The following is a 52,790-nucleotide window of genomic DNA, read 5'->3' as shown; positions in this document are numbered from 1 at the left end:
AAAAAAAAAAAAAAAACCACAGAGCTCCTTGGAGAAATGGCTGATTCCTGAGCTGGGGCAAGAAATATAGAATATAAGCCTGGAGCATCTTGCAGTGTCAGAAAGAACATAAGGGCTCAAAACAAAAACCCAGTGATGGAAGTATATCAAAGGGACATAGCTAAGTGAAAAAGTTCCCAGTAACCAAAAGTGGAAAAATTTGAGCAAGAAAATAACGTTTATTGGGTTGTAAGCTGAAGTATAAAACAAGTAATTATGAGCTCACACTGATATAAATTGATTGACTAAATAAACAAAGACATGGAGAAGAGACAAATCCCCTTTACAGGATTTCAAATAATGTATGTAGATACTCCACCTTCAAGGATTCCTTAAATGTGGGCTGTACACAGTGACTTCATTCCAAACAGTACAGTATGGAAGGAGGGCGGGGATGGTGAAGAGTAACTTTATAGTGGAGAAACCTGGCAAACTTAAACTCAACCAGGTGATCAGGGTTAACATCAATAGTAATAAGTCATGTCAATTGATAGGATATAGTGAGAATGGCACTTATACAGTCTTCCTCCCCAAAACATGTAACCCTAATCTAATCATGGGGGAAACCCAGACAAATCCCAATTGAGGGACATTCTACAAAATACCTGGTCACTAATCTTCAAAAGTGTCAAGGTCATCAAAAACAAGGAAAGTCTGAGATATTGTGTCATAGTCAAGAGGAGACTCAGGAGACATGACAACTAAATGAAATGTGGCATCCTGAACAAAAAAAGGATATTAGGTGAAAATCTGTATCAAATATGGACTTTAGTTAATAATACATTATAATTTGGCTCAACAGGTGTGACAAATGTACCATACTAAAGGAAGATGCTGATAACTGCCGGGGTGGGGGGGCGGGGACTGGGTGTGAGGTATAGGGCAATTCTGTAGTGGCTTTGTGACTTTTTATAAATCTAAAAGTATCCTAAAATAAAAACTGACACTTGAAAGTGTTAGTGCCGAGGAAGCCAAGTGGAAAAAGTGTTTCAAAAGGAAGGATGGGACCAACTAGGTCAAATACGGCTGAGACACAGAATAAATGAGTACTGAAAACTGACAAATGGATTTGGCAAATGGCTTCAAGTTGCTTCTTATTCAAGGGAGGAGCTAAAAAAAATGAGGAAGAAGGGATGCCTGGCTGGCTCGTTGGAAGAGCATGCAACTCTTGATCTTGGGGTTGTAAGTTCGAGCTCCATGTTGGGTGTAGAGAGTACATAAAAATCAAAAAAAGAAAGAAAAGAAAAGAAAAGGAAAGGAAAGAAAGGAAGGAAAAGAAAAGTGAGGAAGAAAAGAACCACCTGGGTTGCTCTGGGGGGGAAGAAAGCAGCCAGGATATAATCCTTAACGGGCCATCTTGGAATGGGGGTGGGAATGCTTTGAAAGATGAAATCTTTACGTTGCTAACATCGAATACTTGTATCTCATGACACCAACCCAAATGGGACAATTACTAAATCTTCACGCTGGAAAGATCATCACTAAACACAAAAATCTCTCCGTGTCTTCCAGGGAAGTACATCTAAACTTGCAGAGAGAAGGGCCTGCTGGCTAAGGGACCATCCCAGGATTTCATTTCTTCACTCATCAAGTATTTATGGAGGCCCTACTATGTGCCAGGTAGTCTAGGCTCTGTGGAAACAGCAGAGAACAAAACAGACAAAACTGCCCACCCTTGGGAACTGAGGCCCTGAAACCATAGGACAGAGCTGTGCCCTAATCTGTGCCATCACTCCCTGAGCCCTGGTAGGACAAATAAAACTATCCCTTTCAGAAAAAAGATCAGCACCTTTGGCACAGGGCAAATTTTCCCGAGGACCAAACCCAGGCTGAGAGCAGAGGCCCCACGTCTGGAGTGCCATTAGTTTGGATGTCACTGCAATTATCATGTTGGCTGCAGACAAAGCCAAGTCACAATTGAGGACAGGATTTTAAATCACGACTTTCCAGAGTCTCATTAGGTAATTGATGCTGATCACATTGCTTAATGGGGACCCATAAAATGCTTGCTATTTATATTACAAAGGGAAGAGAAAAGGCTCAATTAACCAGATAATTGACGGATGATATGAGGAACTAGGGTGAAGGGGTGGGAAGAGACAGGGAAACCTGGTGAAGTTTCCCTGCCTCGGGATTTTAGCTTCTTAGTGGTAATGATTGTTTGGCTGGATTCAGAAAAGACTGTGCCCTGGTCTTCACAAAGCCCAAAGCTGCTCTTCCCAGGAGCCAGGGACTGAGATAAGAATTGTGATTTAATAGGATTTTCTACAGCAGGCTAAATCGTTTGCTAAATGAGCAATTTCAATCATCCCTTCTCCATCCACTAGGAGGGAATTAAGCTCACTTCTCTACTCTGTATTCCCACCTCCCATATCCTCACTCCCTCACCAGCTCTTAGTAAGAAGGATGGTCTGGTCGAGATACAGAAGGTACAGATTGTAGCAAGACACTTTGGGCTCACAGATGATGAGGCTATAAGAGAGTTACGACCCCATTCCCCACCCTGCATGCCCTAAAGCACCCATGGAGACCCAGGCACACCTTCCATACACCAGTCTCCCCAGAAGTCAGGTCCCAGGGCAGGCTAATTTCCCTAATACTCACCAAGAATGGGCCGTAGCACTTCTTACTGCAGAAAAGGGGGTAGGGATGAGATTCATTTCTTTCCATTATTGAGACTTGGGGTTTTTCAACAGGAACTTCCATTAAGTCCCACAGATCAAGGCATATAAGGCATCCTCGTAACTTCCAGTTATTTGGAAGAGATCTTAGGGGGAAAAAATGATTTGGGGGAAGGAACAAGCTGTACTATTTACCAACATACAAACTGAAATTGGGTTAATGGAAGATGTGTCTGGTGATGAAGAATTCAGGGTTCCTACGATTCTGCCTCTTGATTGGCCTGGGGCCTCTGCACATGTGGATTCATTTCTGCTTGTTCCATATGGATGACCACTCCTCTTCCTTAATTCTCTTCCTCCTCTTCCTCCTCTCTCTCTCTCTCCCTCCGTCTCCCTCTCTTCTTTTCCCCTCTCTTTCTTTCTTTCTTTTTCTCCTTTTGTACGATTTTCCTGTCTCCTTTTGCATTGTAAATGATGGCATGATATTCCGACTAGGAGTGAGGGCTTTCTCTCCAAATTGATGTACAGAACCAACACAATCCCTATGAAAATCCCAGCTAGCTTCCTTACAGAAATTTATAAGCTGACCCTAAAAATCACATAGAAATGCAAGGGACCCAAAATATCCACAGCAATCCTGAAAAAAAAACAACAAAGTTGGGAAGACGCACACTATCTGAACTGAAAACTTACACAAATCTATAATAATCAAGATAGTGCGGACCTGGTATAAGGAAAGACATGTAGACCAATGGAATAGACTTGAGACTTCAGAGTAAACCCTCACATTTATAGTCCATTGATTTTATGTCAAGACAATTTGATGGTGAAAGGATAGTCTTTTCAACAAAAGATGCTGGGACAACCCTAGATATCCACATGCAAATGAATGAACTTGGACCCCTTTCCTCATACCATACATAAAATGGATCATAGACTTACACAGCTAGAACTGTAAAACTCCCAAAAGAAAGTAGGAGTAAATCTTTCTGACTTTGGGTTAGGGAAAGCCATTACAACAAAAGCACAAGTGACAGGAAAAAAAAAAAAAAGCTAAACTGGACTTCATCTGTGCTTCAAAGGATTCCATCAAGAAAGTAGGAGGAAAAACACAGAATGGGAGAGAATATATATCTGAGATTTATATATTTGATAAGGAACTTGAATCTAGAATATATAAAGAACTCCATGAGGTGCCTGGGTGGCTCAGTTGGTTAAGCGTCTGCCTTGGGCTCAGGTCATGATCTCCAGATCCTGGGATGGAGCCCCGCATCAGGCACCCTGCTCAGCGGGGAGTCTGCTTCTCCATCTCCTTCTGCTGCTCCCCCCTGCTCCTGCTCTCTCTCTCTGAAATAAATAAAATAAAATCTTAAAAAAAAAATAAAGAACTCCACAACTCAATAACAAAAAGACAACCCAATTTTCTAATGGGAAAAGGATCCAAATAGATATTTCACTAAAGAAGATAGGCAACAGGCACACTGAAAGAGGTTCAACATCATTAGTCATCAGAGAAATGAAAAACAAAACAACAATGAGATACTACTTCACATCACTAGAATGGCTGTAATAAAAAAGATAATAACAAATGTTGGATGGATATGGAGAAATTGGAACTCTGATGCACCTCTGGTGGGATTATAATATGCTACAGCTGCTTTGGAATACAGTCTGGCATTTCCTCAAAAGGTTGAACATAGAGTTACCATATGGTCCAGCAATTCCACTCCTAGATATATGCCCAAGGGAACTGAAAACAGGTGTTCATACAAAAATGTGTACATGAATGTTCATAGCAACATTATTCATAACAGCCATAAAGGGGAAGCAATCCAAATTTCCGCCAATTGATAAATGGATAATACAACATGGTACCGCATGGTATTTCCATACAATATCCACACAATGGACTACTACTATTCCATTTCATTAATGTTAATGGAATATTATTTGGCAATGAAAAAAATGAAGTACTGATAAATGTTACAACATGGATGAAACTTAACAGTATGTTAAGTGAAAGAAGTCAGTCACAAAGGCCACATATTGTATGATTCCATTTATAGGAAATCTCCAAGGTAAGCAAATCTAGAGAGACAGAAAGTAGACCTATGGTTGCCTAGGACTGAGGATGTTGAGAGGATACGGATAGTGACTCCAAATGATATGGGCTTTCTTTTTCTAGTGATGAAAATGTTCTAGGATTAATTGTGGTAATGGCTGCCCAACTCTGTAAATATACCAAAAACCATTAAATTGTGTGCCTTATATGGGTGAATTTTATAGTGTGTAAATTATACCTCAATAAAGATATATACACCTCTGTGCCCCCTCATTTTTGTATTTAAAAATAATAATAAAAAGACTCTCAAAACAAACAAAAAAATCTGAGAGCTTTGCTGGCAAATTTCAGTTCTGGTACCCGAGACTCTGTGACCTTGGACAAGTTACTTAATTTCATTGAGCTCAGTTTTCTCACCTGTAAAACTGTTCTCGTCTAGGGCAGATCATTGTGAGGATTCAATAAACTAACATGTAAAAATACCTGCCACATAGTAAGTGCTCAGTAAATGGAAAATACAAAGAGTTGGGAATAGCAGTAACTAGAGAGCGAGTGAAGGAGAAAAAATAGTATTTATGGGCCAAGTCCACATCCATACATTTACGTGTCACCTTTGGCTGGGCTCTAGGGACATAAAGAAGTCCCTGACTCTGAGGATCAGGAAGGCTAAGGGATCAGGCATTCCTGAAGAAAAATAATCCCAACAAAACGAGCCAGTTGCTATGACGCAGTTATAGACAGGTTGCTCAGGGTCAGAGGCAATGGCTTTTAAGGGGAGGAGACTTCAAGAGTTGGCCAGATGGAAAAGGGACAAGTAGACTCTCGTCCCTTTCCCCACTGTAGGTTAGCAAAAAGATGTGAAGCACCTCACTGTGGGGACACTGGAGAGAGCCAGCCCAGCACAGGCAGAAGCAGAGGTCAAAAGAGCAGTTGGGATTTATTATTCGTGGCCAGGATGGGCAGTGAAGCTGGCACAGGAGCTGGAGGCTAGGGCCTGCCTCCCTGGCCTTCCAATAGGTGAGCTGAACCTTAGGAGTTCCTCCTCTCTCCCCTTGTTCCTAGCTCCTTTCCACCCTTAAGCCTCGAGATTTTCTTTCTTTTTTTTTTTTTTTTTAAGATTTATTTATTTATTTACTTATTTATTTATTTATTTAACACAGATAGAGACAGCCAGCGAGAGAGGGAACACAGCAGGGGAGTGGGAGAGGAAGAGGAAGAAGCAGGCTCATAGCGGAGGAGCCTGATGTGGGGCTCGATCCCGTAACGCTGGGATCACGCCCTGAGCCGAAGACAGACGCTCAACCGCCGTGCCACCCAGGCGCCCCGAGATTTTCTTTTTCCCGCGCATCAGCCCTCTTTTGGGGAAGAGCCCGATGATCTGTGGGCAGAGCGTGACACTTCCACCACTCCTCCCTCTAGTGACTCATTCCCAGGACTGGGGGTGGCAGGAAGTGCCAGAGCCCCAGAGTTGCATTCCCATCCGGATTCTGGCAGCTTAGAGACATCCTTTTTCCCTTCTCCCCCCACCCCCGCCACCTCCCCCACTTCCAGCTCTGACTCTTGACATTTCTGCGTAAGAAACACCCACCTGCCCCCAAAACTCTTCTTGCCTTTCTAATGCCTCTTCTGGTCCCTCAACTCCAGCCCCCATGGGGCTGCTGGGCTTCCAAGAGAAGCAGGCACAACCCAGACCTAGGGACTCTTTCCTGGGGGAGGTAGCCAGGCAAGGTCTGTATCCCCATGGCCAGGCCTTTGAGGAACAGGGCCTATAATGTAAAAAGCATTCTAAGCAACACTTACGACAACAACAAAATTATTTCACTACATGCTAAGTGCTTCACAAGGTTTGTTTCATTTATTCCTCACAACAACTAGATGAAAAGATGCTATTATCACTGCCATTTGGCAAATGAGAAAAATAAGAGAGAAATAATTTGGAAAGTAGCAGAATGAGAATCAAACCCAGGAGTCAGGTTTTGGGATCTGAACCACCAGGCTCTTCTGTCTGCCTCTTTTGGGCTGGAGGACAGTGTAGCCTCTATGAGCACAGCCTCTGTGACTTCTAGGGCAAGGCATGCCATCCCTGAGGCTCTAGGTACAGCTGCCTTGACCCTAGCTTTGACCCTAGCCTCCCTCCTAGTTGCCCATGGCTCTTGTGGACCTGCCCCACTCTTTACTCCTGTGGGGGGAATGTGGTGGGCTACTCAAGATTTTCATCCCTTTTGAGAGCTTAACTTCCTCTTAAACTCAGGGCAAACATCAATGTGATTCCAGGGTGCCCAGGGGGTACCTAGAAAGAGTGAAAAGAAGGAGCATTGCTTATAGGTTCAGGGGGCAGAAGGAGATTACAGAAACCCAAGAGTGGGGTCAGCCCAGGCTTGCAGACAGAGCAGACATCTGTCACACGGAAGAGGCACAGAGATGGCCCACATGGCAATAGAAATAATAATACCCTTGAATTATGTAGCACTTTAAAATTTCTCAGTCACTTTACAAACATTTGATCCTCCAGATGACCTCCTAGGACCCGAGGAGGAAGAAAGCATCTTTTATAAGCTGTCACCACCCGTCAAGATTTCCCCCAGAGGGGAAAGGCAGAAGACAGGCAAGGCAGTGAGTGAGTTAACCAAACCCAAGCTCCAGTGGGTAATTGATAGTTTTTATGGTGTCTTTATCCTCAGACTCCTCAGATATCATATTTCCACTGGATTACCACATTTACATAACAGTGCAGGGTGGGAGACCCTGATAAATCTTCTCTGCATGAGGATGAATACAGTGGAAATGTACTTTGTTGACAGTGATTTGTTTTACTACACCACTGCCCTTCAATTTAGGGAGGAAAGAGCAAGGCTATTGCCTTATGAAGGGAGGGTGGGAAGAAGAGACAGGAGAATGGGAGGGAGGAAGATGAGAGATCTGGAAAGAGGGGGATGAATGAGAGAGGAAGACACAGGGAGAAAGGGAGAGCTTTAGGCAAAGGGGAAGAAGGGAGGGAGGGAAGAAGGGAGGGGGGAGCAAGGGAGAAAGGGAGGGAGGGAGGGAAGAAGGGAGGAAGGGAGAGAGGAAGGGAGGAAGGGAGGATAAGAGCAATGAGAACTCACTCTGTGCCAGGCACGGTGCTAAGCGTTTCCATGGATTAATTCCGCTAATCCTCAAGGCAACCCAGTGAGGACAGTCCTGTTAATATCATCATTGCACAGATGACAACACCCCATCCTGTTATGCCTGTTTTATTTTGCCACTATCTACAACAGGCTTATTAACTCACTCATGTGCTTATTGCCTTGTTCACAGCTATATCCCCAGCACTTTGAGCAGTTTCTGACCTGAAGTAGGTTCTTAATAAGAGTACTTTTTTTTTTTAAGATTTTATTTATTTATTTGACAGAGACAGAGACAGCCAGCGAGAGAGGGAACACAAGCAGGGGGAGTGGGAGAGGAAGAAGCAGGCTCATAGCGGAAGAGCCTGATGTGGGGCTCAATCCCATAACGCCGGGATCACGCCCTGAGCCGAAGGCAGACTCTTAACTGCTGTGCCACCCAGGCGCCCCTTAATAAGAGTACTTTTTGAAGGAACGAAGGGATGAGAAGCTGCTGGGGAGTTAGCCCCACCCTCCCAGGCAGGGTGATGTGATGGGGAGGATGGAGGGAGGGCAGATGCTGGAGGTGCTCCCTCTCTCCACAGACACAGAGGGAACTGTTATCAGCTGATGCGTACTTCGTGAGGAAGAAACCCATTATCTCCTCCATCCTTTTCAGTTGTTTTCTTTTCTTTTTTAACTTCCCTCAGATCTTGTGCCCCTTCCCATTCCACGATCAATTTGGCATCCACTAATCATATCCTCCTCAAGTTCTGTCTCACTCTCCTTGTTCATTTCGCTTCCCTGCTTGCTTCTCTTTCCCATGCCTCTCTTGAGAGAGAGCTCATTCAACTAAATTGCAATTGGTGATTTCAGAGGCCAACATCCATTGTTGGAAGTCCAGTCTTGTACCAAAGCCTGCCCCCTGCAGAGAGCATTTTTCCCCATCTAAAAAATGGACAGGGGGCGCCTGGGTGGCTCAGTCGTTAAGCGTCTGCCTTCGGCTCAGGGCGTGATCCCGGCGTTATGGGATCGAGCCCCACGTCAGGCTCTTCCGCTATGAGCCTGCTTCTTCCTCTCCCACTCCCCCTGCTTGTGTTCCCTCTCTCGCTGTCTGTCTCTATCTCTGTCGAATAAATAAATAAAATCTTTAAAAAAAAATAAAAATAAAAACAAAAATAAAAATAAAAATAAAAAATGGACAGAGTTTTTTACAGAGTTTTTTGAACCACTATTAGTGGGCCTATAAGGAAGGGGTCTCAGAACCACAGCACTGACCTTCCCACATCCTTCTCCAGGGAAGCCTTGCCAAAGCCTTGAGACCATTGGCATCCAGTACCCAACAGAGAGCTATTTCCTCTCCCACCGTATGCGCTATTTAGTGCAACTTGCAGTAAATATAAATCAGAGGATAATAAGCCTCACTTTCCCTCTGTCTTTAGGGTTTTGGAAACTCCTCATTCCATTAAATAGCAGCGCCTGCTGAAGGTATAAATGGCAAGACCATGGGATAAGTGTACGAAGACCATGTCTCCACAGGGTTGGTAGTATATCAGAGTGGCTGGGAATGTGGGCCTTGAGATTCAGACAGCTTTGAGATTGGAGGCTGGCTTCTGTATGAATAGATTATAGGTGGCAAGGGTGGAAGTTGGGTGTCAGATGAGTCCTTTGGTACTTTCGCCAAATCAAGCATTCCTCCTAGGCCCACCAGAGCCTCCTGTACCAAATCAGTTGTAGCACTTGGCCAGTCGAGTTGAGATTATTACTTGCAGCAATGTCCAACCCACCAGACTCTGAGCTCTTCAAAGTCAAGAACTCAGTTTTTTCTTTGCATCCTTAGAGCCAGGCTACATGCTGTACATAAAAGAAGGGCATTGTACAGACCTTCATTTTCTTCCAGACAATGGAAGGTATTCATTTTCTTCCTCAAGATACTGCTATTCCTTGAGACTTTGATATGCTTAGCACCTACTTTATGCCAGGCACCCTAATGATGTTATCTTCTTTAGTCCTCATAATGGCCCTTGAGTTAGGGATTGAAACAAAAAGCATTATCTCTCATCTGGATTACGGGAAGAGCCTCTTTCTGGAAGAACACTGAGTTCTTTTTCATCTGATACCCAACTTCTGCCCTTCCCATCTACAGGATTGCACAGAGCAGCCAGAATGATCCTTTTAAAATCATGTCACTGTTCCGCTCAGAACTCTTCTATGGCTCTCCATTTCACTCAGCATAAAATCCAAATCCTTACTAGGTTCTACAATGCCCTACATTACCTCCCTAAGCCCCAGACTGCAAATTTAATGACCTCATGCCCTACCACTCTCCCCCTTGCTGTCTCTGGTAAGTCACACCGGCTTCCTGACATATGTCTCAAACACTGATGTGTATACTCCTGCCTCAGGCCCTTCCTGGCTGCCCTCTGTGCCTACAAAGCTTTATCCTGATCTCTCCATGGCTTGCTCCCTTGCTTATTTCAAGTTTTGTTCAAGTGTCACTGTATTAGGAAGGCCTTCCTTGACTCCCCTGTGGTGATTTTAAAATATGCCCACAAAATCTCTGATACTCCTCCCTTCGAGAGGTAGAACTCAATTCTCCCCACCCCCTTGAGTGTTGGCTTGACTTAGTGTCTCCTTCCAAAATAATAGAATACAGGAAAAGTAACAGTGTGTGACTTCTAAGACAAGGTCATAAGAGGCTTTGTGATTGCCCTAGTCTGGTAATGAGAAAACATCAGGCAAATGCAAATTAAGGGACATTCTACATAATACCTGATCAGTACTCTTCAAAATTGTCAAGATTATGAAAAACAGTGCTCGCTTCGGCAGCACATATACTAAAATTGGAACGATACAGAGAAGATTAGCATGGCCCCTTCACAAAGAGGACGCGCAAATTCATGAAGGGTTCCGTGTTTTTACTATCAGGGAACTGCAGATCAAAACTACAATGAAATATCACTTCACACCTGTCAAAATGACTAAAATCAACAACACAAGAAACAACACGTGTTGGAGAGGATGTGGCAAAAGGAGAACCCTCTTTCACTGTTAGGAATGCAAACTGGTGCAGCCACTCTGGAAAACAAGATGGAGGTTCCTCAAAAAGTTAAAAACAGAACTACCCTATGATCCAGCAATCTCATGATTGAGTATTTACCCAAAGAAAACAAAAACACTAATTCAAAAGGATTATATATTCATAGCAGCATTATTTATAATACCCAAATTAGGGGTGCCTGGGTGGCTCAGTCGTTAAGTTTCTGCCTTCGGCTTGGGGCGTGATCCCAGGGTCCTGGGATCGAGCCCCGCATTGGGCTCCCTGCTCCTCTGGGAGCCTGCTCCTTCTTCTCCCACTCCCCCTGCTTGTGTTCCCTCTCTCACTGGCTGTCTCTCTCTCTGTCAAATAAATAAAGTCTTTAAAAATATATATATAATGCCCAAATTATGGAAGCAGCCCAAGTGTACATCAATTGATGAAGGGATAAAGAAGATGTGGGATATAGATATAGATATAGATATAGATATAGATATAGATATATAGATATACTGGAACATTACTCAGCCATAAAAAAGAATAAAATCTTGCCATTTGCAACAACTGGGACAGAGCTAGAGAGTATAACACTAAGCGAAATAAGTTCATCAGAGAAAGACAAATACCATATGATTTCACTTGAATGTGGAACTTAGAAACAAAACAAACAAGCAAAGGGGAAAAAAGAAAGACACACACAAACCAAAAAACAGACTCTTAATTCTAGAGAACAAACTGATGGTTACCAGAGGGGAGGTGGGTGGGGAGATTGGTGAAATAGGTGATGGGGAGATTAAGGAGTGCACTTTTGATGAGCACTGGGTGATGTATGGAATTGTTGAATCACTGTATTGTACACCTGAGACTAAGATTACACTGTATGTTAACTGGAATTATAATAAAAACTTTTTAAAAACATTATGAAAAATAAAGAAAGAGTAGGAAACTATTGTTGATCAAAGAAGACTAAGGAAACATGATGACTAAACACAATGTGATCTCCTGGACTGGATCCTGAAACAGAAAAGACATTAATGGAAAAACCGGGGAAATCTGAATAAGGTCTGTAGTTTAGTTAAAAGTGTACCAACGTTAATCTCTTGACTTTGAGAAATGTACCATGGTTATATAAGAGATTAATGTTAAAGGAAGCTGCGTGAAGTATGTAAGGGAACTCTTTGTACTATCTTTGTAACTTGTCTGTAAATCTAGAAGTATTCCTAAATAAAAAAAAATTTCTTAAAAAGGCATTGTGTCTTCCTCCTTGCTTTCTTAGACCATGCACATGCTACCGTGTCTTGAGGATACTCAAACAGCCTTACGGGGAGGGCTACCTATGTGTTGAGCAACTGAGGTGTCCAGCCAACAGCCATGTGAGTGAACCATCCTTGGAAGAGAATCCTCCAGCCCCAGTCAAGTTTTCAGGCAACTGCAGTCCCGTCTGACATTTTGACAACAACATCAAGAAAGACCCTGAGCCAGAATGATCCAGCTAGGTCACTTCTGAATTCCTGACCCTCAGAAACTGTGAGACGATAATTTATTGCTGTTTTAGGCCTCTGAGTTTTAGAGTAAACTATCTAAAATAGCCTCCTTCTAGTCACACTCAACCCCCCCTTTCCAACCTCAATTTTCTTCATAGTACCTATCAGGTGACACCACATGACAGGTTTGTTTATTTAACTTCTGTCTCCACCCTAGAATGTGAGCTGCATGCAAGGAGAAACTTTGTTTAGTGTATGTCTCCTGCACCTAGAACTGTGCTTGATGCAGAGTAAATGTTCGATAAGGGATAGTTGTTATTATTATTTTTTTTATTTTTTGGATAACAAGGGGTTAGGTAAAAATCCCTTCTCTATCCTCACCCAGAAACAAAACAAAACAAAACAAAACAAAACAAAACCCAGCCTCTGGAGGATGGGGGCCAAAGTGGCTGACGTTGAGACAATGCAGAACTAGGAAATGCAAGAAAAGATGAATCAGAAACTCGAGATCTGACTGAGTTCTTCATCCACTGAGAGAGCTCCCACAAGTTTCTTCCTCCCTCTGGATCTCCGTTTCCCCAAATACAAAATTCAAAAGACCGGGATGACCTGCAAGATCACCAAGATTTCTTCCAGCTCTACCAGTTAATGATTCTAAGAATGGCCTGGGAGGAGGTGCAGGAGCTCAGTTCTGGAGATGGAGGAAAGGAGAAGGAGTGAAGAATACGTGTTACCTTCACAGGGACAAGGCAGAACGTGTCTACCTTCATGCTGTGCTCACCTCCTGGAAACCCTTTCCCATTGGATAATCTATTCCTTTGCCAAGGCCCAGCTCCCTGCCTCTGCAAAGCACACAGGCTCCTATAAGCCTTAGCAAAAGTCTTCATTAACACATTTCCCACACTGAATTATAACTGGATCTTTGTATCTTGGGGTCTTCACTCCTAAAAGGAGAAAGTCAGTCCCAGGTCAAACTTTCAGGCTTGCAATTCTCTCCTAGTGAATTTAGACTCTAAAGGAAGGAGAAATCAGGGGAGGAGGTAGAAGACCAGCCATGTGCTGGGACTCCCTTAAACCTCTGCCTTTTCTCTCTTCTCCTCCAGTCTTGGCCTCACCACCAAGAGAAGCACGCACGTCGGCATGCCTGCCCCTCTGCGTCTCCTAAGTACTGGGTCAAATGCCATTCATTTGAGCTATATTAACTTTCCTCTGCTCCTCCCTCCTGCAGTCTTCCACCCCTTCCCCACGATACACACATCCTGGGTCCCTTCCCAACATCTGTTCCAGGTAGCTCACACTTCCTATTATTTGATATGAAGACAGGTTTAAGGGGCATCTTTTTCTCCACAACAGCTCATGGAAAGGCCTGAAGCACTTGCTCTGTTCTGGGAATCACAGATGGTAGGATTCTGTTCAGTCTATCAAATGAGGTTGGCAGCCACGGGAGATGAGGCAGGACAGGTAGGCAGGAATCAGCTTGGGTGGAGGATTTTGTCCCATAGGCCATGGAAGCCACTGAAGAATTCTGCACAGATTGGAACTCATTCCCCTTCCACTCAGCCCTCCTTACTTACATCCCTTCCTATCTCTCTCTGCCCCCCCACCCCATTCCATTTGTCTCATACCAGAACCTTAATAACACCAGATTTATTGAGAACCTTCACCGTGCAAGTTTTCTGTTCACATTGCCTCATTTCCACCTTTCAGCACTGATGAGGTAGGTGTTACTGTCCCCACTTCAGGTAAGGAAAATGACTCCAGTGAGTGATTTGCCCTGTTGGAAACTAAGGAAGAAGCAGAGCCCAATTTCTTAATCATTACACTAATTGGCCCCTGCTCTTAGGGAGAAATGTCTTCTTTGGGGGAGATGTCTTCTTTGGGGGGAGATGCCTGTAAGGAGGTCTTTGAGGTCAGGAGGTAGAACTGGGAAGAGCGAGTACAGAACCAGGCTATTCTGGAACTGGGATTTCCAGGTTCCGATGGGACCTATCTTACCAGCCTTGCTCCTCTCTCTGCTTGGCAGGAAACGTCTCCCATTCTCCTCACTCCCTGTCTTCATCCACTTGCTTACTCCAGTTCCCACATCCTTCTTCACTTCCTTATATACGGTTTGCCCTTGTCTTACAGGTTCTAGGTGGTACATTTGTTCTGAAAATGCCTGGATGGACCAGGATCCTCTGGAACCTCTAAAGATAATTTGAGCATCTGGAAAGGATGAGTCTACCTACCCACCCTGTCCTCCCCAACTCTATCAAAAAGGGTCTGGCCTGACCCTGGGCTTCCAAGGCTCTTCAGCAAAGGTTAGCTCCTCTCTACCTCATCTCCCACTACCTACCCCCGTGCCCTCTCAAAGGCTACAAATATATAACCACATGTGCTTCCCCAAACATGCCAAATTCTTGAAATCTTTGCATGTGCATTTTCTCTCTCTGGAATGCCAGAATCCCTTCTACCCCAAGTTTTTCTTTAGGAAAACTCCCAGTATCCTCAGGCTTGGCTCAAACATGACTTCCAGCCCCAGGAATGTCATCATCACTCAGGCTATCATTTCTTGCCTGGACTCCTCCCTCACTGGTCCCTGGGATGCCTCTCTGGCCCTACGCCATCCAGTGCCCACATCGCACCCAGAGTAACCTCTCTAAAATCCAAACTTGATCTTATCAATTCCCTTCTTAAAACTTTCAAATGGTTTCCCATGCCCTGGAGGTAAACTCGTAACTCAACCTGGTTTGGGTGCTTCTTCAACCCCATTCCCACTTCTCTTGCTTCAGATCTTCCAGCCCTGCCCACCACCCTACAGGTACTCAAGCCAGATTTCCTGACACTTTTACTCAGTTCCTTGAAACTTGCCTGTTCTCTCTTGGCTACATAATGTTCCCTTGGCTGGAACTCTCTTTCCCTCCTTCTCCCCCGGCTGACTTCTGCTAACCTTTCAGGCAGGTCTCAGCCTGGACTCACTTCACCAAAGAGCCTCCCAGAACGCCCGATGATGAAACGAGATGTCTCTGCTTTCTGTCCCCACTGCCCATGATTTCCCCTAGGACAGAATCTATCTGGTCTGTTACTGCCTATCTGTTTGCTCATGTTTCCCACACCCACGTGGGAGCCTACGTTTGGGAGCCTACCTTCTTCCCAGCTCTAACCCAGAGTCTAGTACTGGTAGGCTCTCCATGAACAACTGTTAAATTGGTGAGTAAACAGAGCCTCCCCTGTCTTCACAGTGTGGACTTAGGCACCCACTGTAGTTTCTACCACCGCCACCTCATAGTTACTATTCTGGATTATGGATGATTGCTTCCCTGTGTGTTCCTGTCTTGATGGATGGGGATGGCACCTTAAGTGTACTCCAGTGCCTAATGCAGAGGTCAGCATCCACCTTCCATCCATCTTCTTCTATTTCTGAATTCTCATTATTTTTAACAAATTTTTATTGAATAACTACTATATACTAGATACTTTGGATCCAGCAGTGAACAAGGTAGCTGACACTCTGCCCTCAAGCTCACATTCTATTGGCATATATGGGTGCCTAGTGAATAGGAGGTTCAGTGGATCTCAGTTCTACTGCGAAGCCCCTGAGGGCTTTCCTGTCTACAACTACAAATCAAGGAGCACAGCCTCTGGGGACCTCTGGACCTTCCTTTGTCCAGGTCTCCATGGGACTAGCCATCCAGCAGCAGGAAGTGGGAGGGAGGAGAGTGGACAATGGTGTTGCAGCCCAGTGCCTACAACCACTTCATCCAGCAAGTTTGGCAACTGGCTTTTTTCTCTACCCTGGAACCAAGAAAGAAAGAGATCCACAGAGGGAAAGACATAAATGGATAGGAATGACTGAGGAGAAAGGAAAGAGAGGAAAAGTGAACACAGAGTAGGAAGAAGAGGAGTCGGAAACACACAGACAGGGAAGGAGACGAAGGCAGAGACAGAAGGCCTGAAGGACTGAGCCCTGCCCCTCTCATTTGGGTCGGGGGGGCGGGGGAGGGGCGCAGGAGGTGTCAGGAAAGATTCAATTTTGACCTCTTGGAATTCCCTCGATGATCCCTCAAATTATCTCTGGCCCCATCCGGCCCAGGGACCTCCCAGCCCCCAAGCCAGGATATACTCCCTGCGACCCTCATGAGTAGGGACAGGCAGTGATGGAAAAACGCAGTTGCTCAGGGAACAGCAGTCCCTGATTTTCATCTTTTTCAGAAAAGATCATAGAAAAGACCCTGTGTTCACCATCTGTTTCCTAACTGGGGGCTCCAGGCTCTGCTCTCTGAGATACTGGCCTAACAATATCCCAATCTGCAGGCACGGCACAGAAACTCCTCTGAGCTGGGAGCTGGGGAAGCAGCCCCATCCCCAGGAGCCCCCAGATACCAAGCACGAGGCTGAGTTGCTAATGGAGCCCTGCTCTTGCCAGCAGCTTCCACGGCTCGCTCCTGAGGCTGTGATGCCATCTGCTGCTCAATTTAGGAAACTGGCTGACTTTGGCGGCACAACCAAGGCCCATCAGGGCAGGAGTTGGGAAGGGGGCCCTCCTGGGTCTCAGAAGAGCCATGTCTTTATCTGTGGACAGACCCAGTACTGGGCGTCAGAGACGGAGCAAATGCTCTGCTCCCTGTCATTGTTCTCCTTAGACAAGGCAGAACTCCTCCCTTTCATAGGAAGGTACCTCAGGATTCTGGAGGGATGGGTAAGTTGGCTCTGCCCTTCATCAAAGTCCAGTGTTATCTCCAGATTAAATTGCCCAGAGAGGTCCCAGCCTGCCTCTTTGAAGTTCCACAGCTTTTCTCAAAACATTTTTTTTCTTTGCAGGTTTAAGTAAGATTATTCCAAGTTATATTAATTGGGTGAATGAAATAATGAGGCCAGGCCTAGAGAAAGTGGGGCTTTGAAGAAATAGGTATGCTCACGCTGAATTGAAATAAGACCTTCAGACTCTCAGCGGGTTTCTGACGCTCCTGCTGTGTTGTCCCTTTTCAGGCCTCAACCCAGGTAGGGTTATGAGCTCCAGTGTTACAGGGGTCACACTAATACCAGCCACCTATTTTTGGTATTTGTTCAACTAAGGGTTAGCTTGAGGAAATTTCCTGCAAACCAGCTGAGGTGGCCAACCTCTGAGGTGATCCCCAATGATTCCCATCTCCTGAAAGTCACCCACTTATCATCTCCCTCCCACAAAGTACAAGGGTTAATTAGTGGGGCCAGTGGAATATGACAGAAGTAATGGTGTGTAATTTCCAAGATTAGATTATAAAAGACTCTGGCTCCCATCTTCACGTCCCTCTCTCCCTCCGTCTGTCTGCCTCTCTCCCTCATCACTTACCCTAAGGAAGCCAGTTGCCACGTTGCAGCAGCCCTATGGAGAGGCTCCTGTGGTAAGAAACTAAGGCCTTCTGTCAACAGCCACATGAGTGAGACTCAAGCAGATCCCCTTAGAAAGCCTTCAGATGACTCCAGCCCTGGCAGGCAGCCTGGCTGCAAACTCATGAGTGACCCTGAGCCAGCTCGGCTGAATTACTCCCTTTCCTTACCCTCAGAAACTGAGATAAATGTTCGAAGTTTGGGGCAATTTGTTATGCAGCAACACAACAAATCTGTCATATGGTATTATTATTATAATATCATGACATGTCATCTGCATTATATCACTTCATTTCTTTATAAGATCTAATATGTGGACCTTACCCCGACTTTAACTCATCTCCTTCTACCCTACCCTCTCCCCAGCTCAGCCTCACCCAAGGCTCACTCCTGCTTCACTCCGGCCCATTGAATTTGCTTTTCTCTCTGCTGGAGCCCCCGCCCACCTACCCCTAAATATCTGCACGGTCGGTCACTCCCTTATCTCCTTGAGGTCTGTATTCACATTCACAAGCTTTCCTTGACCCTCTGCACACCTGAACTGTAGCTCCTACACATACCTATTCTTTTCCCTGTTATTAGCCTTAGCCCGTATGATTATATAACATATATAATAAAATATATTTTATATATTTATCTTATAATTTTTTAAAAGATTTTATTTATTTATTTATTTGAGAGAGAGAGTTTGAGAGAGAGGCAAGCAGGGGGAGTGGCAGAGGGAGAGGGAGAAGCAGAGTCCCTGCTGAGCAGGGAGCCCCATGTGGGGCTCGGACCTGAGATCATGACCTGAGCTGAAGACAGATGCTTAACTGACTGAGTCATTCAGGTGCCCCATCTTATAATTTTTATCTCCCCCCTTGAATGTAGACTCCATGAAGTCAATAATTCATGTTTTTGTCTATTTTAGTCACCTCTCTAGCCCTAGCACCTGGACTAGTGATTAGTGAGGCACACAACAGATGTGCGATACATATGCAGTTGAATGGGGGAAAATGTCATAATTCATCAATTATAGCATGTGTATCTCCTAGATGCCATATCATATATCACATGCCAAGTTATGATGTCACATGTACATTATATTTAAATGCAGTGTAAGGCAGTGCAGAGATCCTACAGCCATAAATAACAAGACCTAGCTTTGTTGCTTGCTGGCTTGCTACATTACTATAAGAGAGGCATGTATTACTCTCTGAGCCTCAGTTTTACTCATCTGTAAAGTGAGATTATTATAACCTCCCTATAGTGTAGGTGTAGAAATCAAATAATGAATGTTACAGTATTTTTAAAAAATCTAACATATATATTTCTGAAATGTTTTCCAAAGGCCATGTCATGTGTCTCAGGATATACTCTTTGGGGTTGGGGGAGATAAAAAGGTCAAAAAGGTCTGGGAAATTTGGGTTCCAGTATTCCAATGACTCTCCTTGGACATTCACACCATTAGCATATGAAAGGCTCTGAAAATCCCGCAGCAAAGGTCTTTTCCTAAAGCACCTAACTAAACTTGGTCTTGATCTCTACGAATACACACAGAGCAGCGCCTGTGTTGTCAGGATGGTATTGCTACTTTAGATCAAGGAATTCTAAAGTTCCTGAAACAGAAATCCCAGTGGGGTGGGCAATGAGATCTAACAGCTGAAATGGAGATTCGGAGGAGGGAGGAGGAGGAGAAAAAGAAAAAGGAGGAGGGAAGAGAGAGGATGGAGGGAAAGGGAGAACAAGGAAAAGGAAGAAGAAAGAAAAACGTTGGTGAAGGGAGACAAGGACAACTAAACTCATCCCCTTTGAAAAGAACCCTGCAGAACAAAGGCAAGCTGAAATTTCCCAGGGCTGGAGGGTGGGGGAGGAATCCAAGAATCCTGGTGCTGCCCACGGAGCCCAGCTTATTCCTCTGAGCGTTGCCTCTGCCAATTTCCGCAGTTGGAGCTCAGGCTTCCTTTTCAGCTTCAAGAAACCTCTGATTGAAGAGATTTCTCCTTTATCAGGGAGGAATCAGGTAAACCAAATCAGCAGCTTCTCAATTTAGTGTACTTATTAAGTGCCTGAAACAGCAGCTGCCATTTTTCCTTTCCTCACTAGCAATAGCCTTCTTGGCAGGGTTTATCTCCCCCCCCCCAGCCGCAGCACGCCTGGCTCGGGGAAAGGGAGAGGAGCTGCAGGTCCTCCCACGAAGACTCCCTAAGCTAAGTGGGAGAAGAGAGGTCTGCAGGTTTATTCTCAACCTCCAGATAGGCCTGCCCCAGCCCAGTCCACATACTAACCGAAAAGGATGCAACTCTCTCTGGCATCCACTCGCACTTTCAGCCCTCATGGCTAGGAAGTCCTTTGTTACATCTCATTTCAGTCTTTTTCCTATAACTTCATTTGTTACTGCCTTTCCTTTACCCCAGAAGAAGGGAGTGATTTGACTGTCCTAAGTTGCATGTATACAGCAACCTATACTAATCAACATGGTTATAACCCATCTCTCTGGGCATATGATTGGTGAATATTATTTGAGGAACCCCATTTCCCACCAACTGGGAGACTGGGCTCTTTTTTTTTTTTTTTTCCAACTGTGTGATTCAAAGTGGGGATAGGGAGGTCATGAGAAAGTAAGGAAGTAACAGGTTGAGCACCTGCCTGGTCCCTTATATAAGACATCTCATTCCATTTTCACAACAACCTAAAATGTAGAGATTATAATTCCCATTTTATAGGTGAAAGTACTGATGTCCAGAGCTCACCTAAAGTCAAATAGCTGACATGTAAGGTGGTGGAGCTAGAATCTCACCAACATCTGACTCCCAAATCCATATTCTCTCTATCCAGGGGGCTTGACTGTATCATACAGAAACCCAGATCTTTGGTTTCTTTCCATTCCTTGTGATATATTAGGTTTATTCCCTAACCCCACAAACATGCTGGGATTCTGACTATTTTCACATGCCCATTTACTGGAAGGTACACTTAACATCAGAAAAGCACAAATAACTCCCTCTCTTTGCTGTGACCAAATCTGAACTCACTCCTCCTGATGTCCACCTGCCTCATCAGACTGTAATCTCCATCATGGTAAGGACCATGTTTGTCTTATTCATCACTGCATCTCTCCTAGTGCCTACCACAGGGCCCGCCACGTGGTAGAGACTTAGTATGTGTTGACTGAATGAATGATGAGGACAGAAAGAGAAGACTCTGTAAAACAAGATAAGAGAATCTGAGAAAAAGATTTAAAAGGCCAACATTTAATTTAAAGGAGAAGAGAGGTAGCTAGGAAGAGACTGAGAGACAGCAAGATAAGAAAACTCAGCACAAACAAGCTAGATAAAAATAGCCTCTTGCCACTGTCCTTTTAAAATTACTTTCTATATTTGAGCCTAAGTGACAAGTGAAATCTCCTCTGTAATTTCCCATGTGTTCAGCTTAATGAATTTCTGGCAAATGGTTTCAGCATTGTAGGGCCAATTTGGACATTGTGGGGGTGGAGTTGGTGAGAAAATGAAGGGTATGGAAATAGTCTAATTGAGTCTAGAAACCAAATGAAGAGGTGATTGGAGGCATGTGAGGAGGAAGCCAACTCTTGGAACTTGCTCAACATCAAGAAGGACTGGGAATTGGTCTTGTTCTAGCTGATGTCATTATGATGTTTCCCTACATGCTATAGAAGAAGTCCAGAATCCCAAGATGCCTTGCAACGATTCTTTCTGTCCCACTGCCTATCTCCTAAGGAGCTTTAGTTGCTTATATAAACAGCATTATAGTCATGATTTAACGCCTGCCATTGGAAGGAATAAAGAGACTCTGTCTCCTTCACGTCCATAAGTCTCGTACACAGTAGGTATACCATAAATGCTGAACCAAATCATTATGAGGGAGGGAAGTCAGGGAATGCAAGGATGGGAATGCACAATCTACTCCTTGGCATCTATTCATGCTGCCCACTCAAATACATTAACTTCTCTGTATACTGAGGAAGGAGCACTTGAGGGGCCGTAGGACCCCGAATAAAAAGTCCTTTCTAAACCTTAAAATTGGCAATGACCATGCAGACCACAATTTTAATCAGGACTGCATATCTTTCAGGTCTCCTAGTATGTTTTTCATTGTAGTTTTAATAGCTTTTTTGGAATGTAAGTCACATACCATACAATTCACCCATTTAAAGTATAGAATTCAATGGTTTTTATTATATTCACAGATATGTACAACCATCACAATTTTAGAATAGTTCAACATCACCTCAAAAAGAAACCTAGGGGGCGCCTGGGTGGCACAGCGGTTAAGCGTCTGCCATCGGCTCAGGGCCTGATCCCGGTGTTATGGGATCAAGCCCCACATCAGGCTCTTCTGCTTTGAGCCTGCTTCTTCCTCTCCCACTCCCCCTGCTTGTGTTCCCTCTCTTGCTGGCTGCCTCTATCTCTGTCGAATGAATAAGTAAAATCCTTAAAAGAAAGAAAGAAAGAAAGAAAGAAAGAAAGAAAGAAAGAAAGAAAGAAAGAAAGAAAAAAGAAACCTAGAACCTGGATCTTTCACCCCCTCCTCTTCAGACCTCAGCAGCCCTTAATCTATTTTCTGTCTCTATAGATTTTCTTTTTTTTTTTTTTTTAGATTTTCTTATTCTGGACTTTTGTATAAATGGAATTAAACAATATATGGTCTGGCTTCTTTAATGTAACATTTTCAAGGTTCATTCATGTTGCAGCATGAATTAGTACTTCATTCCTTTTTATGACCAAATAATATTCCACTGTATGGATATCCCACATTTTATTTATCCATTTGTCAGTTAATGGACATTTGGGTTATTTCAACCTTTTATCTATTATCAATAATGCTGCTATGAAAATCTGTGTACAAGTTTTTGGACATACCTTTTTATTTTCTTGGGTATATACCTAGGAGTGGAATTGCTGAATCATAAGTAACTCTATGTTCAATCATTTGAAGAACTGCCAGACTTGGGGTGTCTGGGTAGCTCAGTCGTTAAGCATCAGCCTTTGGCTCAGATCATGATCCGGGGGTGGCGGGATCGAGCCCCACACTGGGCTCCCTGCTCAGTGGGAAGCCTGCTTCTTCCTCTCCCACTCTCCCTGCTTGTGTTCCCTGTCTTTCTCTCTTTCAAATAAATAAATAAAATCTTAAAAAAAAAAAAAAAAAGAACTGCCAGACTGTTTTTCAAAGCAGTTGCACCACTTTACATTCCCACCAGAAGCGTATGAGGATTCCAATTTCTGTATGTCCTTGCCAATCAATTATGCTTTTGAGAAATAACAAGGACAACTACAGGGTCCCACTCTAATCTGAATAGCTATTACAGAGCAGCAGCAAGAGGAGTCGACTACAGGGTTGAAGGAGGGATCCCTCTTCAACTCTAAGCCCTTAGGATCATCCAGAGGGAATGCTGCCATCTCTAGTACTCTCCCTGACTCCCCCAGCTGGGTTAGCTGTCCTCTGACATCTGCCCAAGGATACATATACTATTTGTCTTTTTCCCCCACTAGATTGTAAGCTTTAGGAGAGAGATCTCTCTTGCTCTGACTTTATCTGCAGCACCTGAACAGGGTCTGGCAAATGGTAGATGCTCAGTAAATGCTGGTTGACTGACTGAATATATGATTGAACATTTCTCTACTCGTGGTTCCTGTCCAGGGAGGAGAGGAAAGGGATTAGCCTCAAGGGCAAAAGGCTTCAAGAAGGTAAGCAAGGAGAGTATAGATGCAGGAGAAAGGGAAAGGCATGCAAGAAGTTTGGGGACCTAGTGTCCCTTAGGGCCAGATCCGATTATGAGGTGAAACTCAGAGCTAATGGACCTACCCTAATCCTTTGTCTTTCATCTGGCTGCATTTTTTTTTTCCCTAGAAACTTTCCTTTTTCTTTTTTGTTATTATTCCTAACAACGTTGCCTTTGCAAGAATAAGAAACATTAAATAAAAATGTGGAAGGAAAAAAAAAGAATAAGAAACACAGTAGAAAAGTAGCTGCTATTACAGGTAAAAAGACCACATCAATCAACTCACCAAAATGAATTCAGAATTTAAAAGGTTAGAGGCTAAGAAGGCTGACTATGAAGAATTTTTTAACTAGGAAATGCAGAAATTATAATCTAGGTTTTCCTCCTCAGGACACTGAATGCCTTATAGCTGAAAAAGGTGACTGACTACATTGTCAATGACAGGACAACGTGGCCTACCACTCAGCCTTATGCATAATGGCTGGCCTTTGTTCCACACAAATCCTGCCTCCTATCTGACTAATCTGTGAATCCAGTAGTCACTCTGTCATTGGTCCTTCTCTCCCCAAAGGCCCTGTATTTCTCTAGCCTCATTTACTTCCTGTCTCGTCTCTGAAAGCACACATGCACATATTCACACAAACCTCATCTCTCCTTTTCATGAATCCTCACGGTAGCTCTCCTTCTCCATTTTGTGTCTTTAGAAGAAAAGAAAGCAAAATATATGAGATGTCAATGCAATTTCTCCTTTAGCAGAGCTCCACAGGACAATTACCCACCCAATCTGCAGGGTTTTATAGCTCTCATAACCCTCCTTTATGAACACACTGTGACAGCCCGATGCAGGCATTGATTATGGCAGCAGTCTTCAGCCACATTTCTATTTAACTGCAAAGCAGAGCTCCTGCCTACCAGCTCAGCACTGTTCACGTGACTTTTTTAATTACTGTATTTATGTAAGCCTTTTACCAACCAGAGCCTGTGTCCAACGCCATCAAAACTGGATGATTTGTGCTTACCACTTCTCCTGTCTCTCTCTGGCCTTAGAGCATAGCGTCTCTTTCTAGCTGTAATCAATTTTGCACTCTGGCCTTTCTCAGCAGAGGTCTGTGAGGATTGGGGTGCACGGGAAGCACGTTTTCTTTCATTAGAACAGCTGAGGGAAGATAATAAAACATGTTGGCAGATGCCAAGGGCAGTGGCTGATTCCTAGGGGCTTGTCTGGCAAAGGCGCCAGGTGCAATAGATAAGCAGAACAGATAGGCTGCCGTGGGGGCTAGGAAAGAGCGGGGCTCCAGCTTAACCAACTGTTCAGCAGGACAGAATTTTACTGACTCCAGCTAATGGGAGAAGTTTAGTGTTCAAAAGAAATACTGATAACCTGGTGGGCAATCTGTCTAAACTCAAGATGTGGCCTCTTTGGCTGACTGTGCCACGATGCAAGGCAACTCTGGCAGAGAAAGCCAGTATTCTTCAGCGACTGCAACTGAGCTACGGATCCCACTGCAGAGCACCAGGGATGCTGCCCCATAGGGCTGGGCTGGAGGAGTGCCAGGCATAATCTGCCCGAAAATCTTCTGGAGAGAGCCCGAAAACTAAGGTGACCTGTGTGGGTGGGCGAGCCATCAGCCGAGGAAGAACCCTACCGGAAAAAAGTGTGAGAGAAGATCTGAGCGGGAGGTGGAAAAAGGCGTGAGCTGCGCCTGCAGGAACCCAAAGGCGCCACACGTGCGAGGAACCGCCTCCCGGCGGGCGCTGCGTGCGGGCAGGGAGGAAGCACGGGCCCCCTTAGGACACACCAAGTTTAGTCTTCAGCACGTCCAAACCCAACGCCCCCTCCCATCCGTAAGTAACAAACGGACGGGAGTCAAATAAGTGTAGCCCTCGTGCAGAGTCTACCCTTTCTAGCGTGAGGTGCTAGCTTCTCTGAGGAGTACGCTCACCTCTGCCACGGCTCCTGCATTTTTCTAACCCGGACTTTCCTGGGCGGGGCTTCCGGGCCCCGCCCACTGAAGGCCCGTTCAGTATCCGCCCCGGGGCGGGGCTCCCCTCGGCTGCGGGCTGTCCTTTCCCCTGCGGCCTCTGCTCCGGCGGGAGTACCACGGCCGAGCTCCAGACACGTGCGGGTGAGTTAAGGGCCAAGTGGGAAGAAGCCTTGGAGGTTTACTAGTTCGGGACGAGAGATAGCTGTAGGGAGGCTTCTTCCGAGGCACGGGACGAAATTGGCGTTCGTTCCATCATGACCCCGGGTTTGGAGGGCATCTTGAAGAGTAGCTGGGAGAGTGTAGCCCTAGAGTCGTCCTCTGTTTTCTACCTTCCCTCTTGTCCCTGGAGAGTCACCTAGATCTGGTCTGAGCGAGCCTCACTTCCCAGGCGCCTGGCGCCAGGGCCAGGGACTGGGGAAGATTTGTGATGAGCACGTGTCCGGGTGGAGCTCGGTGAGGTCGTTCAACCCAAGCCCGTAAAAGGGGCAGGCTGTTTTAAGATTCATTTCTAGATCTGAACAATGAGCCCTCTCTATTTTACTTTTTCTCTCAATTGTTTGGTGTTGCTTAAGAGTGAAATTAGAGCATGGCTGGAAAAATGTATTGTCTTAGATACCCTAATCTTATGTAAGTAAGGTAAATTACAATGGTGAATGGGTAGGAATGTTTATTAACGTTAACGTTCTTGCAAACATTTTGGTTACTGCTTTCAATCAAAAATTGAGGTCGTTGGCAGGAATGGCAGCTTGTTTCCAGTTTCTTTCATATCCATTATCACATCCTGTTTTTCTAAAGTACTGCAGTTATTGTTCTTCAAAAGGTCTCCTAATCCACATCCTCTCCAATCTAGTTTTAACCAGCCTTTCAGATTTTCACTGCCCATTGCTCTCCCAAGGTAGCTTTTCTCCTTCTATTCCCCCTACTCATCATCTCCTTGCCTGGAATGTAGCTCTTGATAACCGCAAGTGTTTATTGACCACATACTCTATACCAGATATCCTTGGTCTTAATATGTATTCTTTTTAGGTCTAACAACCAGATTATGTACAGAGTACTATTGATAACATTCCCATTTTACAAATAAGACTGAGAGGTACAGAGAGGTTAAGTTACTTGTTCACTGTTACTTAGTTGTTAAGTGATAGAGCCAAGCTTCCTTCTACTTGTTGACTAGACCATTAATATGCTGCTGTTGAGGGGCCCCTGGCTGGCTCAGTCACTAGAGCATGCAGCTCTTGATCTGGGGGGGGGGGGGCTTGTAAATACGAGCCCCATGCTGGGTGAGAATTACTTTAAAAAAATGTTTTAAAAAATGCTCCTGTTGAGTTGCTGTGGCACATGGGTAACAAATGACGTGAGAAAATAAAGCTAACCAAGAAATATAACCAAGGAAAAGCTTTTTGTTTTATTGTCTATTTCTATGAATCAAATGAATTATGGGGTTTGTGGGCAGAGGTCTTGAACTTCACATAAGTGTTCACTACTGTTGACTGACTCTAACCTGGAGTGCTTTGATTGCAGAGAGGACAGCCGTGGGCTTTGGACAGAGGCAGCCCCAGGTGAGTGCAACTTCATCACCCTGCCTTCGGCCCCAGCTGTAGGCAGCTGCCTAGGTTGCCATGTACCTAGGCAAGTGTTACACTGCTGGGAGAACAGCAGCCGATAGCTGGTTGGCATTCTGGGCCTGGTTCATGCCAACTCTGTTGTTAACTATACCAGGATGCCAGCATAATTGTTTATTCGTTAAGGTTAAATCTGTAAGGGCATGACTTTGCAGGGAGAAACCTAAAAATCCAGATCTTTTTGAGTGGTTCTCGTTCAACAGGTTTGGCTAGTATGAAGTTACTTGAGTCATATCTTGGAAACAGAACAAAGGTAATCAAGCCATGAGGAATGTAGAAGTAGAGGGAGAAAGTCACCTTTTTATTTTTTGAGTGCCTACCAAGTGCTCCGAAGGAGGTTTGTACAGGGAAAAAAGTCAGTGGGATTTTTGCAATTTGTCACTGAAATCAAACTGCCTGGCCCCACTCCTGCACCATACAAAGCTAGTCATACTAATCCCTTTGTAGGGGGTTTCTAGATGCAGTTACCTATAGGAATGCCTGATTAGGGAAATGTTGATGTGAATTTGCTTTAAAATTGTGGGCATTCTTCTCTAGCTCTTTAATAAAATGTAAAAATGCCAATAGATTGAGAGGCTCGAGGCAGTAGGCCTAGCTACAACCATACTAATTTCTGCTTTAGGCTGACACAATATTTTTGTTGGTTTCTTACTGAGTTTCAGGAGTGAGCAGAGTTGTTGCCCCTTTGGAGCAGTAAATACTGGGTCCCTTTTTATAGTGATTTTATTTTGGATTGCTAATTTTCTGAGAAGAGATGCTTCTCAGTTCTAGTCAAACACTTATCACTCAGGGTGATGCTGGAGATTGTCCAATAGGGCTGACTTAGTTGCTGCTTCTGTGAAAAGAGACATCTAGATTCTAGAGGAGGAACTGGTGAGGATGTTAGGAGGCAGGGGAGTTATTTATAAAAGCTAGCTTTGTTCTATCCATTGGCTTTCCCTAAAAAGGGTTCACTTAGCTAAATGTTGAGTGCTTTGTGTGGATACCTCAGATGTTCATTGTGAATAGCCTTTTACATATGGTGTCTTAGGAGTAGTGATATCTAGAGGATTTGGGGGAATGGTCAGCTTTAATGGTAATTATAGGCAAGAAAAAGACAATGGGAAATAAAATAATTCTGGAGGATATTGAAAATAGGGTAAATCATAAACAGCATTATTTCTGTTTCTACAGAAAAGCAGCTTCAGGAGGGTGTTGAATGGTGAAATATTTTTCTTTTTTAGGATGACTTGAAAGTAGGACATCCTTGGCCCTCCTGAAGAGAGTAGTGGCTGGTGAACGGTCTGTATGACATTCTCAGGTAAATGTCCCTGTTCATTCCAACAGTGACTACCTCCCGTGCGGCAGGCGTGTTTCCTTGTTGGTATCCATCAGGAAGCAATTGGGAGGTAAAATCACCTATATTTGCCCCCCAACAAATTTGGCCTCTGAGCAGTGAAATGCTAAGTGGGATTTTGGTGGTTATGGTCTGAGGGCGTGTAGGATCTCTGAGATTATCTCTATCATTCCATCTGAGGAATGTAAAAGGAGACTGTAAAGTCCAGGATAAAAAGGATGGTGTATCTCGCGTGTTCACTGCTAGATCCCAGTCATGGTGCCTGGCACATAGCAGGAGTTCCCTGAATGTTGAACAAAATGACTGAAGGCATGGGGAAGGAGTTCCTGTTTCCTATTTGTTTAAAGGGCTTGGCAGCAAAGTCTGCCATCAGTGCTTCCAGGCTCCTGGTTTGCAGTCAACACTGAATTCATGAGGATACCTGTATTCATATCTTCTGCTTGGGGTGTCTGCGTATCTGAAACACAAAAAGCTGTTTTGGGAATCACCCAGCAGTTGTCAGCTGTCCAGGCTAGTGTGATGCCTTGGGTGGTGTTACACTGTTGGAAGAGCAAATGCTGCCTTTATTGAGGTCTGGCTCCAAGCACTGTTTTGGTGTTGTGGCTGAGTACTCTTGGGCAGCGTTTTGCACCTCTGAGAGTGGAGTAACTCCTCCTGTGGAGTTGCTCCTAGTCTGGGTGCAAACAGGTTTTTTGTTTTCGGGTTTTTTTTTCTTTGAGGAAAGGACCCTGTCTTATGGATAGCTTGTCATTCCTTTCCTCTTTGAATCCTAGATGCCTTTACCTGAGTGAGAAATCTGCCTCCATCAGGACCTCAGATGTCTGACAGCCCTATGTGACATCAGGATAGGTAATGTGTATAATCCCTTTTGTCCTGTAGGTTCTTATTAACTTGTTTCAGCTCAGATGGGTGGTGTGAAATAATAGAAAAAATATATATTGGCCTCTACTCCCATTCTTGGCACAGAGTTCCCAAAACTCTTAAAATTTCCTAAGTGATAAGAACACTAAGAGCATCTTTTGTTCTAATATTTGGTCTTTGACTCTGGTTCCTGATACTGAGCTCCTAAATCCAGGAATTTCCTGGGTGATTGGAATGTCTTATTCTAATGAGGCTGGTCACCAGAAAGGCCAAGGAATGATTAGCAGCTTGGACGTTTCAGCCCCACCTGCATTCTTCAGAAAGGGGAAAGGCGCCGGAAATGGCGTTAAATCATTCGTACATGGTGAAGCCTCCAGAAAAATCCCAGTAGTGTGGGGTTTAAGAGAACTTATAGGTTGGTGAACACTTAGAAGGGCTGGGAGAGTAGTGCAGCCAGAGAAGGGTGGAAGCTTGGCGACCCTTTCCACATAGCCTTGCCCTGTGCATCTCCCATCTGGATGTTTATCTGTAGCCTTTCTCATATCCTTTTAAAATAAACTGGTAGGGACACCTGGGTGGCTCAGTCCGTTAAGCATCTACCTTTGACTCAGGTCACGATCCCAGGGTCCTGGGATTGATTCCTGCATCGGGCTCCTCGCTCAGCTTCTCCCTCTGCGTGCTGCTCACCCGGCTTGTGCTTTTCCTCTCTCTCTCTGACACATAAATAAAATAAACTGATAAACAGTAAGGAAACCATTTTCCTGAATTCCGAGACTACTCTAGCAAATTAATCAAACTTAAGGGGTGTTTGTGAGAACCTCTGATTTATATCAGAGGCTGGTCAGAAGCACAGGTAACAATCTGGACTTGTGATTGGCATCTGACATGAGGGAGGGGCAGTCTTGTTGGACTGTACCCTTAACCTGTGGGATATGATACTCCAGGTGTATTGAGTGAAACTGGAGGACACCCGCTGGTGACAAAGATTTGCTTGGTGTGGGGAAAAACCCACACACATCTGGTGTCAGAAATGGTGAGAATATGGTAGTAGTGTGAGAGTAAAGGAAAAGTATAAAGTAAAGTTTTCTTGGGGTTCCTGGCTAGCTCAATCCATAGAGCATGCGACTTTTTTTTTTTTTTAAGAGCATGTGGCTCTTGATCTCAGGGTCCTGAGTTCAAGCCCCACGTTGTTTGTAAAGCTTACTTCAAAGGAAAGGAAGAAAATTTTTTTAAAAACTGAGGTTTTCTTTACAGGTAGAAAAACTTAAGAGTTCTAAAAAATTATATAGAGTATGAGAATATTAGCAGATACTTGATCTAAAGTCCAAGGCTTAAACTAAGGCCTCGTTTTCTAGAGCTGTGCTGTACAGTACATGAGACTATTTCAACTGACAAAAATTAACTCTGATTTTCCATCTCAGTATTTAGTGACTACCATATTGGACAGCTTAGAACATTTCCACCGATATGGAAAGTTTTATTATACACTGCTGTTCTAGAGCAGGGGTTGGCAAACTTGGTGTAAAAGGCCAGATAATATTTTAGCCTTGTGCACCACAGAGTCTCTTGTAACTACTCAATTCTGCATTTGCAGTATGAAAGCATCTGTAGACATAGTATGTCAACAAATGAGAATTGATGTGTTCCAATAAAACTTTATTAATCAACACTGAAATTGGAATTTTGTAGTTTTCAGTGTTACAATTAAAAATTTTCCCCCAATTATTCTATGCTTGAGGGCTTTTCAAAACAGATTGGCAGGCTAAAATTGGCCTGTGAGCTAAAGTTTGCCCAACCCTGTTCTAGAAAATGAAATTCAGTCCTTGAGAATTGACAGCTCATTAGTGACAGGTTCAGGGCCAGTACCAACATGTCTCTGAAAAATTCCACGTTATCAGTACCTTTGCCTTACAGCAGGTCTTTACCATTCAGCCTTAAACTGTACCTCTTTTAGAGGACTAAGATGACCTTAGTAAATTCTCCAGACTAGAATAGTCCTCATTTCTTGTGTTTGGAGTTTGTCGTGTGTACTTTTTGCACCGCTTACTTTTGTCATAGTGGTTCTCTTCCATTTTTAATGTATACCCGAAGGAGAGGTTCTAAGAAAGAAGGGCAGTCTTCATTTCCAGCAGAGCCTGATCACGGCTTCAGCCCTGGGTAGTGAAATAGAAATGGTCCCTAAGGAAGGAGGAAAACTTTGTCATGAAGTCAGGGTTCAAAATCTGGGATGGTAAGCTTCTCTGAGCACACAGATTGCCTTCCTGACCACTGTTAAGGCTACCCAGGCGCAGGGAGGATGCCTCTTTGTTGCTACTTGAAGAAGGATGATTCACTGATGTCTACACCTGTATTCAATACCCCAGGAGATTTCAGTGGCTTAATCATGCACAGTAATGTAATGGGATTTCCTAGTTGATAAGTGAAGTTAATTAGTCACCTACTACTCCCTGTTGACTTGATTTTTTTTTTCCTGGTGAGGAAATAAAAGAAGATGAGGTAGAAGATGAAGTAAAATATTTCAAAGTAACTATTTAACCCCAAGCTACCACCTCCTGTTATAGGTAGCAGTTAGACACAGTGACCCTCTTCGTTGTCCCACCCAAGTTTCAAGGCTCAGTCCTATGCCATACTAAGGAAAAACTAAAGCTGGGTGGGTAGGGAGACCAAAGTATTGAGTAGACCATCCCTGGTACCTATCTGTAATTTAATTCCTTTCCTTCAGGGTTGAAACTGCTATCAGTGGACTTTTGCATTAAAATTGTAGATCATGTCTCAAATTGTAATCAGGAAAATAAAACCCCAGAGAAATAAATTGTGCAGGCCCCAAAGGGACACAGAAAGGTGGATCACTGCCTAGGAATTCACACAAAAGAAAACAATCCCGTAAGAGCAACTAATTAAGTACTTAAAAGAGTGACAATGGCTCCTTGAATCTTGTTGCCTAATTAGGGCTTTATGAACAGCTCCAGTTAATGGACCTGTCAATATTCTCTTGGAAAACAATTTCACTGAATTAACAAATCAACTGTAATACTTAGAATGTCTGCTTAGCAATTCTTTCTCTTTATTGCCATTTAGAAACAATAAGCCAGCTTGCTATGTCATATATTTGTCAGTTTAGTATCCTAAGTCCTGGCTCAAAGAAGCCTGTTATTTGGCCCTCCCTGTTCTCCAGTAAAGGCCCTTTGGAGTACGAGAACATCCTGTACTACTCGTTAAGGGTGACTTAACTACTACCTCAGAAAGGCTGATAAATGGACCTTGAAATTTATTTTATTTTAGAATTATTGTAGATTTACAGAAAAGTTCTGAAGATAGTACAAAGTACAAAGAATTCTCACGTACCCTACACCCAGTTTCCTCTGATAACATTTTACATTAGTATAGTTCATTTATCACAATTAGTGGGCTAATATGGATACGTTACTGTTACCTAGGTCCATACTTTAGTCACATTTCCTTAGTTTTTACCTTACGTCCTTTGTCTGTTCCAAGATCCCATTGAGGATATTACATTTAGTTATATCTCTTTGGGTTCCTTTATAAGATTTTTTTTATTTATTATTATTTTCGAGATTTTTTTCTGCAGTAACCTCTATACCCAGTGTGGGGTTCGAACTTACAACCCTGAGATTAAGTGTCACATGCTTTACCAACTGAGCCAGCCAGGCACCCCTCCTTAGATTCCCTTTAGCTAGGACAGCTTCTTAGACTTGCTTGTTTTTGATGACCTTGAATTTGAGTCGGGTATTTTGTAGAAAGTCCCTCAATTAGAATTGAGTTTTTCTCATGATTAAGCTGGGCTTAAGGGATTTTTGAGAGGAAGACCATAGAGGTAGATTTCCATTCTCTTTGTATCAAGATGACTTATTACTGTTGTTGTTAACCTTGATCAGCTGGCTGGGGTTTGTCTTGCCAAATTTCTCCACTGCAGAGTTACTCCCCCGACCCAATTCTGTGTGCTTTGGAATGAAATCACTACGTGCAACACAAACTTAAATAGACAGGAGTTGTGCTCTCTTTGAAGGTGGAGTATCTACAGAGGCTACTTGGAATTCTTAAGAAATAAATTGCTCTCTCATTCAGTTTATTTATACCACTATGAGCCCGTGGGTATTTCTGTTATACTTTGGGAAGTAGTCCAATAATACTTTATTTTGTTCAGTGTTCCAGCTTTGGCCTTTGGGAGCTCTTTGTTTGGCTACTGTATCCCTTCAGTATGCCTCCATCATTGTGGGGTTTTGGTTTTTAAGCGCTTCTCGCTTTATGGCACTATTAAGATGCTCCATACTCATCTTGTATCTTTCCTGAATCAGTGTCAAGCATTCGTCCAGGGCCCCTGGTTCCTTTACTGGTGAATGGCATTAAGGAACAAGATCTGGGCACTAGATATGCTCTTGATACTGAGGTGCTGTTGCTTCTAGGCCCTGTCTGGTGGTAGAACAATAAACTGTGTAACCAGGATCCTTCACTGTCCCCCATATTTTATAAACGTTCCATTTTTAATATTCAACCCCTTTTATTCTATAGTTGTTTCTTCTCTCATCTAGAATAATGGTTGACCTTGTTCTCTTTCATAGGGGATGCTATAGTTGATTCTTTTTACCCTGTGAGCTCACCGTGGAGGATGGAACTTTTTATCAGCAGCTTGTAGAAGGGAGGAGCCAAGCCCGGGCTCCAGTGTAGGAGTGGGTTGGAGGGTGGAGATGCCCTCAAGGCATAAAGCCTCTGTGTAAGAATCTGGGCTTCCCCCAGAGTAGCAACTAGTGGAACTTCCTTTCGTTCTCCTCAGTTGTAATACTCTGGAGGAGAACTCCAGGGGCAGTATGCTGGCCACCCTGCCAGTGAAAGATGTGAGGCGATGAGAAGGAGGGGAAAAGGCAGAACAGAAAAGTTCTGTCCCAGCCTCTACTACCCCTAATCTCATGGCGCTCTGCCCTTTTCTCCGCTAGCCTTCCATTTCTTACCCCTCTATAGTGGGACCCAATCATGATCAGTTCCTCCAAGGACTCCTCATATTTAATTATATCAGATTTCTAACTTCTTGTTTGTGTAATCTCCAGGGCTGAGTTAGAGGAAGAGAATGACCTATTCTAATTACACATCTTAATCAGAAGACTGTCATTTAATTCACCCTTTTCATGGGTTTATAGCCTTTTTAAATAGAACTCTGCTAGACATTGGGGGGTGAGTGATGGATAAGACAGAATCCCTGCTTACTTTAACATGGCCTATCAGGCCTTACACAGTCTAACCCTTACCCCTCTCACCTCCTCATCTTTACCACCTTCATATTCCCTTCTGGCCGCACTGGTTTCTTTCAGTCCTTGATAAGCCTTTTGCTAATAGATCTCTGCACATGCTGTTCCCTTTCTGGTTCCATCTTCCTTCTCCACTTTGTCTCCTTTGATACCTTAGCTCAGACAGCCCTTCTGCAGAGAAGCCACCTCGCCTGAGTGTCTGAATACCCATTGCCATGTGTCTTTGCACCATGGCTCTCCGCAGAGCTAGATAGTCAGATGCATATGCCTGTAAGGGTCCTTTGGAAGGTATTATTCACCAGCTTCTCAAGGTTTACAGCCAAGCACCCTCAAAGTGGCTGACAGCTGACTAAAGATCTTCAGCTGGTACATATTAATATCTGTGTATCAAAATGTATCCAAAATAGAGTAATGCCATTGGCATATGCTGCTTTTCAAGATTACCACAGTAACTGAGGGTATCAGCAGCGCTGGTTTTGTTCTTTAACTGTTTGAAACAAAAAAAAAAAAATCATGAAAACAAAGGTGTCTGATTTCCAAAGCATTTGCTCTTGGACTCTAAAGATGTAACCTAGTGCGCAACTATTTAAAACTAAATTTAACTTCAGAAAGTGTTGAATGAAAATAATGGATTTGCGGAAGATGTGTTGTTCCAATTTGAGACGACCGTTTAAAATATATGTGTGGCCTTTTGTTACTTTTTTTTTGGTAATCTATGTCTTTATAGTTAAAGTTTGTTGAAACAGCTTTGTGTATAAATTATAACTAGAAAATCTCCCTAATTAGCGGTCACTGCGCTGACTAGTAGGTACCAGATTAAAACGTATGTTTTATAATTTATGACTTAAATGGATAATTTTAACATGTTTACTCTGGGGCTGTATAAAAATAAATAACCTTTGAATCTATGGTTTTGTCATTTAGGATATTCCTGTAAATATACTGCAGGACATGTGGCGCTCTACAGCACTGACAACATTTTCTGCCTGTTGATGATGTGCCAGAATTGGTAAACTCATTCTACATATCTTAATCCTCTCCACAGGCCTACAAGGTACTGCCCAAGGTCACGCAGTGGGTCCAGGAACTACGGTGGTGTTCATTAATCTAGCTCCAAAGTTAGTGTTTGATTTGGAACTTTTAAGTATGGTGCCCCCAGGTTTTCCAACTAATTCTAATAAATAATTGCTTGCCTTCTTCAGTCATCAAACTCATTCAGACTAAGGATTAACATCTTTTATGAACTACTGAAGTGCCAGTTTTTTTCTCATTTCTTAAAACGATTCCAAACGCCAAATACCTTCTTTCTGGCTATCAACGTCTTGGCCACTATTGCTGAAGTCTGAGGAGGCTTCCTTTTGCTCTTAGAATAAAAAGGACATATACAGAAAACTCGTTATTAGCCTTGCTTTTAGCACTCATCTATTTCATTCTTCCTGTCATATCACCTATGAATCTCAGGTTTTTTTAAAATGTCCCTCTGGAAGGCATCAGTGGGTAACACATTCCCACACCCAGGCTTGCCCTAAGATAGTATTTGTCACATTTTATTAAAATTACTCAGTGCTAGCCCTACTAAACTATGGGTTCAATGAGGGTCAGAATAAGAATTTTGAGACATGAAAAAAATTCCTCAAAGATTTGCCTTTTTTTTTTTTTTTAAGAGAATGAGGATGCTGGGGGTGGGGGAGGGGGATAGAGAGAATCTTACGCAGCCTCCAGGCCCCTACAGAGTCTGATGCTGGGCTCCATCTCATGACCTGAGTGAAAATCAAGAGTCGGACACTCAACCGACTGATCCAACGAGGTGCTCCAAAGATTTACTTTATTAAAGGATGGGGCAGCGTAGGGTTCCCATTTTAGTTTTACATATATAGTAGTACAACTGCTAAATTAGGGGCATAAAGGCTTTATAGATACATATTATAAACAAACTTACCTAATACAATACAGAAAAGTCATTCTGAGATTATTTCAACAATATATCAAGAACAATCTCCCTACATGCTAAAACAGCATTTGCTAAAATTGCTGAGTGGCAACATTTCGTAACCTGTTAAAAGTGTCTTACTCCAAAAGGCTCTGTGATGTGTAATGAGGATACCTTAGAAATGATCCTATTTAAAAAAAAAAAACAAGCTTTGTTCAAAGTTACTATCAGAGGTAATTAGGGAAAAAAATGGGGAGGGGCGCTTGGGTGGCTCAGTTGTTAGGCATCTGCCTTCAGCTCAGGTCGTGATCTAGAGTCCTGGGATCGAGCCCTAGCCTGCTTCTCTCTCTCCCACTCCCCCTCCCCCTGCTTGTGTTCCCTCTCTTGCTGTCTATCTGTCAAATAAATATATAAAATCTTTAAAAAAAAATTGGGAAAGAAGTAAAAATCACTCAGATGGTAAGTTTACTTGGAAATATGTTTATAGGTATCAATTGAAAGTGGTTCATTGAAGTAACAAGTAATAGGTTTGCAGGCAAATTGGAAGGAAAATAAAGATAGGAATAGTTAAGTAGATGTACAGAAGTTACAGATGAAGAAAACATTAAAATACTGACAGACACAAATGAGGCCTTAATGGTAAATCATACCATGTCCAAGAAATTTCAACATAAAGATCGATCTCCTAAAGAGAACTCTAAGTTTATAAAAATAACAGGATTATTTTTGTAACTACACAAATTGATTGTAACATTTATATGGAAAAATAAGAATAACCATAATATTGTGAAAAATTAGAACCATAAAGGATAACTAGACCTATCAGATGTTAAAACGTTTCAAAAAGAGTACAATGTTGATACCGGCACCTGAGTAGGTTACTCAGTGATTAGGACAGATAAAAGGAAGTCCAGAGATAGACTCTGAATTAAATTTAGAGAGTACAATAAGAAAGCATGGTTTTTCCTTTAATCATGTAGTCTAGTACCTTTGCCTTCTGAGTTAAAAAAACAAAATGAGGAGTACTTAAAAGGAATGAATTATGTGATTAGATTTTTAAAATTCTGTATGGAGGGGCACCTGGCTGGCTCCATCAGTAGAGCATGCAACTCGATTTCAGGCTCCTGAGTTTAAGCCCCACGCTGGGTGTAGAGATTAAAGTATTAAAAAAAAGTAAGTCTTCATTTATGAGTGTATCAGTACATAACAAAGCACCTTAAAACTTAGTGGTTCAAACAGTTATTAAAATTCTTCGGGTTGATAGGGCTCAGCTGGGTGATTGTGTTCTACATGGACTTGGCTGGAGCTCTAGACGTTTGGAGGCTTCATTCAGCTGGAGCTGTAGACTTGAAGTGCTTTGGTTCTTTTGATGTGGCCTTTTCATAGTGGTTGGGGTTCTCACATGGCAACTGGGTTCCAAGTGGATGAAAAAAGATCTTAAAATTTTGTCTCTTATGAAAAAAAAAGTCACTTCTGCATTCTATTGGTCAAAGCCATTTATAGGCCCCTTCCAGATGCAGATGGAGTGGAAATTGATTCCACTCTGAGAAGAGTGGCAAAGAATTTGAGGCCATCTTTAGTAAACCACAACCATATACACATACAAAGTGTTTCTTTATAGAAAATCCTTAGAATACACAAAAAATGATTGGTAAGTGGGTTGCCTTTATATAGGGGAACCCAAGTTGGGGAGAATTTCTGTTCTTTGAATTTTATTATATATTACTTATTCAAAAATTCCTTCTTAAACCCCCTCTTGACTGCCTTCCCCCCATGCCACTGCTAAAAGAGCCATTGGTTAACAGTTCTCTATTTTTTTTTTTTTTAAAGATTTTATTTATTTATTTGACAGAGATAGAGACAGCCAGCGAGAGAGGGAACACAAGCAGGGGGAGTGGGAGAGAAAGAAGCAGGCTCATAGCAGAGGAGCCTGATGTGGGGCTCGATCCCATAACGCCGGGATCACGCCCTGAGCCGAAGGCAGATGCTTAACCGCTGTGCCACCCAGGCGCCCCAACAGTTCTCTATTTTTAAATAGCTTAAAGTATAGGAATGACCTGGTTTCAGGGCATTAAATCTGTTAAAAAATAAGTAGGTGGTGGACTGTCCAGAGATTCTGAGACTACAGCCCTGGTGAAGAAAGTATCATGTAATGCTCAAAAGCTCTGTGTCACTATTCAGCTGCATCACCTGCAAGCTTCTTAATCTCTTACGTAAAACAGGAATAATGGTACTTTGCCCTCAAAATTATGATAATAATTAGAAAGTATTATCATCTGCTTAGTGATTGTATGGTATCAGAATATATGTCCTCAATATGTCTCCTGTGCAAAACTGTAAAAGGTCTTCATTATCAGCTCAAATCCAAACTCTTTCCTGGTGTTAAAAGTCTTATATAACATAGCTGTACCAAGCTTGTCACTTAGACCTTTCAAAGCCTTAGCAGAAATTCTTGCTTTGTAGCCTCATTCTTTACCATCCCTGGTGCACACCTCACCCACTCCCAAGTACCCCATACCAGTATAGAACTCTTGCTTCATCTCTACTTGCAGCCAGGCCCACGTTGAGGCCAGACTGCTTGTCCATTCACCATCAGACTACGATCCTCAAGAGCTGGCAATTGGTCATTGAATCCCTACCCTTGTACTGTGTCCTTCATGAAACAGGCATTTGAAGACTGAAGTGTTGTATCAAGTTTGGTTTCCAATGTGTCTTTTTGCTGATAAGCCACTAAACAGATCCTCAATAAATAATTACTCAGTGATAAAGTTTGACTTTTCTTCTTTGTATGATCACCAGATGGCATTATAGCCTTATACAAAAGCATGGGTAAGTGCATATCTTAGTTCTAAGATGCATTCATGTTTCTTCATGAGGAAAAGAGCCTCTTGTTTCAGAAAAGAGCTGGAAACAACATAAAGGGAACTCTTAGCCAGAATTACTTGGAATCAAAGGCTCAACAAGTAGAGAGCAGATACAGTTTTGAATGAAAGATACAAGATTCACTGTGGAATTAGGATCCCCCAAAATTATATTCCAGAGCTAACTAGTAGGCTTTAAACATCACTTACTCAGAAGAGCCTCAGTTCTTGGTTATACAGTGTATTTAGAGATGTGGGGTTGCAGTTCCACTCTTTACCATGGCTATTTAAAAATTTTCCCTTAGGGGTACCTGGGTGGCTCAGTCAGTTAAGCGTCTGCCTTTGGCTTGGGTCCTGGGATCAAGTCCCACATTGGGCTCCCTCCTACATGGGGAGCCTACTTCTGCCTCTACCTCTCTCTGTCTCATGAACAAATAAATAAAATCTTTGTAAAAAGAATTGTCCCTTACTCAACTCTAGCCCTCAAAGATGACCTCGTCACAAAATCAAAGTCACCTGAATATAATTCCCAAGGCTTCAGCCAAACCTAATGAGAACTCCACACCATACTCTCCATGCCTCCTGTTAAAATAAAGGCATGTCTCCTTTCTCTGGATCCTATTTTAGTGTCCATTACAAATTGTCCCTCCTTTAACTTGTTTATTCTCCAACCAAACTTCTGCTAAAATACCCTTCCTACCAACATTTTAATTGTGCTCAAAACTCCCGTAGTAAGAGGTGGCTAGGTGGTGCAGGCGGTTGAGTGTCGGACTCAGGTCATCATCTGGGGGTCCTGGGATGGAGCCCTGCCTCTGGCTCTGTTACCAGTGCACAGTCCACTTGAGGTTCTCTCTCTCCCTCTGCTCCTCCCGCTCGTGCTGGCTCTAAAATATTTTTTTAAAAACCCACAAAACTCATAGTAAAATGAAAAACTCAACCCTGGTTCTCCAGTCTTCATAGCCATACCTTTTCTGCATTGGGTAGTTTCCATCTTCCTATTGCAACACACCTTCAGTCTGACTTTCTCTCCCACTTTACTGGAAGCAAGTCCATAATGTTAAGGATGATGTCCATGTTGCTAAATCTTCTGTACATGTTTTTAGTCCTATCTTCCCTGTTGATAGCATCTGACCCTGTTGATCGCATCTGACCCTGTTGATCACTTTGACCTCTAACTATTTTGGCTGTTAAGGCAGTACAATTTGTGTGCCTCCCTGCTCTTCCCAAACCTTTTTGCTTTCCCCCTCCTACCTCTGTACTCACATGGTCTCCTTTGCCATTCAGCTCTACCTGATTCGTTTCTCAGGGTCCTAAGGCCTGTCTTCACTGTACTTATCTCCAGCTTAACTTTGAAATCCCATTGCTTCATTTATTTCATTAACTCAAATGTGCCACTAACCCACATCTTTTTTCCCCTGAGCTCAAGACCCATAAATACCACTCCTTACTTTAAAATTGATGCCAAACATCTTGCCTTATGGTCTCTCCTGGTATTCTTCCAGCACCGCTTAATAGCACTGCTAACTCTTGAGTTGTCATTCATCCATGACCCTTCCCTTCCTCATGTTCAATATCTAGTCAAATTAACAAGAGTTGAGCTCTGAACTAGACGATCTCTTCAATTTCCTACTGGTCTCTGGTGTTCTCCATCTCTGCCCTCTCCACTGTCTTCACAGAGGATCCTGACTGATTTTTCAAAGATGTGTATCTGATTCGGCACAGTCAAGATATTAAAAATTTGAGTGCTATTAGTATTTGTATTCACTAATTTACTTCAGGCTTCAGGTGACTGCCTTTAAATTTGAAAACCCAGGGAAATGGCCCTTTCCTCCAGCCTTACTGCACTTTCTCAAAGTCTACCTCATGATTTTCACGTGTGCAATTCGGGAACTCTATCAGTGTCAGCAGAGTTTTACATTCAGTCAAATTCAAAGTGGCGGCGGTGGTCTTTCATTTAATGGGCTGGTTTCTCTGTCTTCCGCCTCCATGACCTCCACGGAAATACTGAAATTAAAAACCAGCCAAAATGGTATGGGTTCCCCCGTCTGGCCCTTGGAACCACTCCTCGGCAAATACTTAGAATAATCGATAGAAATCGGGTCTAAGCTACTGACTCGCACAACTCGCCTCTAACGCATACCCTATTTAAATTTTGCACCATGAAGTTTAAGGGTTGGGAAAAAGGTTTTTTGGGAATGGGACTCGAACTCGCTAACTGTAGCTCTCTATCCATTTCCCGCCACAGGCGGGCTCCAGCATTAGAGAACAACGACAGCGGTCTACGCCGCGGGTGGTGTGCGCGCCCTGAGTAGGGGGAGGGGCCTGGCGCGCGCAGAAACAGGACCCGAGAGGGGGTGGGGTGGGTGTACTCTCTCGCGAGAGCGGGTTTGTTCTTGGGCTGCAGCCGCCGCTGCCACCTCTTACCAGCGCCGTTGCTGCGGGGGATTGTGGGAGCCTCCGCGTCCCGCTCTCTAGGAGAGAGGTACCTCTCCTTTTCCCTCTCCCTTTCCTTAAGGTAGGCGTGAAGCGGGTAAGAATCGGGGTGGGGTGGCCGGGGGCTCTCCGCGTCCGCCGGGAGGAGGCAGCGACGGCGACAGGGGCCGCGGGGAGCCGGCGGCGCGCCTTTCTTGCTCGCTCCCGCTCTGCCTCCCTCCTCGCTGCGTATGTGAGCCGCCTGATCGGCGGCCGCCATGTTAGGAGCGCAGTGGCGGCGCAACCAGCCTCCTCGGGCGGCGGAGGTGAGCGGTCCCTGAGGGAGACACGCGGCCAGCCAAGGGCCCCGGGTGCGGCGGGAGAGTCGGGGGGCGCCGAGGGCAGCCGATCGGCCGAGCTTCCCGCGTCCTGGGCTTGGCTGTGGGCGGGGGCGGGACGAAGAGCCCGTTACACGCGGGCTGCAGCTCTGAGGCGAAGGGAGGAGCGCTCGAGGCCTGAGGGACTGACTGTCCATAGGGGGCCTGCCGTTTGGGGAGAATAGTTAAAGCAGCGAAGTCTTGGAATAGCGCCAGCCTCAAATAGGTGTTTGGTGTTTTTTGGGTTTTGATTTTGGGGTTTTTTTTGCCCGTTTAAAATGTGCCGCAAAATGGAGGATTTCGCAGACTGAAAAGCTTAGCCGTTTGAGCAGCGTTTCTTTCTTTTCGGTGTCAAGGCCTTCGCTCTGCTTTTGGCCCATAGCTTCATAGCGCCCCCTAAGACTCCCCTGTCCCCCGCCCACACACATCCGCGCGGGATTTTAGCCGGACCTCAAACAATTCCTCCCCACCCCCATCGCGTAAAAATGGCCGAAAAATGAAACGTTAACGCTTGTTTTTCGTATTGCGTCGTGGAGAAAGCCTTCTGCAGTAGGCTGTGAGCCAAGAGACTTGTTTAGAGAGTCACCTCCTATTCCTTTTCTCTTTATTAAGATATTATCAGTTTGCGTTCCTCTAAAGAGGATCGTGTGTTGTGGGACCTTCCGGTTTCCAGACAAAGGGTTTGGAGTACCGTGGTGTAGTCGGCGCTTCGTTGTTCTTTTCATTGCTAGCCTTGTGCCATGTTCGGTGTTTTACAGGGACTTTAACCGTTTGCCGTGGAAGAATTGTCCTAGATGTTTTTCCTGCTCTGTGGCCCTATACTGTGGAATATTCCTATTGGATCAGTTACAGTTGTCCAGACAGATATTTCTAGAACGCTTATGGCGATTCCGAAATTTCTAGTCTTTCAAGCGCGCTGGAATAATGCGAGAGTCGTTTATTTCCCAGGTCTTAGTCATGAGATTTTTGTCTTGATGCTGCATTCTGTTGAATAGAGCTTGGTGTAAGATTTTTTAAGTAGTCGATAAAACAGTTTTCTCCCAGATAAATTTACACAGTTGTACTCCGCGGGCAAAAATTTCATTTTCGGCTATTTTCATAAAGGTTGAAAATAAAATTCCCTTTTGAAAACTCAGTGGCTCAGTCATCTGCGCATTCTGTCGTCATAATTTTTCAACAGTAATGTTTTAGAAATGAAAGGTGGACAATGATTTTTGTTGCAAAAATGCTGTGTATGCCTTTTGCGCTTAACCAAAATGTTTTTGCGAACTTGAAATTGAACACAATTGAAGCACTAAATGAGGATTGTTCTGGTTTGTTATGTAAGCCTGGGAAAAGAGATCTTTAGCCAGAAGATGTTTGTGGTGGAGTGCTTTAAATTTACAATTTTTCCCTTGCACTTAACATTCATATGGTTATAACGTTAACGTATATCTTGAGAGGAAGTTTTCTCGCAACTCCCTTCTCAGCTATGTTTAAGTGAAGTTGCCTTTATATAGCATTTTGAACCAGTTTGAAAGGATTTAACCACTTTTGACCTGACCACTATGTGTGTTAAAGGAGTCTTTAAACATACTAATTTCATTAATGCTTTTAGCGTATTGTAAATGCTAAATAATATTACAAGTGAGTTAATGATAGGTAAACAAATGTTAGCATGAGGAAAGCAAGTAAATTGTCTTGCATGACTTCAGAAACGTAGTTCAGATCCCTAGTTTTGTAGAAGAAAAGATTGAAGCCCAAGGAGGTGGTGGCAATATAAACAGTGGCAGTGCTGCGGGTATGTTCTAGAACGCCTGCGTCTTGATTGGGTACTTGATTCAGATTCATGTTATAATAGGCTTAAAAATGGAAGGAATATACTTAAAGGAATTTATCCTAATGGGACAGTATACAAAAGATTTGTGTACATAAATGTAATCACAGTTACCAAACTTGCTAAAAATTTGAAAGATTTAACACATAACTTAGAGATGTGCTAATTGTAGCATGGCTATCTGATGGAAGTCTATATAGATTTTTAAAACAATGTTTTAAGAGGAGAGTAATGGAAAAATAATGGAATGTAGTATTACTTGGAAAGAAAAATAATAAAACTCTGCTGGTCCCAGATTTAATGCCTTTTTTCTTGGTTTTTAAAGGAACTTGAGAATAAGCATAAAAATAGAGCGGTACCAAAAAATGTTAGCTCTGGGTGTGTTGGCGTTGGCATTATGGGTGATTTATATTTCTTTCCTTGTGTTTTTCTGACATTTCCACAAGAAATTACATTTTATTTTTGTAGGGGGAGGGCAATGAAACATTTTTTATACATGCTAGACTGCTTAAAAAACCAGTATCTCATGTTGTTTTATTTCTTTAGGACCTCGTGTATTTTTTGAGGGGAATTGAGGTAAAAGTGAGCCAGTTTCTTTAAATCTGAAATACAGAGTATTCAAAAGTAACAGAAAGTAGTTTTTATTATGTAAGATACCCTGGTTGTTACGTGTAGACAAATGGAGGAATCTGAAGGCATCCTTATTCGTGTAGACAAATGGAGGAATCTGAAGGCATCCTTATGTAAGAATATTTAATTTACCATTATGGGGACTGAGGGTAATTAGGTTACAATGTGAAGTGCAGCCATTAAACTATTTCAAGAATGATCAGAATCAAAGAATGGGGTAATGGTTTGTTAAAGTGTTATTCATTGCACATCTTTAATGGTAATTTTTTAAAAATACACATTTTTTTATTTAGAGTTGTATTAAAACTCTCCCACACTTGTGGCAATAGGTTCTGAGTGGACTTGACTGTGGAATGGACAATATTGAGTTCTTTGAGGGTGGAGTGGAAGGGTTGTAGATAGCGTAGTTTCACGATTTATATATATATGTATATATGTATATGCACACACGTGGTTATTCCAGGGATAACACTGTCCAAGGAGATGAAGCTCTGTAATTTATAATTCTTAGCTATGTATTGGGCCTTCTCATTGGATCGTAAGGATTGAGAGCTCTGAAATTCTTGATTTTAAAAAAAAGGTTACATGTACAAAATTTTATCAGATAGTTAAAACTGGAGCAGAGAGAAAAGCCAATGGTTTGAGAGAATTGTATATATGTAGCCTTTAAAAGATATTTATTTATAAGTGGTTTTTCAAGTTCGCTACTTTAGCTTTTGACTTATTGCAGCCTGTGTCTATCATAAGCTTAAATACAAACTTGTAATACAAAAGGGGTCACATGATAAAGTGTTCTGTTATCTTGCCTGACAAATACAATTACGGTGTCAGGTCTGAGTAGATGGGAGTGCCTTTGATACAATGCAGCTTCCATATAATTTCCAGCTGTGTATCAAACTTTAATGTTCTTTGTATATGTAAGACTCAAGACTTTGAAATTAAACTAAATTTACATGAAGTAGCTATGAAATCTTAAGGTTAAATTTTTAATTAAAAATTTAGTTTTAGGTTAAGAAGCTTTTCCAAAGTTTAAAGGTTAATTGATATAAAGAGCTTGCTTTTTTCTGGAAAGGTGGCAGAACTGACATTTGTCTTTGACCTGCAGTCCCAATGGCTTGTGGTTGTTGGTGCCTATCTTAAAATACAAACAAGTTAGTGGGATAACAGAAAAGGAGAATGGAGGGTGGGTGAGGTAATCATCCCGGCTCCTGCTGCTGGATGATAAGAGCAAAGAGTAATACCTATGGTAGATGACCTGGGCAGCAGTAAATGAAGCAAGTATGGAAAATAATAAATTGATATTAGGGTCTAAATAGGATCTTTGATTTGCAGTATTATTGGTTGCTAATGAAGATAACTTTCTGATCTTTCAAGATGATTTGTATGGTTTTTTTTTCCCCCTTTGTGGCAATTACTAGATATTAAATATCTCCCTTTGGTATGGTAACTTATAAGAACCTATTCCATATGTGAAAATTTAAAATCAAGTGTTTGAGCCACTGTTGAGAAAGGAAAAGTAGTATCAAAGAATTACAGACATTAGTACTTAAAAATTCTTGATGTAAGAAAATGTGGAACAGCAGAAAACTTAAATTTTGCTTAACTGAGTATCCTTGTATGGGCTATAGTATTCTGGAAGAGCACCACGGAGGAGGGAGTTTAGAACTTGAAGCTTCAGGAGACACCAAGAGCTATTCATACCAACATTCTTGGTAATGGCAGGAAACTGGAAACAGCCCGAATAGTCATCATCTGCAGAGTAAATAAGTGTATGTGCCATGTGGTTGTGTATATTGCAGTGAAATGTAGGTTTAATTCAAGTATAAATCAGTTTCTTAGAAGTAGGTAAGAACAGTCGATACATATTAAAAGTCATTTTGCATAAAATTCATAAATGCAAAAATTAACACCTTTTAAAAGATGAATATATTAAGTGATAAAACTTAACGAGGGACTGCAGAAAGGGAAGATGAGGCATTGGAAATTGGTAGGTAGAAGGTATTTAAGATGTTAACATTCCATTTCTAAACGAGTGTTTGGGGGCGTGTGGGTGGCTCAGTCGTAAAGCGTCTGCCTTTGGCTCAGGGCGTGATCCCAGAGTCCTGGAATTGAGCCCCACATCAGGCTCCTCCACTGGGAGCCTGCTTCTTCCTCTTCCACTCCCCCTGCCGGTGTTCCCTCTCTCGCTGGCTGTCTCTCTCTCTGTCAAATTAAATAAAATCTTTTAAAAAAATAAAAAATAAACTTGAGTGTTTGTATACACTGTGGTTTGTATATAAACTGTGGCATGATAGGAAGGTGGGCAGTGCTGGGCCTTAAGAGAATTACTAGTATTAAATGAAGAGGGGGAGATAGTCCAGCAAATATATTTACACAAGTACTGAGCGGTCCCTGTAACTGCTTCTAGAATCTTTTGCATGAGGTGTTGGCTTATGGTGGAAGACAGATTTAGAGAAGTAGGATGCAACTGGAACGTGAAAGGCATTGAAAACCATGATGTGCTTTTCATGTGGTCAGTAGTAGAGACTAATGTGTTTTTTATCAGGGGAGTATATAAAATAGTGATGTTTTAGGAGGTTTGTATTGGAAGCTGTAAACATGGATGCAAAGGGGCCAGCTGAAAGGCAGGAGGACTGGGGATCTCCAGTAAGATTATGGCAGGGAGATAAGGACTTCTTTTTGAAGGATGAGAAGATAATCTAAAGGTAGATTGGTAGTAGAGAATAAAGGAAGAGGTTTAATATGTTCAGTTCCCCTAGCCTCTGCTTCTCTTCAGTGTTGTCTAGGTTATTACCAGCCTTTAAATCTGGTGTCTTTTGAAGTTTACTTGTGGTTGAGTAGCAGAATTCAAATATGAATTCCAACTTTGAATAGAAACGAATGAGACACTAAAGTTGACATATGAAATGGGGAGTACAGTGCAAGTGAAAAGTTTATAAGCTCTTTATTGGTATGTCTCAGGGTCGGTCCTTTGCATCTAAGGTTTTTCTCATTGGTTGTTAGGATCAGACTGCATTAGTTGTTAAGGTCATCTGTGTAAACGTATATGATTACTACAGTCCTGACCATTTGCCAGAAACCATTCTAAGTGTTTTATGTGGACTAATTTATTAAATGTTTATAGCCTTATGAAATGGGTATTGTTTTCTTTCCCATTTTACAAATGAAAAAAAAAAAACAATGTTAAATGATTTGCTCAGTCAGCTATTTTGTAGTAGAACTAGCATTCACATCAAGGTATTTGGTAAAAATCTCCATATACCAAATTAAAGAGTTGAACGAATGTGGAAACAGAGTCGAACATAAAGTGTAAGGAAATGTCTTAAGGGTGCAGAGTGGCACCTTGAGGAAAACCACTAATTCTAAGTAGAGAAGAAAGTAAGGCAAGCTAGTATCAAAATCAAATCGAGTCACAAATGTCAGGTAAATGGTATAACTTTTTATCCTGATTGCTTTAATCTAAAAATATTTAATGTCTAATTGAAAGTCACTAAGAAAAATTTTAAGTGTAGGAAGAAGAATATTCCAAGCCTGAATAGGAATCCCTTCTGATTAACATGTTTTCTGTTTTAGCAGCTGAAGGCACTTTGCAACAAACACTCTTATATCATTAGCCTAAGGATCAAGAAGTGGGCTAGAAGTTGAATCCAGGTCTGTAAAATGGATTAAGAATGATAATCGTAAAGGACTTTTTAAAAATTTTAATACTGGTATTTCAGCCTTCTCAGCGCTTCATTTTACCGTGTTTTGTTTCTCCTATTGTGTGATGAGGTGCATATTGCTTTACACAAAACTGAAATGAATAGAGCTGGGACTTATTTCCAAAGAGGTTTATGAACTATTAGTAGTTCATTGTATTATGAAAAAACCTTTTGAGTCACTCAGAGGTATGCCATACTAAAAGGAGATTATGCCATTGAAGAACCACAGATTAAAGTATAAGGTTTTAAAGTGGTTTAAGCTCTCTGTGTAAAAGATTGAATAATTCCTCAGATATTAAATCTGTTTTTAAAAACCAAACCCTTAAAATGAGATCTGTTACAAAATCTCTTAAGAAAAGATAGTGACGTGAACTAACATTAAAATAAAAATTTACTAACTTTAAGTTGAAACGGTGAATTGTGAGACCATTATAAAAATTAATAAAAAGTGAGAAACTTTAAGGAATAATTAACCTAAACCTTCACTATAGTTGGAAATGAATCAGGTGCTTGGTTTACAAATTCTGACCATAGGAATCTATGCTTTTGTGTAATTGATGACAAAAATTAAGCAGCTACCTTCCGAAATGATGCTGCTTTGAAATTACTAAGAGTGAACTTTCCCTGCTGTCTGTTGGTGACATGATTAGAAATTTTTTTTGCTGTGTTATTGTTGGTTGCTACCTTAAGCATATTTGGCATATTTTCACATGAATAATTTAACAAATCACAAGGGTAGGGTGTTTGGCTTTCATAGGGCATTTCGGAAATCTGAAAATTTCTTAACACCCTCTTGTTTTTTTAATTCAGAAGGGGGAAAATACTATAAGAAGCTACAGTTTTCTAGCTGTTGCTTTTAAGTTTTTATAAGATTAAAGGGTTAAAATAATGTCAACATAAAGATACTTTTCCTAAGCATCTCTACAAGCTTTTATGGTTATAGGTGTGTTAAAAATACTTGTTTTTAGGATGTGGTTATTTCACATAATTGAGAACATAACTGAAATTCCATATGGTAGTAATTTGATACCTTTAAGATGTAGCATTTAAAAATTTTGAATTTGAGGGGCGCCTGGGTGGCGCAGCTGTTAAGCGTCTGCCTTCGGCTCAGGGCGTGATCCCGGTGCTCTGGGATTGAGCCCCACATCAGGCTCCTCTGCTAGGAGCCTGGTTCTTCCTCTCCCGCTCCCCCTGCCTGTGTTTCCTCTCTCGCTGGCTGTCTCTGTCAAATAAATAAATAAAAATCTTTTTAAAAAAATAATTAAAAATTTTGAATTTGAGAGCTGAAGGATTTTTTTCTGTAATGTTTTAAAGAACCAAAGTCCACTTATGCTCATTTTTGTAATCCTACTAAATAATCCTCTGGAAGAATGAATAATGGGACAAATAAACTTTTACATAGGAAATCTAGATGTGAAATGACCATTTGCTTCTCTTTACCATGAACTTTGTGTGTGTTAAGCTGTAATTGTGTTCTGTAGTATTTTAGTATTCCACTTCTTTTAATTGAAGAAGGTAAATCTATTAAAGCTATTGATGGAATGGGGAGAATTGAATGTTACTAAGTGAAACTTCTTAACCATACACAGAGTTATTCAGATGTTGACCGTGAAGTTAACATTTTTAGTAGCATTTACACTTACGTCATGAACTAAGTTTAAGTTCCGGGTTAATTATTTAGAATTGTCTCATGTTTCCTAATTTTAGGGTGGAAGTACTGCTATTTTTTGGAAGTGAAAGGTTTTTTTGCATTGATGGGCATTAAGTTTTTAATGGATAGATTGGATTTTGACATTACATTCTAGATGAGTTATTTCAGAGGAACTACTTTTGAACTTTCTTAACCTGTAGTATAGGTTTTATATAGTATAGGGAAGGCAGTTTTATAATACGGGGGAAAAAACACTACAATAAGCTAATCTTTTTTTAAAAGTAGTTTAGTCAAAACCTCAGTGTTGTGCTAACCTTACTAGGCAGTAGGTCTTGCTTAAATGAGCCTTTTAAAATGGCTTGTCATTTTATTATCACTAACCAAAGATCCTAAAGGAAGGAACTATTTTTGTAAGTGCTCTTTGAACAGTGCTATCATGTCTGATTTCTCTCAATTTCTTTGTTGTAATGAAAAAAATTAAGACTTTGGTTATTTATGTTTCGGTCAAAAGTCTGACATAAGTCACTTTTCAATAATGTTCTCATGTCCTTGGGGGGGGCTGCATTTAAGTTGAAACTTTGAGTCTCAAAAATATTACGGTTAGTGTTAGGAGATTACAAGTTGTCATGGGATTTACATTGTTTGTCTTGCTCTTTTCCTGAGTTTTTCTGACATCCATTTTCTGTTTTGTCTTAAGGTTATCTTTTATCTTTACTTCTCTTAACCTTTCCTTTTACAGATCCACCCTTTTCATATGTGCTACAAAGAAAAGTAATTGAGATCTCTGTAATCCAACAGTCATTCCCTTAAAGTATGATCAATTAAAAATTTTCACATATTCATAATACTATTGTATAATTTCCCTAAGGGAAAGGAATGGTCCTCAAAAAAAGAAAAACAACTGGCTTTTCTGTATTACACAGCTTTGTCTATAATGAAGGGCAAAACCGCCATTCATAGTAATATAGCTACTTCGAAATGCTGGTTTTAGAAAACCCTCTAAAGGTTTAGATCTTTTAAAATAAAGTATACATGAAAATTTAGAGGGTCCTAATGTTTGCACAGTATTTCAACTGCCATTCTGTATGGCATTTTCTGTAAGACATACCAAGGAAACTGTCATCCAAAAAAGTCCACTTACTCTTGTCTTTATTATTCTTAAAGTATAAGTAGTTTATATAGTATATTTCATCTAGAACTAGTTTCTTTAGTATCTCTTCTCAGTTTCATCTCTCTTGGTGTGCAAAAACATCTTCTGTAATTCAGTCACCTCTGATAGCATTTCTGTGTCTTTTTAACTTTGTTACATCTTTTTGTAAAATCTAACTTAAGTCTTGCCTGCAACTTTTTTTTTTTACACTTCCTCTACCACTATATGTCCAGTGTTTCCTTGCTTTATTCGATCATTGGTGGAATTGGTCCCATAATAGACTTGTAACTATTGAATATTGCCCAGGTTTTAATGTAATAAAGTTTAATAATACTAAACCACCAGTGCTTAGGTATATGGGTGATCAAATGTATGAAACTTAACAGAGCAATGCTTCTTAATTGAATTATGTAGCAAACAACTTTAGACTTAATACTCGGTATATAGTTGTGATTACAAAAATTCATCAAGAACATTTGTTATGTAATTTAATATTTTATGAGAATCGTATGTAAATGCTTTGTAACAATTTGAGATAAAATAATAATTTAAGGAAGATAATGAAAGTAATTTCATCCAGAAACATATCTTGGGGGATTGTGTTCAGAATTTAAAATTTCCAGGTGAATGGGCTAATCTTGTGAAAAGTTTACAGAAGTCTGTGTAAGGACAATATCATTTTCATTTTTACCTGTTTTGAGCTCTAGAGGTTCTGTAGCCCAGAGTATTAAATGAACTTTGATGGATGCTAACTTAGAGGGGAGTTTCACTTCTTTAAATCACCTATACTTCCTGTACCTGGGTTTTTTCTTGGGCGTTCTCCTATTTCTATATTGACCATATTTAGTTCTCCTTACTTTTTAAAATTAGAAATGAAATAAGCACTGCCTGATACAGGATGGACAGTAAGAAGGCAGTTAGTTATATGGCTTAAATTTGTGCAGAAATCCTTAAACTAGGAAGTCACTTATTTTTCTTCACATCTGTCTTTACCTCAAATTGATTTTGCTGCATAAAGGTCTCGACTATTGTGTTTGGTCTTAGATCTTATACTAGGTACTTGACTCCTAAGCTTCATTTACTTGTGATTTTACTTGGTTCTTTCTGATAGTAATAATAGGTTTCATTTTCTAAAGCAGAATACAACTGATTCATCTTTGACTTGCTGACCTTGTTTTTTTTTGTTTGTTTTTAGTCTTCTCATGGAACTTAAACATCATACTATAGGGTGTATTTTTATTCTTTCAAAAGAAGAGACCCATCTATATTTTTATGAAAATTTTGATGTACTCAGACATCTAATCCTTCAATTGAAATGTTTTTAAATTCAGTATGAAATTCCCTTTAATAAACTTTGGCATGAAAGACTACTTTTTAAATATCTATATGCAGGCTCTGCATACATCTGGAATCTGTTTAAGATATGTAATAAATTCCTTGTAAGTTTGAGATCTTAAATGTTTTTTTTTTTTAATCAACATGATGCATAAGTTTTTTTTCTAAAAAAACAGCATCTACTTAAAGGGATTTATGACTAAAATTGCTTATTTTTCTACAGAGTTGTCTGCTGGTTCTCAGCTTGAAGAAGATTCTACAGTCCTTATTGATCCTTTTTCTTGGCGTTACCATTTTTTGAAGCAAAGTTAACCTAGTTTGCTAGTTTGAGCTTTCTTTTTGGCCTTCTTTTAAAAAAATTTTTTTTAAGTCTATAAACTAGACAAGAGATAGTTCTACAATGTCCAAGTCATTCCAGCAGTCATCTCTCGGTAGGGACTCGCAGGGTCATGGGCGTGACCTGTCTGC

At 42.0% G+C, this 52,790-nt stretch overlaps 1 protein-coding gene, 2 long non-coding RNA genes and 2 other non-coding genes across 11 annotated transcripts in view; 4 read left to right on the top strand and 1 right to left on the bottom strand.

Moving 5' to 3' along the window:
* Positions 1–3,963: 3,963 nt before the first annotated feature.
* On the bottom strand, positions 3,964–25,383 carry LOC121100738. Its single transcript, XR_005832518.1, has 4 exons — positions 25,338–25,383; positions 24,414–24,550; positions 24,039–24,092; positions 3,964–4,007 (listed from the first exon to the last, which is right to left on the bottom strand). It is a non-coding gene; the product is annotated as an uncharacterized LOC121100738 (long non-coding RNA).
* On the top strand, positions 10,619–10,725 carry LOC121100878. Its single transcript, XR_005832660.1, has one exon. It is a non-coding gene; the product is annotated as a U6 spliceosomal RNA (small nuclear RNA).
* Positions 25,384–25,398: 15 nt separating the features above from the next.
* Positions 25,399–39,150, top strand: LOC103663775. 2 transcript variants are annotated; one of them, XR_568869.2, is made up of 6 exons: positions 25,399–25,520; positions 26,901–26,938; positions 28,225–28,301; positions 29,111–29,186; positions 35,384–35,468; positions 38,942–39,150. It is a non-coding gene; the product is annotated as an uncharacterized LOC103663775 (long non-coding RNA). The 2 variants fall into 2 exon arrangements; XR_568868.2 differs by lacking the exon at positions 38,942–39,150 and having other exon boundaries at positions 35,384–35,656.
* On the top strand, positions 28,825–29,025 carry LOC121100842. The gene has a single exon (XR_005832630.1). It is a non-coding gene; the product is annotated as a small nucleolar RNA SNORA74 (small nucleolar RNA).
* A 2,481-nt stretch (positions 39,151–41,631) lies between the features above and the next one.
* MATR3 (matrin 3) overlaps positions 41,632–52,790 on the top strand; it is a 28,419-nt gene continuing 17,260 nt past the window's right edge. For 2 of the 6 annotated variants that reach the window (XM_008691537.2, XM_008691536.2), the window contains exons 1-2: positions 41,632–41,765; positions 52,546–52,790. The exon at positions 52,546–52,790 is cut by the window's right edge and continues 847 nt beyond it. In XM_008691537.2, the coding sequence (XP_008689759.2) occupies positions 52,723–52,790 (68 nt within the window). In that variant the 5' untranslated portion in view covers positions 41,632–41,765; positions 52,546–52,722. Of the gene's footprint in view, positions 41,766–41,925; positions 41,989–48,058; positions 48,137–52,545 lie in introns of those variants that run through there. The other 4 variants (XM_040622377.1, XM_040622378.1, XM_040622380.1 and 1 more) reach the window with 4 other exon arrangements.

The sequence above is a fragment of the Ursus maritimus genome, unplaced genomic scaffold, assembly GCF_017311325.1.
Source record: "Ursus maritimus isolate PB19 unplaced genomic scaffold, ASM1731132v1 scaffold_5, whole genome shotgun sequence".
NCBI classification, from domain to species: domain Eukaryota; kingdom Metazoa; phylum Chordata; class Mammalia; order Carnivora; family Ursidae; genus Ursus; species Ursus maritimus.
Note: the sequence above shows the minus strand (reverse complement) of the source record. Positions and strands in the feature narration are given on the sequence as shown.